Source organism: Peromyscus maniculatus, chromosome 2 (assembly GCF_049852395.1).
Source record: "Peromyscus maniculatus bairdii isolate BWxNUB_F1_BW_parent chromosome 2, HU_Pman_BW_mat_3.1, whole genome shotgun sequence".
NCBI lineage: Eukaryota > Metazoa > Chordata > Mammalia > Rodentia > Cricetidae > Peromyscus > Peromyscus maniculatus.
In genome coordinates, this window is record NC_134853.1 from 100,561,890 (window position 1) to 100,633,978 (window position 72,089).

Below are 72,089 nucleotides of genomic sequence, written 5' to 3' on the forward strand. Positions count from 1 at the left end.
CACACACACACACACACGCACGCATGCAGGCACACACACACACTTGTGTTAAAATAGAAACCCCATCCTTCATTATTTCACACCACCGAGTGCCTTCCATCTTTTAAAGCCATTATATGTTTCTAATTGGACTCTGGGGACTTGTCATTTTTTGTTCTCAAAAGAGAGAGAGAGAGAGAGAGAGAGAGAGAGAGAGAGAGAGAGAGAGAGCGCTCTACTTTTATGCTGAAGAGTATTTTCTAAAATTTAGTGCAGTTTTTCTCTCTTTATCAATACAGATGTGAAATTGTTTAAAGACTAGTTAAATAAAGTAGCATCCATCAATGTAATGCTAATATATTGTCCTTAGTAGAGATAACACAGATGATATCTTAATGTTTTCCAAGAATGTAAATCAAGGCTTTTTAGATTCTCTATAATCAGTTTGAGGATAACTTACTGCAGGATTCAATGTGTGATGGTAGTAATTAGCACTTGGTAATTAATGCCAATGTTCCCATGAGTCCAGGATGCTCTGTATTGCTTCACAATATTTAGGAAAGTTCTGTCATGTGGATTTATCACTCTGCTGCCATTAGCAGAGTAATAGAACTCTTCTTTTCACATTTCTGGAAATATGCAATTGTAGATGGAACAGGTAAAGAATCGGTGTCCTGTTCTAAGCCTGGCTCTCAGATTAACTGTTTGTTCCTAAATTAGACTATGTGTTCAGGTTCTGGTCACCAAATAAGGCATTTGAATAATCAGCATTTCTCAAGTTGGACTCTTAAAAAGCTGCTCAGAAGCCCTTATGTCATTGAATATGCAACCAAGCACTACTACGTTATGTTGGCTTGCTGGGGGCATTTGATCTGGAATCAAATCCAAATTTGCTGCCGAGATACCTTATACATATTAAAATATATTTATAAAAAAAGGCTAAATTGCCGGGCGGTGGTGGTGCACGCCTTTAATCCCAGCACTCAGGAGGCAGAGCCAGGCAGATCTCTGTGAGTTCGAGGCCAGCCTGGACTACCAAGTGAGCTCCAGGAAAGGTGAAAAGCTGCACAGAGAAACCCTGTCTCGAAAAACCAAAAAAAAAAAAAAAAGGCTAAATTTGCTCTGAGCTTCTTCCAAATGCTAACATTCTATAATTCTAAATTTTAATGAAATAATTACTGTCAAGTTAAAAATTATCTAGTCTTAGGTAAGGTTTTATTGAAAGCATTTTTGTGTATATGTACCACATTTTATTTATCCATTCTTCAGTTGAAGGGCATCTAGGTTGTTTCCAGGTTCTGGCTATTACAAATAATGCTGCTATGAACATAGCTGAGCATGTGCTCTTGTGGTATGATTGAGCATTCCTTGGGTATATGCCCAAGAGTGGTATAGCTGGATCTTGGGGGAGATTGATTCCCAATTTTCTGAGAAAGTGCCATATTGATATCCAAAGTGACTGTACAAGCTTGCATTCCCACCAACAGTGGAGGAGAGTTCTCCTTGCTCCACATCCTCTCCAGCATAAGCTGTCTTCAGTGTTTTTGATCTTAGCCATTCTGACAGGTGTAAAGTGGCATCTCAGAGTCATTTTGATTTGCATTTCCCTGATGATTAGGGATGATGAGCAATTTATAGTTGGATACTAAATGTAAAACAAAAGATGACTAGACTGCTACTCACTCCAGGGAGGCTACCTAGTAAAGAGGACACTAAGAAAGACACAGGGATCACCCAACGACAAAGAAATGGATGAGATCTACATGAGCAAACTGGACATGAGTGTGGGTAATGAAAGGCAAGGTCGAGGGAAAGAGAACTTAAGGGAGCAGGAGATGCCAACGGGATCAAGAACAGAGAGGGAGAACAAGGAAAAAGAGCCCATGAGAAATGAAGACCCCCATGGGAATAGGAAGAAGCAAAGTGCTAGGGAGGTCCCCAGAAATCCACAAATATACCTCCACAATAGACTACTGGCAATGGTCAGGAGACAGCCCAAACTGATCTACGACTGTGATCAGATGGCCAAACACCCTAACTGTCATGGTAGAACTCTCATCCAATGACTGATGGAAGCTGATGCAGAGATCCATGGCCAGGCCCCAGGTGGAGCTCTGGGAGGCCCCAGGTGGAGCTCTGGGAGTCCAATCGGCAAGAACATGGAGGGATTGGTTGAGCAAGAGATGTTGATACTATGATTGGAAAAAGCACAGGGACAAATAGCCAAACTAGTGGAAACATGAACTATGAGCCAATAGCTGAGGAGGCCCCAGCTGGATCACCCCCTCTGGATAAATGAGACAGTTGATTAGCTTGAACTGTTTGTGAGGGCCCCAAGCAGTGGGCCCAGGACCCGTCCTTAGTGCATGAGCTGGCTGTTTGGAGCCTGGGGCTTATGCAGAGACACTTTGTTCATCCTAGGTGAAGGGAGAGGGGCCTGAACCTTCCTGAACTGAATCTACCAGGCTGAGCTGAATCCCCAGTGGGGTCCTTGCCCTGGAGGAGATGGGAGTGGGGGGTGGGATGGGGGGACGGCAGGGAGGCGAGAGTGGGGAAGACAGGGGAATCTGTGGCTGATATGTAAAATTAAATTAAATTATTAAAAAAAGAAAGCATTTTTTTTTGTATGTGATAAAGGACTAGAGACAGATGTAAATGGGTATAATTACACTAGAGAGATAAGAAAAGCCCTCAAAGGCTAGTCAGAAAGATTGCTAATAGATAAATAAATGATTTAAGAAAGAGGGAGAGGGAAAGCAGGAGAGGGAGAGGTCAAGGAGTGAGATGAGAGGTAAAGCTCCTGAGGGTCTTGAACTTGGGATTGTATTGCCTCTGCCTTTAAATACTATGAGGGCAGGTGTGTGCCACCATGCATGGTTATTCTAATTATTAACAAGCCATTTCTCCTGATGGATCAGCAGACAGAAACCCTTCAGCTAGCCCTTATGCTGCTGGGATTTCTAAAAGAGCTGAGTCTAGATTTGTCAAAGGGGAAGTCTTTCTTTGAACTAAGCTATTTTCCAGTGTGTGTGTGTGTGTGTGTGTGTGTGTAGGGCTATTTCCTGCTATCCCTATTTGATAGGCCTCATTTAGAATCCAGCACAACCACAAAAAAGAAAGAAAGAAAGAAAGAGAGAGAGAGAGAGAGGGAGAGAAAGAAAGAAAGAAAGAAAGAAAGAAAGAAAGAAAGAAAGAAAGAAAGAAAGAAAGAAAGAAAGGAAAGAAAGAAAGAAAGAAAGAAAGAAAGAAAGAAAGAAAGAAAGAAAGAAAGAAAGAAATAGAAAGGTGAAAAATGAGACCTTTTGGCAATGTCAGACAATAATCACTAAGTTTCAGAACCCCCAGGAAGGTGTTGCTGAATTCACTTCAGAGATAAATAGTAAAATTTTTCAACCACAGGGTGGAGGTCTCAGTGTATTCTGACAATAGTCCTCTGTGGGTGCTCCTGTGTGAAAACCTCTGGCTATGTTTCTCTCCTACACCATGAGCTAATCCTTCTTTAGGTGAGGTAACATGCTTGGCTTTGGGGCAGTGAGGTATGTGTGTATATAGATCAGCTGTGACTCACTACCACCAAGTGCAGAGAGCTGCACATTTTGAACAAAGGAAGAAAATCTGGGGCACCCTTCCCCCATACTGCCAGGAGCTGAGGCTGAGAAACCCTGCAAAGCTAAGGAAAGCATTAAAGATTTACACAGCTGCTTGGTATCAAAATTGCTTACCTTGTACTTTTTAATAATAACTCCTTTGGTTTCCTGTAGTTCATCATTGTACTTAGTAGGAAAGTAATACAGTTTTCCTGAGCTGTTTTTCCTTTTGCTACAGTGTGCATTACTGCCTTGTTCCACTCACACATGCACACACACACACACACACACACACACACACACACACACACACACACTTATACACACCATAACCATAAACACATATTCAAACATATGCACACACAAACACATGTACAAACACATTATATATATAATTAGTCAAAAACAAAACCAGAGAGCACCAAACAATATGAGGAGTATCTGAGCCTCTCTCAAAAAACTGTGCACTGTTTATATCTGGGGCTTGACAGTTTATCCACTACAAGTTTTATCTGCACCATGTATTTGGTTTATAGTATGAATAAAACTTTTTAGAGATATATTTGTGGTGGTCTTTAAAATAATCTTCTGGGACTTAATGAAATGGTGCAGTGGATAATTGCTGTACAGGGAATCATGGAATTTGCTTCACCTAGCTGCCTTGAGGTTATTCAGGTTAGTGTCCATGGCTTCCTGGGGTACAAAGTGCCTTCAGTTCCTGAGAGACTGATGTACTCCTTCAGGCAGTGAAGCATTCAGGCAACTTTGTATTTCTCTGTATGTTTCCTTAGTAATCAAGGAAGCATGGAGCCCTGACAGGACAATTGATCTTAGACATTAATCTTGTGCACTCTGTATGACTTGCAAACTTCATTGTATCCTGGCAACTACAACTGTATTTATCCTGGCAATTGTCATTATATTCTGTTTCTGATAAAGGTATAAAAAGTCTGATTGCTCTCAACAAAATTGTCACAGCTTCAGTCTTTCTGTGGCCCCTCCAATCTGCATGGTTTAATTCCTCCTGGCCAGCTCTGGTAATCTTGACCTGGTAAGTAAGTGTGGCAGCTTACAGTGTTTGCTGGACAAGTATCAGACCCTGCATTCACATGCCTAAAACCTACTAAAGCTAAATATATAAATATGCCTTTACTGCCCCAACACTCTACCAGCAAGATGAGGGATCAGCTAGGTTGAAATAGGAAGTCAAAATTATAAGTGGGCAAAAGTAGTGTCCTGTTCTCAGATAAGGCGAAAAGTGGAGACCAACACCCAACTGTTGTCCTCTTACCTCCACAGAAGCCATTGCTTTGGTGACTACAGACAAATACTCAATACACATAATGAAACTCACAAACACAAGAATTTTCTTTCTCCAGGATAAGATACTGTGCTAATTATAATTCACTTGATCTCCTTGAGTTTCTCATCCCACATAGCAGGAAAGAAATGCAGTTTTTCTTAGTTTCATTGAGGTGAAATTTTAATATTCCTTGGAAAGCATTGCTTCAAAGTACTTGCATCCTGGCCTTGATGTGCTTCAAATAAGTTCTTCAATAGTTATTGGACAAATATAGAAAATGGAGCTCATTTAAATATTGCATAAAGGTTTACAATTTATTACTGTATATTGATTATATTAACGTTAAAATACATTGATAATGATGCTTTGCTTGACCACCACTTCACAGTGTTTTGCTCAGTTTATTTGAAAACCTGATTGGATAAATATTATTTAATGAATTGTCATGTAAAAAAAAGGTAGACCAGCTGTATAGTTTTATTGCCTGGATTAGAATCTGAATTGTAACAATGAATCATATTTAGAAAATTTGACTAGTGAATATAATAGTTAACCTGCCCATATTAAACTATATGTTACTAAGTTAAGCAAACCAAGGGACCTTATTCAGGACTGTGGCATTAGAGAAGGGACAGTACAATCTCCACTAAATACAGAGTCTGTGTTTTAAGGTTGAGAGGGGCGTTTTGTGAATCGGCCTTTTCTAAAGGCCAAGCAAACTTGAACTGCAGTGGGACAGACTGTTGTATCACAGGCACAGGTACTCAGTAAGTCAAATTTTAACCTCTCAGCAAACATTGGGACAGGGAAACTCTCCTGATGATTGCCTTTCAAAGGGACAATTTATATATGCTTGACAAAGTTGGTTCTGTCTGGTAAATTTGGCAAGAAACATCTGGTATTTTTTTTTTAGGTGTTAGATCTCAAAGGGTCAGAGAGAGAAAGAATTCACATCATTTGTTGCTGTTGTTTTTGTTTTGTTTTAAAATGTAATTGTTTATGGAAAACCAAATCAGGAAGAAACCTCCAAAGATTAGTCAAAGCCAGGAGAACAGAAAGGCAGGTTTGCCTACAGCACATAGGACATTTTCATCCTAAGGAGCACACCACCATTTTTAGCTGATTCTGTCAAAAAAGTGTTTCATTCACAGTCTCACAAGTTGAGTTCACAAGTCAGGACTGTGAACCAAAACCTCTTGTTTTGATTGTCAATGGTCTTAACCCCTATGCTAACTTAATTCTTCAGTCAGGATCTAATCCTTTTAAAAATTCCTGAGAGAACACAGTACTGTGACCCACACCTAGCATTATATATTTTATTTTGTTTATTTTGATGTTTATACTGTGACCTGCACTGCTTCTCTAGAAGTGCAAGCCAGGGAGTGCCTGCCAGTTGATAATTTCCATGGAATTCATGGACGTTATTTGAAGTAGAACTTTCCAAAGACCTTTGCACAATAGTTCCCATTCATTAAGTGAACTAATCTTGAAACAATAATTATCTTCCATGTTTAATCTAATGGCATGGAAATTTTAGCCAGTGAAAAGTGGGCTTTCCAAAGGATATTAAGATTAAATGGTGTACCTATGGAAACAATTAGAAAGGGGCCATGTGTTTGGGGAAGGGAGAGAGATCTCAAGGGAAGAGGGATCATTTAATAGAGGTGACATGAGAGGGGAGAAAATGAAACAAAGTGTGGTGTTCTAAAAAGTAAAGGGGATAAGAAAATCAAGAAGAGAAAAGGGTAGGAGGGAGGGCTGACTAGCACTAAGGGTATTTGGGAAAATATCCATAAGGAAGCCTATTGTTTTATAAGCTTCTAGCCTTGTATTTGATGGTCCATATCTTTTCAAGGTTTTTAGTCAGGGGTATTTATTCCCCATGACTCTCCAAATTGTACAGGCTCTTACCACTGCTCTTAGTTGCCAATGTAATACCAAATTATTGAACACAGAACACACTTTGGTCACAAAGTTTAGAAAAAATCAAGCTGGTAATGACCTGGAAGTTTCCTTGCTGCTCAATATATTCATAGTAATGGAACGTGTTTTGCAGGCTACTTGGGGAGAAGAAAAATCAGAATAAAATGTCTCAACATCAAAATCAAAAATTGAAATAAAAAACTGGTGAATCTGAAAGCTATAACAATGATCAGCATTGCCAGAGATATCAATGGGTGCAATATTGGGACAAGTATGACAGGGGTAACCAACCATGTTCTGATTGGATTTACGTTCTGCCCCACAGAATAGGGAATCATGACTAGTACTACAAATTTTGCCATGAACCCAAGGCTGTGGAGCTCATATGTCCCTGGATGAGCTACTACTCTGGTTTTGTAAATGTTTACCACCAAATCGCATTCTATATACCTAATTCTATACCCAGACTAGAACAGATTTCAGTCATTATCAGAGATACATGTGTGTGTTTGTGTGTGTGTGTGTGTGTGTGTGTGTATACGTGTGAATGCACACTGGATAAAAATTAATAAAAAAAAAAAACTCGTATCAGCACAAAGTGCCGACAACAAATTTCTATTTTGTGCTCATTCATTAATGGGACATCTCTATCACACACATATCAAATTCAGATCTGATACTAATCCTGCTGAGATTTTAAAAGTGCAGGCAGGAGATAATGCCTAGAGGAGTGTCCTCCAGAGCAAACAAGACCACAAGGACATGGACATGCTGAGGGAGAAACTCAGATAAAGGGATCAAGAGACTGTTTGCTCAAGCTCTGCTTTGCAGGGTTATCTTTAATCACTAGCCAAACAATATGTAAATATCAGTGGAAAATTAACAAAAAAAAATGTTCAGTCCTTAAGTGAATCTATAGTCCTGGGTCTCTGTCTAACTTTACCCTCCCTCCCAGGTTCTGGGTTGCCCGTGGCTGTTCTAGAAGGTGCACATGAATTCTCTGCCCAAGGTTTAGGAAACAGAAGAAGGAGGTGGAGAAGGAGGAGGAGAAGAAGAGAGATTAAGAATGTCAGAAGTTAAGGAAGCAAGAAAAACTGGAACCAAACAGTGCTTTGTGGACATGGTAGTACCACATAACCTTATGTATCTACCGCACCTTTAGTTGCTTCCTAAGATTTGCATAAGATAAAACCTGTCAATATTCCATTAAAAATGAAGGGAGTACAGAATCTTCTATCTATATATCATTAGGGTGATATTGACAGTTCATGCTGCTAGGGGAGGGGAAGCCAGTTTTCTTTAGATGTGTGATTTCCGGTAAGATGACCATGATCCGGAGGAAGGACCAAAACCCTTGAGTATATAGGTAACAGTAACTGTGCTTAGTGACTTATTAAAAAGAAAAAAAGGGACAATTTTTGGATGGAGCTTGGAGAAGTAAAGGATAAAAAGTATGGGAATACGTTGTATGTGTGCATAAACTTTTCAAAGAATAATCTTTCTAATGTGATATTTATTTAAAGAGAATAGGTATTCAAAGAATGGAATGGATAAGCATAACTTTGTTCTGCATTATTTTGTTTCTGTTTTGTTTTGTTTTTTGGTCAGGTCAATGGAATGAAAATTTCTCCTATAGTTTTTGATATTGTGGACTGTAGAGAAACAGCAGAAACTTAAAAGGAGCTCTTTCCCAGGTAGGAACCAGAGAAGAACCCTGAAAAACAGGAACATCTATAATGAGAAATGTAACCTTAATACAAAAAGGACCCACTTTTTCCCCACACAGTATACTGCATAGAGTTGAGAGCTCTTCTAGCCCCGTTGGAGGGACAATGGGCTTCAGCTAGCAGTCTCAGGGAGTTACAACTCATTTTACATTTCTCAAGAGATGTAAGATTTCCTGAGAGAATTCTAACTCTGTAGTTCTAATCTGAGTGAGCATTTCCACCTGTAATTTTTGACCCTTTTCTCCTGATTACTCCAAAAATTCTATCAATAAAAACAGAAATCTGCAATTCTTCCCCACTAGTTATTTTCATATTCACAAAGCTTTAGGACCACTGATGGGCCTGTAGCAATCAATGTTTTTTTCTATTCTGTCAGCAGAATCAAGGTGTTATTTTGAAATTAATTTACATCATTTTTCTTTTGCACTATTCACTGAGATCCATCTTGTCACCCACATTTCAGACTGTGACATCTTGTCAAAGCCATTTTGCTTGAAGCCTTTTGAAACCAATTTCTCAAGTCAAGTGACTGGTCTATATACCCGGAATAAGAAATCTCTCAAGTCAGCTAAAATGTTGCTGTTGTCATTTTTAATGATGTTGTGTTGTAAGAGCAAAACACATCAAACTGACAGGCTCACAAATCCCTGTATAGACAAAAGACAAATATACATGGATATAGCTTTAAATAATAACTGGGAGAGACTACATATTTAGATGAAAGTCAATTAATAAACCAGTGAAATACTTACAGGTGCTAGGAATTATGGTTCTGCAACTATTTGTTGCAGTGCCTTCAAAATGACAAAATAGCACGAAGTTTGCTGGTAGCATGTGAGAGAAGATCTGCAAATTGTCATCCTAGACATAATGCAGCGACAGCACTCTCTCTATCGCAATCAATCAGCAACAATATTTCAATTATTTCCAACAGTCTCCCTCCATTGGTATACCTGGATGTAATCTTTAATGGGTAAGTTTCTCTGATTAGACTGGAGCTGTTTATCATCTAGAAAGCCCTTTAATGAATTCTCTAATTTTCTAGTGTCTTCTTAAAGAAGTAAAACAGGCAAAAAAAAAAAAAAAGAAAAAATCATTGAATCATTTGTAAAGAGAGAGTGGAAAATAAAAATGGAGGGTCATAGAGATAATTGTCATCAAATGAGCACCGCTGAGACTACTTGCTTTTCTCACTGTAGAGGAAAACACATTCTACTTTAAGTAGTTCATTTGACATTTTGTTCTTGAACAAAAATAAAATTCTGTCATGTACTTGGTCAGAAACTAGCATTTGTCCTATATGTTTAAGTAGTGATTTGTTATTTTCACAGTTCTAAAGGGTAGAATCAGTGACCAGGAAATCAAAGCAATATGTTATTCAGGAAAAATTAGGAAACTCTTATTTTGGAGTGTTGACAGGAGAAACCAACACAATATACAGGTCAGTTTTCTATAGTAATAATACTCAATTACAAACATTTCTCCTTTTTGTAAAAATAGAGAGGTATGTTACCACCCACAGGATATTCATGGCTGGGTACTACTGTTTATTTTAATTTATATTCCAAACTTTAAAAGGGAGACTTTTTTGAAAAAATCTTGGATCTTTAAATGATCACCAACAATAGTTGCTCTATTTTTACAAAATATTCTCAAATTTGCCAGTTGGCCACTGAAGAGTAAGTCTACTATAAAATCTTGGGATGAACATTGGTAGATCCTACTTGAGGACACTGTCCTGAGTGTAACTATATTCATCTCTTATCAGATAAATTTCTGATTATTCTATTGAGAGGGAATGTCCATTGAAAGATTCTCAGGTAAGTCTATAACAGCTCATGTGTATTCTGATTTTGAGTTTACAAGGTAATTTGGAATGACAGAAATGGATTGACAGCTCTCAAATATTCTCTTTGTACAGAAATGATTGTATCATGTCCCTCCATTAATTTACAAATATGCTAAAATACTGTCAAGACATTCTTTTAAATTGTATCATAAATATATTTTCCTATGATAAACTATTATTTTGATATTAATTTAAACTTGCTTAATATTTTATTTATTTTCTTACAACCATAGTTGAAATTGAGCTCGAGCTCTCTCTCTCCTCTTTCTATTTTTTGGTTGACTATTCCCCACTGTTTTGCATTGTATCTTTCTTCATCTTAATAATTAAATGAATCATTAATATAGCTTTGATTAAAATTATCTTAGTTTAGAGGCCATTTACAGCTTACATTTTCTCAGAATAAATCTTTCTACATGCTTTAGTTTGTAGATGTAACCAACCATCTTATTGAATAAGAAATACAGAACCAATGCAAAGAAGAAAGCCAAGAGGTCAGAGCTAAGAGCTAAAAACCTTACCTTCCTCTCGTGGTGGTCCTACCTCTCTGAAAGGGAGCTACTTCCTGTGTCTGTCTTTTTTTTATAGAGTTTCTGTTCTGCCTTCTCATTGGTTGTAAACCCAACCACATGACCTCCTAGTCACTGCCTGTCTGTACAGACCTCCCGGTCTTCTATGGTTGGTATTGAGATTAAAGGCGTGTGTCTCCAATGCTGTCTGTATCCTTGAAAACATAGAGATCTACCTAGCTCTGCCTACCAAGTGCTGGGATTAAAGGCGTGCACCACTACCACCCAGCTTTCCTATGGCTTGCTAACAGTTCTGACCCCTGGGCAACTTTGTTTATTAACATACAAATAACATTTTATTACAAACAAAGTATCACCATATTAGTTAGAAAGGAAATCTAAAAATACCTGTGCTTGAAAATATTTTTTTTAACTGGGAGACACAAGTGTTATTAATTGCTGCAAAACTGACCCAGGGTTGGAGAAAAATATTTCAAAAATACTTTTGTGTGTTTCATATAGTTAAGACTTCCAAAAATAAGCCAAGTAGTGATTGTGCATGCCTTTAATCCCAGGACTCAGGAGGCAGAAGCAGGCAGATCTCTGTGAGTTCGAGGCCAACCTGGGCTACAGAGTGAGTTTCAGAGAAGAGAGAGAACTCCTGTCTTGAAACCTGCCCCCCAACAAAGACTTCCAAAAGCAAATTGATAGAATTTAGACACAGTTAAAAGTACAAGTCATAGAAGTTGGTTTAAAAAAGAGAAATACTGAAAATTTCACAGATAGATAAATCTCCAGACAAATACATTAGCATCTGAGGAAATTAGTAATATACAAGTTGTTCAAGTGAGGCAATGATCTTTAATTTTTCCTTGAGAAAATTATAGAGTTCTATTATAATAGATTAGGAATATACAAGAAGATCACCTCAGAAGTGTTGTGTTACTCATCTCCACTTATGCTCTATTATCTAAAATGTTTTGTCATTTCCTTGTTTACACACAGACATGTTAGTATACAATGTTTTTTTATCCTCTACCTTGGCTCTTATGATAATTCTGGGATATTCATGCAGTTGCAATTGTTTCTATTATGTGCTAAATATGTATTCTTCTTTGTATATATCTAAGAAGTTTAGAGCTGTGTCATGCAGCAGTTATGTTTCTAATTTCTAGGAAATCCCATACTGATTTTGATAGATGTTAGATGAAAATACTTTCCTATCCAGTGTATATAAGTTATAAGTTCTTTTTTTTTTTTTTTTTTTTTTTTTTTTTTTTTTTTTGGTTTTTTGAGACAGGGTTTCTCTGTGTAGCTTTGTGCCTTTCCTGGAACTTGCTTTGGAGACCAGGCTGGCCTCGAACTCACAGGGATCTGCCTGCCTCTACCTCCCGAGTGCTGGGATTAAAGGCATGTGCCACCACTGCCCGGCGTAAGTTCTCTTTCCTTTGAGTTACCTCTAACATTAGTTTTCTACTATTCACTTGATGATGATAATTCTTTTTACCATTTGGGAGAATTCCAGTAGTTTTAATTTGCATTTGCATTATACAGATAATGGAAATTCTTTATATAAAAGCATTTCATGCATTTTAAATTATTAAAAAAATTTTGATTATAATTAAATTACATTATTTCTCCTTTCTACCCCAAACACACTCATACATATGTATTCCTAAATATATAAGTACAACCTGCTCCATCTGTATAATGTTTTGTACACACACACACACATGCATGCATATACATATGAACATGCATATGTATATATGTATGTGTGCATATATGTATTATGTTTTCAGGGTTGACCATTTGTTATTGAGGACCTAATTGTTGTGCTCTTATTTCTCAAGCTCTCAGTATTCATTTTTGTGTATACTTCTTTGTTTAGGGTTAAGTTCAACAATAGGGAAATCATGCCTGTTTCTGAAAACCTAGCTAACTGCCCATGAATAGTGAAGACATGGATCTTAAAGAAGAACGTACAATCACCACTCTATTAAACCAGCATAATTGCTAACTATGTTCTAAATATTTGTTTTTATATTCACATTTCATGCATTTTTTACCGTTCATGCTTATTCATTTGGACAACAACAAAAATGCCTATTCATTTTTTGCCCATTTATTATTTATTATTGATCTTTTATATTAAATTTTTGAGAACACTATATTTTATACACTAATTCCCTGCAAAAGAATAGCGTACAAGGGTTTCCTTGCATGGTTTAGGCTGTATTGTCACTCTGTTGATAATTTCTCTCACTGTGAGAAGATTTTAAAATTTGATGCAATCCAAATTGCCAATTTCTGTCACTATTTCTTGGACAGTAAATTCCTCTTCATATACTTGGTCTTTATGTCTGTATCTTAGTGTTTCTATGAAGTTTTCCTTGAGTGCTTCCATGCCATAGGGATTTACATTAAGCCCTAGGGCCTACTTGAGTCCATTTTTGTGCAGAGTGAGTGATGTGTGTCTAGTTATAGTCTGTTAAATGTGATGGTACATAATTAAACCAAACATAAACTACATGATAATCTCATTAGATGGAGAAAAATTGTGTGATGAGAATCTACCACCCTTTATGATAAAATTATTGGACAGACTAGGGATATAAAAGACATATTGTCTTATTTGGCTTGTTCAAATACCATTCTCTTAATTTTTGAAATTTTAAGTCGTTCTGTAGAATTTAGAATCCCCCACATTTAAGTCACTTTGGTGAGATTGAGAGCTGTCATTACAGAGAATGAGTTTCTGATGGATTTCTAAAGTTATAACTTAAAAATATTTTTGTATAGACATTAAGATTAGTAATGCTGTTGTGATGAATATCTCTTTAAATTTTATGTTAAAGGCTTTTCTTCAACACACACACACATACACACACACACACACACACACACACACACACACACACACATATATAGTGATTTTGGATTACTATGAAACATAATACATAAAAATATTGTATATGTAATTATATATATATATACAAATATATATTTTAATTAGATTTGGTATTAGATTTTCCCTGTTATTGTGTTGGTTATTTATATTTTTTTCACACAGTGAATACTAGGCTGGTGCTTATGGAAATAATAGAACTGATTTACTTGGGTAGATCAAACAGAAGTAGTTTTTTAAAGACTATACAGGGTTTACTTCCATGATTACTCTTAATGTCTTATCAACAATATATGGTTTATCCATACACGAGAGTATCCTGTGTTGTAGTCCTACTTAGGTGATGCTGTTGAGGGATAAAATAAATCAACAGTCTTATCCAACTGTGATCACCGTGAATTACAATAATGATCAGCCTGACAAGAAAAGTCTAATGGTTAAAGCATTATCATACATATTATGGGAGTAACCGGCATCTTTCTGGTTGGCTTTTAGCCTTTCTTCACAGGAGAGACTCATCTTTTAGATTGTAAACCTTGCCAACAACCACAGTCTGAGATATAATTTTCTTCAGTGGCATAGTCACTGACCAGTTTAAAATGCACCTGTAAGTAACCTCCCATTCGTGTTCATGACACAACTCTACTCATACCTATTTGATCAGATACATAAAAGTAAATGCTTTGGGAAGGGGACTCGTTTTGAAAAAAAAATGTTTCAGTAAGAAAAGGAAGGAAGATGACACAGGTAAAGAGGTGAGATTGACTAAAATCCACGGCACACATACTAAACTATCTACAAACTTTATTAAAAGTATTCTTTGTGGGCTGGTCATATAGGCCACAGTAGATGTTTACCATTTCTGTTGATCAGCCCCCTTTCCTGTGCTTTTTTTGGAGTGTATACTCTTTGAAACCAGAAAGACTGGTGGATATCACTTCTTTCTTTGTTTTGTACTTGTGATTAAGTGGAAATAATTTTGACCTGAAGATGAAGTAGCTTTGTTTCCCTTCTCTATATTTCAATTTAGTATGGAATTAAAGTTCCTTCTTCCAGAATTTACTCTAGATGGAGAATAGAGTATACTCAGGGCTTATCTGATATTAGGTTTTATGTGAATCAGGGTACTGGGAATTTCTGAGACAAGAAAGCTTAAAAGAAAAGAAGGAAATAAACTAAACCTGGATTAGAAGGAATAATTCCCATACTTTCATTCTTTGATGTCTTTGGATTTCCAAGGCCTTGTCTGGGCATAAATCATCTGAGTCTCATTTATCTGGCTCTCTTTAAGAACTACTGACCAAATCAATGTCTAAAGAGAAAGAGCTCCATGGCCTGCTCTGTCACAGGCCTAGAGCAAACTACATGCAGTTTTCAATGAGGTTTCCTTAGAAGTGTTCCACTAGCACATGGTTAGAGAATAGCAGGAATACCACAGAAGTGTTTTCTGGAAGTTTCTTCATGGTGGGAGAGGGTGAAAATTTAGTCTTCTACTTCATAAAGCAGTAAGTTTTTATTATGGAAGCACATAAATCTTCTCAGTTCCTGAATCACAGTTAGCTCTCACATCAGACTGTGTTTCTGTTCTTCATGTATGCTCCTGTCAATTTACTCCATCTTAGCCACTACCTTTAAGACTTTGCCTTTTAAATGATGAAAACAATGGTTTTTTACCTTGTGTAAACATAATGTAATTTCTTGTGTGTATCTGTGTTGTGTTTCTGCATGTATGTCAATGTATCACTGTGTGTGCATATACGTGTGTGTCTAAATAATTGTGTGTGTGTGTGTGAAACAACTAGTTTTAAATTTTTCTATTTATTTTGCTCTGTTGAAATCATCTTGCTTATTTAGAATTGTACTCACATGTTTAAAAATAAATCAATTTGCTTTTAACTGGATCACAATAAGTTTATATGTTTGTGAAGTAAAAATATAGTTTTCCATCATACATGTATTGAGTTGTGGTTAAATAAGATCCGTTATCACTGCTTTTTACCTAAAATGAAGTATATTAGTTTCTTATTATAAATAAGAATGCTCTTTTCTAAGTATTTTAAACTATTAAACCTGATGTGCCTTAGAATACTAAAACATTCCACCCTAACTGAGGGGTAGTTTTAAGCTCATGTCTTCTGTGGAAGGAACAGCCAGCTTTCTTCAAGTGTCTTTCTTGCAGAAGGTCCACCATGCTGTAATGGATGGTCTCAGAACAAGGAGTTTATAAACAGTGCAAATTAAAGTGATAGGTTATAAAATTGAGGGAGAGATGGAAAAAGAGAGAATGTAGAGAGAGAGAGGGTGAATTGGAGAGAGAAAACAGAATTGGGAGATAGGGAGGTTGGTTTGCATCTGGGTGAGTTAAGGATATATATATATCAGAAGACTAAAAAATAGCAAATAGATATGTGAAAAAAATGTGGGCCACATAGATGTTTTTGCGATTTATGGCACTTGCTGCCAAGCCTGATGCTATCAGTTTAATTCCTGGGATTCACATGGTGGAAGGAGAGAAAACAGTTCCAAGAGTTGTACTTAAACCTCCACAGAGATGAGTACACACACACACACACACACACACACACACACACACACACACACACACACACAGCCAAAATGAAAGTATTAACCATCAAACAAATGCAAGTTAAATTCACAGTGTGATTCTTACTTCCCAAATTAGAATAGAAATAGTAAAAATATGCTGGTCAAGATGCAGAAAAACATAAATTTTTATGCATCATTGGTTGAAGTATAGAAGTTCCTAAAACAACTAAAATTTGAATTTTCATGTGATCTAGAAACTCCAGTGCTATGCACCTTAGCAAAGGAAGTGAAAGATATCTATGGTCTATTGTTGAACATACAGCATAGCCAAAGGGTGTATAGCTAACGTAAATAGGCATCACCAAATAAACAGGTAATTGAATTATACCAAGACTTAATAAAATACTCTCAGCCATAAAAATTATATCTGGTAATTGCCACAACATACATGGAGGCTGTAGATAAAATATGTCAGGTATTGCCACACACTCATTATCTCATGCATGTGTAACTTATCACTGCTTTTGTATCTGAAAAGTTTAGAATAAAATGTTGATCGTTCACATTATTCAAATTGAAAGCTTTTTCCTAATGTGCTAATATTAAATGTGACATAAGAATACTTGGGTTTTATCTATTCTCCTGTCTCTCTGTCGTTTGCTTTTTCTCTAGAATACATTTATTTATTTATTTATTTATTTATCTATTTATCTATCTATTTATTTATTTATTCCTTCATTTATTTACTGTATTGGGGGTGGGTACAGATACCACAGTGTACATACAATGTATGAAAACAACTTGAGAGAATGGGCTCTTTCCTTCCACCATGCGAGTTCCAGGGATTAAACTCCCATCATCTGGCTTGGCAACAAGCACCTTTTATACATCAAGCTATTTAGCTGGTCCCATATTGGAAACTTTTTAAATAATTTTTGTCTGTGACATTCAATGAGACTTTGCTTTCTTGTGAATACGACAATGTGCAAAACAACTTGCATTTTGTGGTTACCTGTGATCATTTCTTTTGTTTTTATTTTATTTTTAACCATAGATTCTGTTATCATACAATATAATATGAGTACAATTTTCTCTCCCCCTACTCCACCCACTTCCTCTTCAACTTCTCTCTCATCTAAATACACTCCATTTCAATCTCATTAGAAAAGAACAGGTTCCTAAAAGGCAACAACACAACATCACAAAATAAAATATAATAAGATAAAATGAAAACAATCCTATTGAAGTTTGAAAAGACCAGCCAACCGAAAAAATAAAAGATCCTAGGCACAAAAATCAGAAACCCACTCGTTTGCACATTCAGGAGTCTCATAAAAGTACTAACTGAGAGGTATAGTATATACATCCAGAGGAACTGGTGCAGACTCATGTAGGCCCTGTGGTTGCTGCCTCAGTCTCTGTGAGTTCATATGAGTTTTGCTCAGTTGTCTTAGAAAGCCTTGTCCTGCTAATGTCCTCCATCCCCTCTGTCTCCCCCACTTTTGATTCCTCTTCTGAAGGGTTCCCTGAGGTCTGATGAACAGGATTTGATGAAGACATCCCATGCAGAGCAGTATTTTAAAAGCACTCTCTCTCTCTCTCTCTCTCTCTCTCTCTCTCTCTCTCTCTCTCTCTCTCTCTCTCTCTCTCTCCCTCCCTTTATCTCTCTATGCATAATGACTGGCTGTGGGTCTCTGTATTTGTTCCAGTCTGCTCAGGATAAATCCTCTCTGATGGTGACTGAATGAGGAATGAATCTATGAATATAGCAAAATATCATTAGGTCATTAGGAGTCATGTTATTATTACTTTTATCTTTTTAGATCAGTAATATTTGGTTTTATACTAGGTCTCTGGGATATCTAGTCTTTGGTTCTTCATCATCCAGGCAGTTTCCAGTATGGTTTCAATCTCATGGAGTAGACATTAAATCAAATCAGACATCAGGTATTTACTCCAACAAGGTTTATGCCACCATTGTCCTTGCAAATTTTACAGGGAGGAAAGGTTATAAATCAAAGGTTTTGTTTGAGTTGGTGTTTACTGCTGTTCTGTGTCACAGATGCTAGAACATGGTGGGGAAGGTTCTGTGTAGGCACCAGTTCAACAACTCCTTATTCAATGAGTTGTGTGGGTGTTTTCTTCAGTGACAGAATCTTTCTGTCAGCTTGTGGAGAGTTACATATTATCTTGTCAATAGTTTGGATTATTTGGTGATTTCTTTGGGACACTTTCAACCAAAAACTTTATTGGACAAAATGTATTCCTGACACTGGAAGCTTAATTTGTTTATGGCAAGAGATGGCTAGTAGGGGTTCTGCCTCCCTCAATTTAGAGGCTTCATTAGGATCACCTTCATATATCAAGGGTAGTTCCCAAAGCACTGGGTTTCCATAAGGCCTCTCAAATGTCCTTCAATTATTCCTGTCTCCCTCTCATTCCCTCTCTCAATCATATTACCTTCCCCCTTCCTCTCTGATCCTCCAAATATTGTGCCTCCTCCCCAACTCTAATCTACACCCCCCCCCAAAATCTATTCTATTTCCCTCTTCCAAAGATTTCCATATATCTCCTTCCCTTTGTCCCCTCCTAACCTCTCTGGGTCTATGAATTTTAGTTTGGTTACCATTTATTTAATGGCTAATATCCAGATATAAGTGAATACATACCATATTTATCTATCTAGGTCTTGGTTAATTCACTCAGAATGAATTTTTCTACTTCCATTAATATCCCTACAAATTTCATGATTTTCAATTCAAGCAAGGTGTGGGGCACTTGCTGGTGGTTCAGCCTCTTTTCTCTCTACACATTTTATATGCAATTAGCTTGAATACATCAAAAGGCAGTTTAATTTTTGCTGCAATCATCAAATATTTAGAAGTCTCATTATTCAAAGTAACTTACACTTTCACTACTTTCTCTTTTCTTTGGGCTCCAGGTTTTGTTTTGCTATTTTCTTTTGTGAATGGAAGAGTTTCAGCTATTGTATAAATAACCAAAACATTTGACATGATGTCAATTTTAATATGACAGAAAGCTTTGGTTGATTTTACCATGATTTAGTAACCCAAGAGCAAAGTTAAAAATTTTTTTTTCCAAAATCCAAGTATTTTTCTTCTAAATATTAGATATTTGAATGAGCACAAAGTATCTGACTTTTACCTTTTGTACTTTTTTATACACAAGCCTTTGTGCCTTTGATAATCACTGGATATAGATTGAGAGTCTATGTGTGATGTTAGATATTTTATTCTAGGCTTAAACCTTTGTTTCTTGGTCTTGTGAATTCTTCCATTATTCATTCCTACTTCATCCATGCACTAGTTCAATTAGTTCACAAAAGATATTTTCTCATCATGGTTTGTGTTTAACTTTTGACACATTTCATCAATGACAGAACAGGCTGGAATTTAACTGCTTTTAAAAACAAAACAAAATTGTCATCCCGTTGGAGGAGTTTTCCTTTATTGGACTAGCTGATTTACACCTTCTTGAGATAAAATCTATAATTTATTTTTATGAAACACAGGGTAAATTTGTTCCCTAAGTTCCAATTTTAATTTTTTTATAATGAAAAGTTTTTTATTTCAATTTTATGTATGTGTCATATTTTTAATATATGGTCTATGCCAAATAAGTGACTTTAAATACTCCAAACATATGAATCTTAGAACTCTATAATTTGAAAATTGAGATTGAGCTCAGACAAATGTTTTATTTTCTTTCCTTGTCACATATAATCATATAATGACATAGATGTTGGCCCTGGGGTTCTTTGGCTGTCCTCTATTTTCTTCTATCCCTCCTCATCCAGCCAGAAAGAACACCTCCTATATATCATGCCAGGATCATAGGATGAAAACCACAAACACAAGTGTCATTTGGTTTGTGTTCTATAAACAACTGTAATCAAACACAAAAGTAAAATTAAAAGGAGAGGGAATAGGTTACAATCATATAAAATATACCCGTCAGCCTACAAGTGAACTCAAATTCCTCTTCTCTAAGGTAACTTCCCAATATATCTGAGAAAGCAGGAAAATTCTATGATTCCTTCATAAAAGTCCTTCAGTTTGCTCATTCCCCTAAGGAGCTCAGTGTAAGCTCTCAGATCAGGCTATTAAGATTACCTTAACTGTAGTCCAGGACAAACGTATTTGCAGGAATTACCAAGATTCCATGTAGCAAGCTATCAATGAGAATTTGGAACTTTGTGTTGTATTTAGCAACCATGTTTATACAAGTTATTTGTGAGATTTTCTTAGTCATCTGTTGTGGGATAATGCTCTTGTACACTGGTTTAATAAAACTCTGATCGGCCAGTAGCCAGGCAGGAAGTATAGGTGGGGCAAGCAGTTTTGGTGAATTCTGGGAAGAGGAAGGGTGGAGTTAGGAGTCACCAGCCAGATACAGATGAAGCAAGATGACAAGGCAGAAATGAGAAAAGGTACCAAGACACATAGATAAGAATTATGGGCTAATTTACCTATAAGAGCTAGTCAATAATCAGCCAGAGTTAATGGCCCAGCAGTTATATTTAGCCTCTGTGTGTTTACTTGGGACCAAGTGGCTGTGGGATGAGAGAATTATCATGAAAACAGGGCTGGGCAGAACCAGAGAAACCTTCTGACTACAGTCATCTCCATGAGCATCACAATCATAGGTCAGTAGACAAAATTTTGTATTTATAGCTGATAGAATCATTCTTCTTACACCAAGACTATAAGGATGTCCAAACTCTGTTTTGACTTTTGTTTACAAACTCTCTTGAATAAGACCATCCATCTAGGATATCAACCTTTTTACAAACCAAATAATTTTGCATACTTTCATTCTGAATATGACATTAACACTTCTCTTGTTTTTATAATAATTATTTCTTTTTTCAACCAAATAAAATGACCCCCTAAATTTTAGGCATGCCATAAAAGCAAGATAAACTGATAATGCTGAGTAAATCTTCTCAGAATTTTACTGCTACTGTTATACACACACACACACACACACACACACACACACACACACACACACACACACGTTATTGTGAAATTTGATCCATGTACATAATATGTTTCTTTTTTTATCATCCTACTTTTTTACAGTTTTTTTTTTTACATACCAACCACAGATGCCCCTCTCTTTTTTCATCCTGCTGCTCCCAGCCATTCCCCAACCTACGCCCATCCCCTCCTCCTAAATGGTAAGGGCTTCCACGGAGAGTCAGCAAATCCTGGTACATTCAGTTGAGGCAGGACCAAGCCTCTCCCTTCTGCATCAAGGGTAAACAAGGTTCCAACCATAGGTAATGAGCTCCAGAAAGCCAGCTCATGCACCAGGGATAGATTCGGATCCTACTACCAAGGGCCACTCAAACAGACCAAGCTACACAACTGTCTCCTATATGCAGAGAGTCTAGTACAGTCCCATGCAAGTTCCACAGCTGTTGATCTAAAGTCCATGAGTTCCAATGAGCTTGGTTTAGTTGTCTCTGTAGATTTCCCCAAGACCTTGACCCTACCCTGCTCATATACTGCCTTTTCCCTCTCTTCACCTGGTCTCCCGGAGCTTGGCCTGGTGCATGGCTGTGGATTTTGCATCTGCTTCCATCAGTTACTGGATGAAGGCTCTATGGTGACAGAGTATTCACCAGTCTGATTACTGGGGTAGGCCAGTTTCAGCACCCTCTCCACTATTGCTAGTAGTTTAATCTGGGTCGTCCTTGTGAATTCCTGGGAATTTCCCTAGCACAGGTTTCTCTCTTACTTCATAATGGCTCCCTCTATCAAGATATCTCTTTCATAACTCTCCCCTCCCACCCTCCCCACACCATCCTGTTGCCTCATGGTCTCATCCCCCATCCTCTCCTTCTATTGCCCCCCCCCCCCCGCATTGTACCCAGTTTACTTATGGAGAGCTCATCTGTTTCCCCTTCCCAAGGTAATTCATGTGTCCCTCTTAGGGACATCGTTGTTTCCTAGCTTCTCTGGAGTCTGAGGGTTGTGGTCTGATTATCCTTTGCTTTATATTTATATCCATTTAGGAGTGAGTAAATACCATGCTTGTCTTACTTAGTCTGGGTTACCTCACTCAGGATGATATTTTCTAGTTCCATCCATTTGCCTGCAAATTTCATGATGCCATTTGTTTTTCAGCTGAGTAGTACTCTATTGCATATATGTACCACATTTACTTTATCCATTCTTTGGTTGAGGGACATCTAGGTTGTTTCCAGGTTCTGGCTATTATTAATAATGCTGCTATGAACATAGTTGAGTAAGTGTCCTTGACTACACTATTCTCAACCACATTCTCTCTTTCATTTCCTGTACTATCTTCCTGTGTGTCAAACTGATAGTTACTGATGCAGATGAAATTTGCCCTCAGTGTAGGAACCTTCACCTTCATCTACTTTACACAAAGATCAATTACGTGTTTTTCTATGTCTCAGTCCTCTTTTTCAGTCTATTTATCTTATGGAAACGAGATTTTTTTGTCACCTTTTAATTGACAGTGACTCTTAACACATTTCTCTAGTACCCTACATAATCTCATCAAATACTCCTGTCCAGTTCATTTCTTCACAAAAATATGAAGAAAAATTAACCACCAACTATAAACTGAATGTGATGAACTAGTTTCTTTTAACATTTCTCACTAAACTATAACTTGATAAAGGAGTTGCTGCTCACCCAGTCCAAAATGACTGGATTCTCCATATATATATAAAATGCAACACATCAGAGAGTTCACATCCTTGGTTCAAATGCTGAAAAGACAACTCAACTCTGATGGTAGTGCTACGTCAACAAAGATGGAGCACAGATTTCCTAACAGTCAACCCAAATGGGTTCTAGAAAGTGCTTTGAAAATAGTATAGCCATTCTGACAAGCCCAGACAAGAACAGAAGAACCTTAAAAGCATCATAAAATATTGATGGCAGTGTAGAAGAGGGCAAAACATTGGGCTCAGACTGGTTTAAATGAAAGTGAAATATTTATTTTAATTCCTTCCTAGAACTTATCATTTCCTTGTTCTTTGTTTTTCTGGCCTTCTGATCATGTCTCTTCAGATCCCTTGTATTCTTTATAAAGCAAATATCTCCAAGTCTTCCAACATGAGTACACAAAATTTCAGCCTCCTGAATTTTGACAAAGAAGCCAAAAACATAGAATAGAAAAAAAGCTGGAATCTTTACTGTGCTGTGGCAGTTTGATGTTCACATGCACAAGATTGAAATTGGTCCCATAGCTATCATTATGCAGAAATTTCAATGACAAATGGACCAAGGACCTCAATTTCAATCTATAAATGCTAAAACAGGTAGTAGAAAAATATAGGTTGTAACCTACAAGATGTAGGTTCAAATATGACATTGTGTGTTGAATTTCATTGTCTTGGGAGTTAAGACCAGCATTTGACAAATGGGACCTCATAGAAATATTATTTTTATTTTTTTCCTTTTATTTTATTTTACAGTACCATTCAGTTCTACATATCAGCCATGGATCCCCTAGTTCTCCCCCTTCATGCCCCCCTCCCCTCCCCCCAGCTCACTCCACCATTCCCCCCTCCTCCAGGGCAAAGCCTCCCCCAAGGACTGAGATCGACCTGGTAGACTCAGTCCAGGCAGTTCCAGTCCCTTCCTCCCAGACTGAGCCAAGCGTCCCTGCATAAGTCCCAGGTTTCAAACAGCCAACTCAAGCAATGAACACAGGACCTGGTACCACTGCCTAGATGCCTCCCAAACAGATCAAGCCAATCAACTGCCCCACCTATTCAGAAGGCCTGATCCAGTTGGGGACACCTCAGCCTTTGGTTTATAGTTCATGTGTTTCCATTCGTTTGGCTGTTTGTCCCTGTGCTTTATCCAACCTTTGTTTCAATAATTCTCACTCATATAAACCCTCCTCTTTCTCGCTAATTAGACGCCGGGTGCTCCAACCCGGGGCCTAGCTGTGGATCTCTGCATCCAGATTCCTCAGTCCTTGGATGGGGTTTATGGCACAACTTTTAGGCTATCCCATCACCAGAGCAGGTCAGTTCTGGCTCTTTCTCAACCATTGCCAGAAGTCTATTGTGGGGGTATCTTTGTGGATTTCTGTGGGCCTCTTTAGCACTGTTTCTTCCTTTTCTCATGTGGTCTTCATTTACCATGGTCTCCTACTCCTTGTTCTCCCTCTCTGTTCTTGATCCAGCTGGGATCTCCAGCTCTCTTTCCCTCTACCGTCGCCCTTCATTGATCCCACTCATGTCCAGATTGTTCATGTAGATCTCAGCCATTTCTCTGTCATTGGGCGATCCTCGTGTCTTTCTTGGGGTCTTGTTTTCCAGGTAGCATCCCTGGTGATGTGAGTAGCAGTCCAGTCATCCTTGTCCCACCTCTAGTATCCTCCTATGAGTGAGTACATACCGTATTTGTCTTTCTGAGTAGGTTACCTCACTCAGGATGATTTTTGCTAGATCCATCCATTTGCCTGCACACCTCATGATGTCATTGTTTTTCTCTGCTGAGTAGTATTCCAGGGGATCCCTGCAGGTGGGGCTAGAAGGGGACCTGCCCGGTGGACAGAACCTGAGGCCAAGTTGGACAGGTCTTCCCGGAGTGGCTGGTGCCCAGGGATGGGGTCCGGGTTGGGCCCTGATACTCACCTCTGGTCCAGAAGAGAAGTCGGGGGCAGGATGGGAGCTGGGGGCCGGTCTCTAAGTCTCAGGAGGTGGCTGGGGTATCGGGCCGATGGGCATGGGGGCAGGGCGTGGAGATTGCAGGGGCTGCTGTAGCAGGAATCTTAAAAGTTCTTATTAATAAAATCAAACCCGAGGCCAGTTATTGGGGTCAATGCTGGTAGATCAGAAAGACAGAACAAACCACAGCTAACCTCACCGGGCCAACTTCTCAGCTGGTCCTGTTTCCTCAGACTGGAAGCTTCTGTGTCCTCATCCAGAATGAATCTCAGCTGAACTGCTGCTCGAAAGCCTGAAGCTTAACCAGCCACATGCTTAACCAGCCAAATGCTGCTAGTTTCTGGTCCTCATGCCTTATATATCTTTCTGCTTTCTACCACCACTCTCTGGGATTAAAGGCGTGTGTCACCATGCTTGGCTGTTTCCAATGTGGCCTTGAACTCACAGAGATCCAGAGGGATTTCTGTCTTTGGAATGCTAGGATTAAAGGAGTGTGCTATCACTGCCTACCTAGTGGCTTTTCTGTTCTCTGACCCCAGATAAGTTTATTAAGGTACACGATATTTTGGGGAACACAATACCACCACAGGCTGCCAGAGGGGTCTTGGAAAGGGGGATCCCTACCGGTGGGACTAGAAGGGGACCTGCCCGGTGGCCAGGACCTGGGGCCAAGTTGGGCAGGTCTTCCCGGAGTGGCTGGTGCCTAGGGATGGGGTCCGGGTTGGGCCTGGATACTTACCTCTGGTCCAGAAGGGAAGTCGAGAGCAGGATGGGAGCTGGGGGCCAGTCTCTAAGTCTCAGGAGGTGGCTGGGGTCTCGGGCAGATGGGCGTGGGGGCAGGGTGCGGAGATTGCAGGGGCTGCCGGCGAGGCGGGGGCTTGGAAAAGGGGATCCCTCCCGGTGGGGCTAGAAGGGGACCTGCTCGGTGGTCAGAACCTGGGGCCAAGTTGGGCAGGTCTTCCCAGAGTGGCTGGTGCCCAGGGATGGGGTCCGGGTTGGGCTCAGATACTCACCTGTGGTCCAGAAGGGGATATGCTGAATTTCTTAAGTCAAGAAACCAACTGATAAGAAAAGTTGATGAGGATGTGTGGAAAGGAAAAACCTCATTCACTGTTGTTAGAGTTGCAAACTTGTGCAGACACTATGTGAATCATTGAAGATAGTTTTTAAAAAGCTCCCCCAAAATAGTTCTTTCATACAACCCAGATGCACCACTCCTTGATGTGTATCAAAGGACTATATATCCTACTTGTTCATCAGGCTTCATTTCCATTTTATTCACAATAGCTAAGAAACATAAGTAGCCTATGTGTCTATCAATTGGCACATGGATAAATAAAATCTGAAATGTCTACACAATTGAAATCTTGCCATTGTTTTGGGGGGAGACAGAAATTGGAAACCTCAATTTGGGTTGTTGGTCAACAGTGTTGAGCATTTATAATTGCCCTTGCTTGCCTACCAGGAGTTTAAGGTAAGAGCATGATGTTGAAGACACCACACACTTTGGACAAAGTATTTGGAAAAATTGATCTGGGTCTGATATGGAAGCTTCATTCCTGAGGACTAAACTTCATAGTATCAGAATTTGCAAGCTGCCAAGCAATACTTCTACCCAGCTGTAAGCCTATGAACCACAATAATGGTAAGGATGGCAAGGTAGACTCAATATTGTAGCAGTGCCATTTTATCTTATGGATGTAACCAACACTTGCCTAATTGTACTTCAGAAACGCACAATAGAAAAGAATTCATGTCTAGTCATATAAATGTAGATATCTACCCAAGACTGGATGGATCATAACCTAGGGGAGAATCTACTTCTGCTATTTTCCTAAGTTAATAAAATTTCTACCAATAATCTAAATACTTATTCCTAGAATCTTAGATTAGTCCAGCTATCACACAGTTCCACAAGTGATCAAAATACAAAGAATCAGTAACCATGCTTTGCTCAACTCCAATTGGTACTTCTACAATATAGCCCTTATACCCAAGACTCAGATTACATCCTAGAAGAGTGAGCAGAATGATTGTATGACCCACAGGACCAGGACACCTTGCCAGGCAGTTGTCATCAACACATGACAGTGATGCTATACCAAGACTAACATAATAACAATAACAATTGATGTGCCAGTGTGAATGAGAAATTTCACCCCTAGATAAAGGAACAACAAGCAATCAATGATCCTGAGAAGAAGAGAATCATTTCCCCCACCCTGGGACAAGCCCCTGATAGGTTATCCAACCCAAAACATTCATTATTGACGACATGTGCTATTATTTATGCTAAATATATTCAGATGCTTATGTGTTTGCATACATTATACACGTGTACATGAAATAACTATAAAATAAATCATGGACTTGAGAGGGAGATAGAGGGTTGAAGAAAGTGTTGGGGTGAGAGAGAGAAAAGAAATGGTGTAAAAATACTCAAGAATATAAAAACTTTAAATTAAAATAATAATAAAGAAAAAATTAACTGTATTAGAGATCACAAAGAACCAAACAATATTACTGCTAGCACTACAATTACTCCTCTCTGCTTTAAGTGTGCCTTTCTTTGATTTTCGTCAGTGTGGAAATGTACCATGTCCACCATGTAACATCTGTCCCAGTGTTTTCTATGCCATTAAAACATAAGTGAGGAGGATTCAGCTCTCTTGCTTACTTCTTGAAAACAGTCTTGTACCTACCCTGAAAAAATTTTTTGCAGCAGAAGGACAAATGCCTTTTATATGACTTCTAGAAACTGGCTGATAGTTCCATTCAACCCAGTATAAACCCCAGATCCTTATAGGAGGGGATCAACATTGTCATGCTGTCTTGGTCCCTATGTGATTATGGAAGGCAAATGAAATCTTTGACATGTTTTGGCAAAACTTTGGTTCTTTTCAACTTGTAACCAGTTTCTGCCTAACATTTCTAATGTAGTCCTATCTAGGTGAAAAGGTGCTTTTTTCATATAACTAGGAAACCTAACACAAAAGGGCACATTCTGATTTGTAATAAAGTGCCATTGGGATGTTTGCCTTGGTATTTGGAGAGATATGGCCATGTTAATCACTAGTTAGTACTTCTATTTGAACTGTGGAGTGTTTATCAGTAAGTGCTTCTCTTTTGGATCAATCCAGGATTTTCTTCTGATCCCTGTGGCAGTTAACGTAACTGAAATATCACAACTCAGAGGTGCTATGCTGGCTAAGCTGTTGAAAGGCTTTGTTTCTCTATTAATATTTACTTTGTAGATTGCCATCTCAGTATCCGTGGTGGTGTAACTAGCAACAAGGGCAGTGCTGTGTCACTGTGCATCTTGGATAGTTTGTTAATTTTAAATGGAAGCTACAGAAACTTTTTTCAGTATATTATAAACACGGAGCCAAGAATGTGCGTTCCAAATGATGCCTTACATATTCTGCCTCTAGTATACTAACAGATCACTTCCCAAACTGAGTTCTAATAAATACAGAAATAAGAATGTCATATATATATATATATATATATATATATATATATATATATATATATATAACTGAGGCAGGTAAGAAAATGGGCCCAAGCAGTTCTGCACATAGTCTAATTTGGAAGAATTTATTTTTCAAATGCCAAAGGTTACTGGAATCCTCCCATAAATAACATATTTTTAGTCTTTTTAAAATCTAAATTTATAATTGGTTATCTAAGATAAAGAAAGCCCTAATACCTCCCCTACATTTTTTCACAACAAATGAAAATAATGATCTTATGATCTCAGAAGACATTTTGTTTAGTGCCAGTGAGATTTATTTTTTTAATAGGCTGGTAAGCTACAAGCTAATTGTTGTCTCTATTTTGCACATACAAATTGGAAGCTTACTTTAAAATTTATGATTAAGTGTGTATTCTCTGTTTCATGGAAACCTCTCCTGATTTATTTCTCTTTCATATAACTGTGGAGAAAGGCATTTTATACATATTACTTAAGTTAATATTAGACTATTAATAACTTTGAATAAAGTTTATTTATACCTACCTATTTTTATCTAGTTCATTGTCTTCATTTTCTCTTTTTAGTTAACTTTACTAGAGTCTTAATATAGAATTTTCTCAGAAAATTTATATCTAAGATATGCATTGTTTAAACACATTCTTCTTTCTTCCCACTTAACCACCTCTCATTTGTCTCCAACTCTTGCAGGATTACCTTTAACCTTATAAATCTCTTCCCCTTTATTTATCATATTCTTTGTTTGTTTTGTGTTCCAGAGTTTTCATAGGTCCATCTGTGTGATCAGGGGTGTGCACCTAACCATTAGAGCCTCAATGACTCACCAGATGGTACACAGTTACACACTGCCCACCCATCTCCCAGTATTTCTTAGTTACCAGTAGTTCAGCATTAAAGTGGTAAGATGCAGTGAGCCACAGCTTAATCCAATCAATCCTGAATGTTGCATAGGCCCAATTTTGCATAAGGCCACTGCAAGCTGGCATCACTGTTGGGAGCTCATGTTGACCTTGGCTTAGTCATGTTTGGAAGATGGCATTTCATAGCCCTTCTTCCTATCTTTTGGAGCTTACATTCCTTCTACCTCATCTTCCCAAAATATTCCCTTGGCCTAAAGAGTGTCTTCTTCAGGGCTGTTCCCTTAACCACACTTTTATTTTCTCATTTTATTTATTGTATAAGTTTTTTTTCATATGATATATTCTGATTATGGTTTCCCCTTCCCCCAAGTCCTTGAAGATACTCCCCAGTTTTCCTTTCATCTAAATCCACACCCTTTCTCTGTCTTTCCTTTGAAAACTAAGGTCATCTAAAGAATAAAAATAAAATAAGATAAAACCAAAACAATCAAGTTGGAATAGGATAAAACAAACAGAAGAAAAAGAGACAAGGAAAACCATAAAAATCATATAGACTCAGAGACACACATGTTAGCAACACAGGAATGTCTGAAAAACAAGCAAAAAGAAGCCATAATATAGACACAAAGGACCTGTATGGTTACTAAAAACATAATAATAAAAGATTATGACAAAATAAGAGAGAAACAACCTTCAGTGACACCATTTAGTTCATTTTCTGTTGGCCATTTAGTACTAGGCATGGGGCCAGTGAGTCTCCATTGGAGAAAAATGGTGTTTTGTTTGCAAGTGGGTATCAGCTGAAGGTAGATTCTAGGTTAGAAATGGAGGCATATGTATACTTCATTCAGTACTGGGACCCCATCTGGGGCTGACCTATGAATACATGCTACCTCAGTCCCTGTGAGTTCATATGCATGTTGGTATTGCTGTATTTAGAAAGCCTTGTTTCCATGGTCTCCATCCCTGCCTGCTCTTACATTTTTTTTTCTGTTTCCTTTTCTTCTGTGTTATATAAGCTGTGAGGACAGGAATTGGTTAAAGAGATCTCATTTAGGATTGAGTGTTCCTAGTTGTCTCATTTTCTGCACACTGTTTACTTGTAATTTTCTGTATTTGTTCCTATATGCTGCAGGAGGAAGCATCTTTGATGATGGCTGAGACATGCATTGATGCATGACTATAGTTGTATATCATTAAGAACAATTTTATTCTTATGGTCTTTTAGCAGAACAGTGGTATTTGGTTTTGTCCTAGTGCCCTGGGCTATCCAGTCTCAGGTCCTTTGTCATCCAGGCAATGTTGGGATTGGGTTTCCTCTCATAGAGTGGACATCAAATCCAATCAGATACTGGTTAGTGACTCCCACAAGCTTTGTGCCACTACTGCACTATCACTTCTTACAGGCATGACATTATTGTAGATTCAAGGATTTGTAGCTGGCTTGGTGTTTCCTTTTTTTCCTTTGGTACTATGTAGAGTACCTTCCAGTACCATAAACACTAGTCCATAGCAGTGAAGGGTCAAGAAGGGTACCAGCTCAACTTCTATGTGTTCAGTGAGCTGTTTAGGTACTATATTTAGCAATAGAGTCCTATCAATTGGTGATAAGCAATCAAAGGCCTTGACAACAGCATGGCTTCTTTCATGGGTTCCGTATGGCAAACAACTTGCTTGGATATAACCTATTCCTTGAACTGGGATCTTCATTTGGTGATATGAAATTTCCAGCTGAAGATCTACCTCCCCCATTATTTCGTGATTCCACTCAGATCATCTTCATATGTATGTATTTTAGGAAGCATCTACTATATTAGGTTTCCATATGAACCCTCAGTTTTAGGTGCCCATCCCTGTATTCTCTCTCTTTACCTATTCTTCCTTCTCCCTCCCTATTTGATCCTCCCATTCCAGTCCCTACATTCCCCCATAACAATCTGTTCTATTTACCTTTCCAAGGGAGATGCATCCCTAGCTCCTTATCCCTTAATCTATCCCTAACCTCTGTAATTATAATGATTGTAGGTTGCTTATTGAAGACTTAACAGCTAACATCTACATATGAGAAAATATATACCATATTTTTCTTTCTGGGTTTGGATTGCCTCACTAAGAATGATTTTTTTCCTTGCTCTATCTACTTACCTGCACTTTTCATGATTTTTATCAACTAAATAATACTCCATTGTCTAAAAATATGTAAGATTTAAAATTTCATAAAGTCTTATGTATTAATCACCGTTCATAGTGCCTGTGATATCAGTATTCTATTCCTTTGGCATGGAGTTCAAAATTATTCTCTATTTTCTTTTCTACCAGATTCAATATATTTGGATTTATGCTGTGGTCATCGATGCATTTGGAGTTGAGTTTTGTGAGTGGAGGTAATATGAGTCTATACACATTCTCCTACATACAGGCATCCAGTTTGACAACCACCATTTATTAAAGATGTCTTTTTAAAAGTAAATATCTCTGGCTTCTTTATATAAAAACATCAAGAGTCCATAGGTATATAGACTTATGTCTAGGTCGTCAATTTTGTTCCATTGATCAACATGTCAGGTTTTGTGACAATACTCTGCTCTTTTTCATACTATCGTTCTGTAGTACTATTTGAGATTGATGATGGTGATTACCTATAGCCATTTTTTTTTTTTAGTCTTCTTAAGACTTATTTTTTTAGTCTTCTTTTAGGTATCCTGGGTTTCGGCTCAGCCTTTAAAGACTAAGTTCACAAAAACAACAACAAAAGACAGAAGGTCTGTCATCTGAACTGTACTAATCTTTCTAAACCTACCTTAAACCAATATTATTTATTGAATAATCAACATTCTATCCTGCTCCTTACTTTTTGTATATAACAATGTAATTGCATTTTCTTCTCTTCTGTGTCTTCACAGTAGCATATTTTTATATTTTTTGTATATAAATGACATTAAGATAGGATTTCAATGTTTTGCATATTTTATTTCACTTAACTAAAGTGAACCTCTTTGAGTGGCAGGAAAGAACTTATCACTAGAATTGTTCTCTTTGCTACCATCTTTATTCTTGTCATGATGGCTTTATGAGTGTTTTTCCCATGTTTCACAAATATTTGTATATGTTTTCAAAAGTTCAAAATCATATATTTATCTTTTATTATTAAATTAATTGCTCATATAAAATTAATTAATTAATTTTAGTGTAGGTTAAAAGAATTATTTCATATATTCTTTGTGTGAATTTTATTATTTGAATTAGTAAATATAAAGAAAATAGAATACATTGAAGGTAGAGAATTAGTGTACTTTTTTCACTAAAGCCAAGTAAATTCATTTCAAATGTTAAAGATTTATATATATCCATTTTACAAGTAATTCTGTGACCCATTTTTAATTTACTTATAATGAGATAGTGACAACAGAAAAGACAAAATAATAATCTATCATAGAATCCATTGGATCATAGGTTGGAAAAAAGCCTTAATAGTTAAGTGTGCTTGCTGCTCTTATTAAAGACCCGAATTTAGTTCCAGAACACACATCAAGCACCTCAGACCTCATAATTACCTGTATCATTAGCTCTAGGAGCTCTAACCATCCTCTTCAGACCTCTAAATGACTGAATGTACTTTTTAATTAATTTTTTTTTATGAAAGGTGTAGTTATGTTAGGCAAAGCTTCTTCTTGTCGAAACACTAGAAAAAAGATGACTATTTATTAGTCAGTATGCTGTCAGGTATTTTATGTTAGTCTGTTGATCATCCACCCAATGACATTTTTAACTCTATTTTTCATCCCTGTACAAATCTTCAATCCATGTCAAATAACTGAATTCTTCCTCTAAACTAGTCATGAAACATGATAAAAAAGGAACCAGGTGGTGGTGGCGCATGCCTTTAATCCTAGCACTCGGGAGGCAGAGGCAGGCGGATCTCTGTGAGTTTGAGGCCAGCCTGTGCTACATACAGAGCGAGATCCAGGAAAGGCGCAAAGCTACACAGAGAAACCCTGTCTTGAAAAAAACAAAAAACAAAACAAAAAAATAATAAAAAAGGAAGTCTGAAATAATAATAAAATGTAATCTATGATATATTCCTGAAGTTTTACTTAACCCTTCAACATCACTACATTCTGTATGTCATATACAATGGAGAACCAGAATTTATGCCTTTCTCTTTTCTGTTCAATATTGTCAAAATGGTGAAATTACCTTTGGTTTGTTTAATGTTCAGCACTGATACATCTTACTCATACTACAATTGTATTCTGCCTTCTAGGTTTAAATTCTGCACTATGCTGATTTGTGGTCTGATTTGTATGTATTGGCGATAACTGAGCTTTTGATATAACATTAGCTGGTAATCTTCACATTAACCTATTTTTCAACTGCTTCTAAAGAATTCCAATCTCCCAACCTTGAAGCCAGGCTGGCAATATTTAATAAGTCAACATGTAAAGAAATTTAATCTAAGTAAACAAGGAAAGTAATGCATACAGAAGCCAAAGAGTTGCATTTCAGAAATTACCTTTGCAATTACAAATTATAGTTTTACATAGCTGTGAATCTTCTTCAAAGCACAAACACATGATTAGAAAACTAGCATTATTTTTAAGATTATAAAGGTTAATACATCTATAATTAATTAAATTTGATGAGCAATTTACTCTTAGAGATTCTTAATTTTATTCTTTATGAAATAGTGTTTTACAGTTTGACATACTTAATTTTAAGTGATTAACAATAAAGAAATTCCACCTTGAGTCTCTTTTCCTAGCTGTATCTGACACATCTTCTTTAAGGGCTTACCTAGGTAAGTTCACATGACCCTCCCCTCCTTACACACTCCCCAAATCAAAGATCTACCTACAAACTCAAGGCTTGCATCAGCACTCACATCCTGAATGGTAGACCAGATCAGTGTCCATGTCCAACTGATTTTATTTTAGCTAAGCCAAATCTAACCTGTAGGCTATACCCCACCCACTCAACTGTGTTCTGTTTCAACCTCCTCTGACCATATCCAACAAGGAACTAACAAATGGAATCCACATGCCAAGATCTCATTGCAGGTGAAATTTTGGTGCATTCATTTTTTTATATTCACTTATAATATTCACCTTATTTTATTGAAAAAGGTTACTCCCTCATATCTGGCAAGGAAGTAAACATATTTATGTGTTCTATGTAACATTAGATAGAGATAAATTTTGGTCTCTTAAAAATTATTTGAATTGTGTTTCCCACCTGGCCATATGGAACAGTTTCTAATTTTCTAGTTATGCTGAGAATTTCTTGTAATTTCCCCTTACTAGAGCTTTTTATTTTCCATCATTTTGCTCTACACCTGTCTTACTAGATAATTGTTAAACTTTAGAAATTATTCTTTTAATACAACATACTAAAAATATAAGTGATATATCATTATTTATGAGACTTTTAAAGAATAGTAATAAAATGAGGTTTAAGCATATGTCATCCTATTATGAAGAAAAAAAGTTTTATTAGTTTAAATGGCTGTATTCTACAGATTTTGGATTAATTAAGGCACCTTGTACAAGCACTATCTCCAAGTTTTTTAACATCATCCTGTTATATATATGTATATATATCTCCAAGTGTGTGTGTGTGTGTGTGTGTGTGTGTGTGTGTGTGTCTGTGTGTGTGTGTGTGTGTCTGTGTGATGCATGCTCATGCCTTGCTAGGGTGATTGAATGTGTGTGCACTTGTATATGTAGGCCAGGAGTCAATCTGATGTGTCATGCCTCAGGTCCCCTCACCTTGTATTTTCTTGAGAGAGAGAGGATCATTCAGTGGGTTTTGGTAATCAAATAGACCCAATAGATGTTTCTTTAACTCTTAACTCTTTAAAGCTAATTTACCTTTATTTATTTCCCTTGAGTGCAAAGGAATGTCTCATCTCTGAATTATTAACAATCCTCTCCCACATTATTCAGAATTGTATCCTTTTGCACAATAGTAATAGTAAGTCACATTAAAGAAGTTGAACAGTTTTACCAGTTAGCTTAGCCAACTTTTCTTCAAGCAGTTAGTAGAATAGCTCACACAGAGATGCAGTTCCCTTTGCAATGTAACCAGGAAAGCAAAAAATGCCTACTTCCTCTTGAACACCACTTTTAATTTTGTTACAGTAAAAAGGTTTTGTGCAGTAATATATTTAAGCTTTCTGTCTGCTTCTATATAATCTAATTTTCATATACTATGCACAAATTTTAGCCACTTCATCAATGTCTTATTATGTTTTCTTTTACCAATGCAGTGACAGTGATTAATTTCCAAAGACTGGTAAACGCAAACCTTACCTTGGAGGAGATTAAAATGGTGCAGGGGACTGTGGAGGGCTGACAAATTTACACACATCTTAAGGTGGCACCACCCATAAACATTTAGAGAGCACTGTACAGAAAGAATAGAAAGTTTGCTCACATATTTCACTCCAATTTAATGAATAGTATCTGAGAGCCTACTGCATTTCAGCTATTAAAGCTGATGCTGTTAGCTGAAACATACAAGAATGTATGTTAGTGCATTTTCAAATAATGACTCAATATGAAAAGAAACACAAATATTTTACTCATTGAATTTTTAAATAAAATACATAGTTGTACTTAATTTTAATTCATGATTACCTGGTATGTATATATGATAAAATTTTTACCTCTCCATTAGAGGGAAATAATGTCATGGATGTAAGAAATTGCTGTTCATATTTTTAAGGATATATTTGTTCTTATGTTAGTGTGGCAACATTATTGTGTGCACGTTTTAATTGTTGTGTATATGTGTGTTTGTATGTGTATGCATGAAATATGTTTGACTGTATGGCATAATCTGCATTCAGAGACCAGAGTACTTCGTGTAGATATGCAAGTAAACTTTGGTTGTGTGGCAAATGGCTATTGCCATTAAGCCATATCACCAGTAACAAATTATCATAATTTTAAAAATATCTGTTTAACAAACATCTAAAATAAAACCGTATTCCTTATCTGGTGATTTCAAATTGAATACCTAGATCATCTATTATTAGATAATCTAACTGGAGTATACTGAGCTGGGGGATGTTTCATGGCATAACAAAGGAGCACCTTGCTGTCTGTTATGGTGGTGCATGCCTTTAATCTCAACACTTGGGAGGGAAAGGCAGACAGACTTTTTTGAGTTGTGATATTTTGTCATTCTTTCCTCCAGGATTTTTTTCTTGTTCCTCACTCTCCTGTCTTTGAGGTCATTTCCTCATTCCTCATTTCTATTTTCATGTCACAAAGAAACACATGAGACAAACACACATTATTTAAGTCCAACTTATTTAGTTTAACATTATGATATTCAATTCTATCTCCTTTCAAATTACTTAATTCCATTCCTCTTTATGGCTGAATAAAGCTCCAGCATGTATTCATAAATTTTCCCAGGTCTCACATGGCCCCTTGGTCCCTCAACCACTTATAAAATAATCATTCAGAGGTTTAATATTACTTATTAACTGTATGGTCTATGACAGGCCTCTTGCTAGCTAGCTCTTATAGTTTAACTCAATACATAACTATTAATCTATGTATTACCACATGTTCCATGGCTTTACCTGCATCCCATTATATGTTGCTCCTAGAATGGCAGTCTGGCATCTTGCTGTAGGCCAAAGCAGCTGATTATTAACCAATGGGAACAACATATATTGACAGTGTGCAGAAAGACATCCCCCACCACCAGTACACAATATATCACATTGTCCTTATTTATTCATTTCTTGTTGTCAGTCAGGCCTAGTTTCATAGACGGTTTACTTTCAATAATGTAGCAATACCATTGAAAACACAAATATTTTTGTGGTAATCTGGCCTCAAACACTTAGGGAAATACACCCAGAACTAGTTGGATCATGTGTATTGTCAATTTTTTGAAGAATTGACATACTGACTTCATGAGTAAGCTAAAATAAAATTGAGAAAAAAAGATAAAAGTTGTGAAGAGAGACATAGGAACATACAAAAATAATCTAAAATTTTCTTATTAATAAAATATACTTAAAATTACGTGAGTGTATCACTGGGTAATAAATGGCTTAGAGGTAAAAGTGACTGCTGTCAAGAATGAAAACTATAGTTTATTTTTCCAGAACTATATTGTAGAAAGATAAAATCACCTCCAGCTCCTCCCAGTTGACCTATAAATTCAATGTGCACATTGGAATGCACACACACACACACACACACACACACACACACACACACACACAAATGCATGCATGAATTAATGAATACTCATAATGAATAAAATGCAATATTAAATAAATTAAAGAAACAAAAAAGTAAAAATTAAGGCCTCAATCACTTAGTTTAAAATTAAATTAAGATTAAAATACTATACAAAGAATGAGAAAAAGAAAAGGGAAATGTTAATAAATGAACAAAAATGAAGAATCTATGGAGCAACTTTTTCTACACATAGTGTGCAAGTGGAGGGATCAAGGATGTTTGAACTTGGAGGCTTGAGTTTTAGGTTTCTGTTGAACCTTTACAAGGCAAATGCTAGATGCTTGTCAGAGTGGTCTTAACTTTACTGTCTCCTTTGCATACCAGAAGCCTGTGCTGGACATACTTAACCATGCAATCCATGAAATAGGTATGTTCTCATAACCTCCCAATATTTCCCAATTTTTAACAATTTAAAATTTATACTCCTCCACTGTTGGTGGGAGTGCAAACTGGCACAGCTACTTTGGAAATCAATATGGCTGTTTCTCAGAAAATTGGGAATCAATCTACCTCGAGACCCTTCTATACCATTCTTGGGCATATACCCAAGGATTGCTCAACCATACCAGAGAACACATGTTCAACTATGTTCATGGTACCATTATTTGTAATAGCCAGAACCTAGAAACAACCTAGATGTCCCTCAACTGAAGAACAGATTAAGAAAATGTGGTGCATATACACAATGGAGTACTACTCAGCAGAGAAAAACAATGACATCATGAAATTTGCAGGCAAATGGATAGAATTAGAAAATATCATCCTAAGTGAGGTAACCCAGACTCAGAAAAACAAACATGGTATGTACTCACTCATAAGTGGATGCTTGATTTAAAGCAAAGGATAATCAGACAACAACTCACAACTCCTGAGAAGCTAACTAGCAAGGAAGAGCCAAAGAGGGGTGCATGGATCACCCTGGGAAGGAGAAATAGATGAGATCTCCATGAGTAAACTGGGGATGAGGGGTGGGCAATGGAAGGGAGGGGATAAGGGATGAGAACTTAAGGGACTGGGATGGTTGAGCTGGAACAGGATTGGAGGGGGGACGCAATAAAAGAGATACCATGATAGAGGGAGATATCATGGGGATAGAGAGAAACTGGTGTGAGGCAATTTGTCAGGAATCCCCAAGGATGACCCCAGCTTGGACTACTAGAAATAGTGAAGAGGGTGCCTGAACTGAACTGGCTTACCCCAGTGATCAGACCGGTGAATAACCTAACTGTCATCATAGAGCTTTTCTCCAGTGACTAATGGAAGCAGATGCAGAGATCCACAGCTAAACACCAGGCAGAGCTCCAGAGTCCAGTCAATGAGAAGAGGGATTCTATGAGCAAGTGCATCAGATCATAATGGGGAAACCTGCAGAGACAACCAAACCCAACTAGTTCTAATTAAACTAATTCTAATTAAACTAATTCTAATTAAACTAATATACAAATGAAGATGAGGTATTTTTATTTTGCTCACTCTAGGTGTGACCAAACTTAAGTAATCCTTTATTTTGTATTTATCCACTAAAATTTCAGGTTATATTGGATGGGTGTGCATATTAAATAATATAACTCTGAAAACATTCAACAACTTTTGGACTGATAACAGTGAAGCTATGCATCCAGTGCCTAGTATATAAGTTGCGTTAGGTACTGTTTTGTGTATCTTAATCTGTATTACTCAGGACAAGAGTAGCCAGCCTGTATCTATCTTTCTAAGGTCATCACTGTCAAACTGCTGATAATTACATAATCACAAAAGTGTTTATTTTGGTTGTCATTCAGGGAAGAAAATAAAGTTTAGAAAATTAGTCAACAAAATACTATAGAGCAGGATCAAAATTATAAAGCCCAGAAATTAAAAAATAAGTCATATGATGGAGATAGTGTCTGGTTTTTTTTTATTGTCATCACATTGCATTATTTAAAATGCCTATTTTACACCAAAAGAACATGAAATAGAGAGTAGAAAACACTATCCATAAAGGAAAATTCAATTTATAGAAATTGCTGAGAAAAGTCAGAGATTGGACATAATAAATAAAGGCTATTCATCCACTTAAAAGATATAAGACTAAAATCAATACATGTAAAGAGCTCAAAACAGGAATAGTGTATTTCATTCCACAGTAATATTTACAAAAGCTTTCAAGTACTAAAACAAGGAAAATAAATGGATGTTCTCAAATTTAAAAAAATAGTTTATTTTAATTTTTACGTGCACTGGTATCTTGTCTGCCTGTATGTCTGTGTGAGGGTGCCAGATTCCCTAGAACTGGAGTTATAGAGAGTTGTGAGCTGCCACGAGTGCACTGGGAATTGAAACCAGGTCTTTTGGAAGAGCAGCCAGTGATCTTAACCACTGAGCCCAGTGCCTATCGTGGGACACCTTGCACAACCTTGATGTGTGGGGAAGGGCTTGGACCTGCCTCAATTGAATGTACCAGACTCTGCTGACTCCCCAGGGAAGGCCTTACCTTGTTGGAGGAGGGAGTGAGGAGTGAGTTGGGCGGGAGACTAGAGGGTGGGATGACGAAAGAGAGGAGGATCTGTGGTTGGCATGTAAAATGTATTTTAAAAATCTTAATAAAAATAGTTAATTTTTTAAGAAATCTCCGTAGGGGCCATAGAAGATTTGAGCAGACTAAAAACATATATCATCAAAGTAAATGATGGAGAATATTAGATCATTCAACACAAGAAACAAACAAAACTACCATAAATGAATAACGTCAGGTATGAATAGTACAGTATGAAAGTTAAAGTTGAAAGATGATAAAAGAACAATAACAACAACAACAACAACAAAACACTCAATAAGGGCCCCAATAACCTAAATGGCAGGAAGGACACATGTGTCAAAAATTCTCATTGAACTGTAGTCCAACTAGCCTAGTTCTTCTTTCCATTCACTTTCTACCTTCTAAGTGTGCATGAACATCCATATGAAACTAGGCAGCCTCCTCCTGCTCCAGGCCTCATGCATTCCTGAATGCTGACATGTCTTCTATGTCAAGATAGACGATGCTTCTCTAGAACTGTCAGTGAGAAGAAACATTTTTTTTTTCACTTAAATGATTTTTTGCTGGGGTATTTTATCACAACAAGAAAGTAATTTGGTCACACTCCCAGTAGCTCTTAGATGTGGCAGCACTGGCAGCAGTCAGCTTGTTATATTATGATGTTAGAAAAAAAAGTACTGGGTCACGCTCTTGGCCAAGTCGTCCTTATAAGCACTGTCTCTACTATTCTCTGTGTCAGGTAGGTCATGTGTCTACATATTTCCACAACCTTCCAAACCTCTGATAACAACTGGAGAATAGTTCAAAAAATATACCAAACAAGTATGCGTATAGGGGAAATCAAACATCTTATGAATAATGAAGACACAAATCTACTTGTAGAAATGAAAAAAAAATCTGTAAACATATTAGTATATGAAAAGAACAATATGAATGTGGTTTTGTTTTTAACTTTCCTCAGTTATATTAAGAGAAAGCATTACATAAACAAAGAAGTAAAAATAAGTAAAGATGAAATTTCTGTGCCAATATAGGAAAGCACGAAGGGTAGAAAATTTTGATTATCAGCCACATGAAGTAGAGATTAATAAAACTGAAATTTTAATAAAATATTTATTGTAATCCCTATGGAGCTGAGAGTAAGGTGAGAGAAAAATTAAAGTATTATGAAAGATACCTATAATAGATATTTTTAAGTGTTAAAAGAAGATAATCATAAATGAGTATGGAACATGAAAGATAAATTCACAAATAAATGAGCACAACACTTTCAGATGCAAGCTTTATATAATAATAAATTAATTGGAAGTAAATTTGCCATTCCTATTAAAAGAGAGGAACTAACAGAATGGAAAAAATTAAAATACATGATCCAATTTGAGGCAGGGTAAAAAATACCTATTTTCACATCTACAACATATTAGATTAAATGTGAAAGGTTGGTAATGAAAAAGAGATAAACTATCTAAAATTATTAGTTAACACACAAAGTATTGAAATTATCACAGCCCCCCCCCCCCCCCCCCCCGTGCCAAACCAGCATGCATTCCTGGTCCTGGAGAACTCTCAGGCCACTGCTGCCAGTGAAGCAGGTGACCTAACTGAAGATTTTCACCTCTCCCTCCTGTCCTCCAAATCCAATCCCCCATTCTTAACTTCATCTCTGTATCAGACAAATTGCTGCACCCGTTTCCATCCCCATTTCCACTGGATAACACAGCTCTTCTCTAATCTTCCTCCCAGATCATCCTTTTATCCCAGCCCCCAATGCCTGTAGAAAATCTTCGGAAACCCACGAGCCAAGCCTGCCAGAGAAGAAAGTGGGCCATCAAATCGGGAAGACAAGTTTCATATCTTCATTCCCCCTCCTCTCCTTCATATGCAATCTCCAAGTTTAATTCCCACCTGTTGTGGCTTTTCCTCATTCTCTGCCCCTATTCTCGGGGGACTAATCAGATCCTGGTGAAACACCCTGTTTTTCTCCCTCCTACAGACCTCTTGAAGGTCACCTTTCCTCATTCCTATGTGTCACCACCCAATACCTAGAAACTTATTTTACCTGGATGCCCTAGTGGCCACACATAGTAGGATCCCAAAAATCCCTACCAGGAAATACACAGGTACCATATTGTCCTAAGAAACAGAGATGGCAACAGAAACCAAGGGAGAAAAAAACTAACTCAAAAAAAAAAAAAAAGACCAGATATCAGAACACAGAATTATAGTCATCATAAAACCAGATTTCTAGACTCCAACATAAAACCAAAATCAGTAACAACTATAACTATGTCTCCATTATAACCCAGCAAGCTACCATAATAGGTCCCATGAAATACAACATAACTGAAACAAGACCTTAGTGAGTATGAAAACAAGGCCTTTATGAGGATGACAGAGGTCCTTAAAAGGGAAATGAATCAATCCCTTTAGGGATTGTGAATACACAAATAAATAAACAGTGGAAGGAAATGGAAAGGAATAAAAAAAGAGCAATATTTGAAAGAGGAAATAAAATTAATAAAGAAAACCCAAACAGTGGAAAATATAGAAACGAAAAATTTGGAAACTCAAACAGAAAATTGAGAGACAAGTTTCATAAACAGAATACAAGAGGTGGAAGAAAGAATTTCAGGCATTGAAGACATAAAAACACCATGAGAGGATCAAATTTAATAATAATTGGATTGAAAAAATAAAAAGATACCCAGGTCAATTGCCCAGACTATATATTTAACAAAATTATGGAATAAAACATAATTAACCTAAAGAAAGGGGGTACCTATTAAGGTACAGGAAGCATATAACACAAAATAGAATGTACCAGAAAATAAATTACCCGCAACATATAAGAATCAAATTACTAAACCAACAGAATAAAGAAAGAGTATTAAAGGTTGAAAGGGAGAGAAAAATCAGGTAAAAATAAAGACAGACCTATTAGAATAACACCTGATTTCTTAAGAGGAATTCTAAAAGCGAGAATGGCTTGAACAGATGTTCTATGAATGTTAAGAGACTACAGATACCAGCCAAGATTACTATTCCTGGTACAACCTACAATCCCAATAAATAGAGAAAATAATATACTCCACAATAAAACCAAATTTAAATAATATCTACCTGTGGAAAGACAGTGGATAGTAGGAAAAAACTACAGAGTTAAATCAGCCTGTATACTTTAAGGATGTGCTGACCTCAGAATGGAAACCAGGATATGTGTTACACTGGGGATGATGTTTTGCTTTTGTTTCTACAGAAGAAGAAAAGCTATGGATACCATCAAAATTGATAAAGGTTCAATTTGAACAAGAGAGACTCCTTAATTAGAAGAGGTGACAGTTCAACAACCAGTATGACCATCCAATTTAAACTAACTTATACCACTAATAAATGCTTTTCATTTAATCAGATATAACTTGTCAAATGGGAACCTCCCCAAAGTTAAGCTTGGGGAAAGGTTTTTGTTTTTGTTTTTTATGAGAATGAAGGCTAAGGAATCTGAAGAACACTGGACAAATGAGACATTTGAAGAAAAATGACAAATCATCTAGAAAAAATGTCCCAAGGAAAAGAGTAAATTGGCATATTGGTATATCACATATAAAACTTCATAAATCTTCCTAAATGTTTGTTTCTGTTCTTCTCTACATACATTTAAAACAAATGTTCTTTTTGTAGTCCCAGTTCAATTAAAATTTAAAGCTGGTTTTGGGGTTGGAGAATGACTCTCTCCTTCTCTAATCCCAAACATGTTTGTTAAAAGGAAAATGCAAAATCTCTGTATCACATCAGAAGAAAGAGCCATCTGATACGGGGCAGAAGAAAATCCAAATTAAGGGACTATTCCATTGCTACTAATCTCAATTCTTTGGTTCTATTTTGATTCTTTAAACTTTTCTTAAGGTATGAATTTTATATCAAAATTTATAAGATTAATATATGTATTTTAAACTTTTGTTATGATATTCATGGTCATATATAGTACTAATTCTAGAATAAAAGCTTCTTTTAGCTGCCTATAGATGTTTTTGTGTTGGAGTCTCTATCAGTTTTCTGCAAGGAATCAATACCAGACCTAACAGTAAATTTAAAGTCTCCAGAAAGATGATGGGGCCCCACAAGGACAATTCCATATGGCCAATGATAATACCACTAAGCTGACATATATTGCCCAAAGATCAGCTTTGGGCTACAAACTGCTCAGGACAATTACAAGATGGCTAGCTGAGATGATCCAGCCTCACAGACTACTTGAACAAAGACTTTTACATTATGCAGAGCCTAGACAACAAATGATATAGTTATCTCTCCCAGATCTTGACAATTATTTTCTTTTCAGGGTCCCCTAAAGATGCCTTCACACACAAGCAGCAGGAAGTAATTTTAAGAACACTATGTCTACATTCCCAAGAGGCAGAGAGGGTGGTTTATTGTCTTTCAGTGGGTTTTGGGTTTGGGATAGTTGTCATTGTTTAGCATGGTTGGTTACAAGTTGTTATTGTTAATGGTCAGGAAAGAGGCTAAACAAAGGAAATTAGATTTAAGGTTCTTGTTTGAAAAAAGAAAAGAAAAGAAAAAAAATGATATAATGATATAGATAAGAGGTAGATTATTGAATCTACTCTGATAAAAAGAGAGAAATGATAAAGGGTAGATTATTGAATCTTCTCTGAAAAGAAAAAAAGAGAGGATATAGACATGATATAGATAAAAAGGCAGATTATTGAATCTACTTTTAAAAGGCAACTACCAGTTTTAAATATTTTACATTAGATTGGATTTTTGTATATTGTATACAAATTATGTATATTGATACAAATTTGAGATTTTGTTAGAAAATACTGTATGTATATTTCTAATCTTATTCAAGGTATTGTACCTATACAGTTGATTTAACAATGTAGTGCAATTTACTAATACTTGAATGTTATTATTACCAACTATTAGGATATAAAGAAATGAATGTTAGTAGTTACACATTACAATAGAACTTGCAGTCAGACTAGATATGTTCTCAAGGTCAAGCAGAGATATATTTTAGATAGGTCACCTTCAAACCCTTCAGAGATCTACAGAATATGGCATTTAAAATGTTTTAGTAGCATAGATCTTTCTTTCTTTCTTTCTTTCTTTCTTTCTTTCTTTCTTTCTTTCTTTCTTTCTTCTTAATGACTGTGAGACATATCTGCTTCTGGCAGCACCAATCTACTTCAGAGAAGATGTGGGCATTAAAGAAACTGCATATGGAGTTAACTTTCACTGTGGCAAAAAGTTAGCTACTAGGCCAGAAAGTGCCCTAACATCGACTGCTGACAGTATGCTGTCCAAAATGGACAAACAGGGCACAAAACAAAGGACTACCGATCCTTGCCAAGACAAATGTGGTTGCAGCTTTGGCAACAGGCATCCTCTGAGGCCAGGACAATATGGCACCAGCCCTGAAGTGGCTTTGCAATCTGGAAAAGGTACAGTGCCCCTTTCTTCGAGGGCAGCTGAACAGGGAGTGGGCCAATGGGTCCTGGTGTGCAGTGGAACTCTTGGAAGGGTAACTAGGCTGACAGAGTCTAACGTCTCAATGGTAGACTGGCATTTACTATCTATCTACATATCCAATCGTACTGAATATGCTAGAAGAAAAACTCCAACCTAAAGAAGGAAACCACAGCCAAGAAACAGAATGAATAAAAATGTAATACCACCAAATAAAAGTATGTGGACAATCTACATACATCACATAAACAAAATAACAAGAAACAATAAATACTGTTTGTTCATGTATCACAACATAAATGGTCTCGATATCCCAATAAAAAGACACAGAATAGATGTGAAAATAATAACCATTATTTTGTTATAGCTAAGAAACATATCTTAGGACCAATAGTGGACAACACCTTAGGGCAAAAGGATATAAAAAGATATTCCAAGAAAAAATGACTTATAAAGTTATCTGGTATATCAATTTCCATGTCTTTCAAGATAAACCAAACCAAAACTAATCAGAAGACATAGGGAAGGACAGTACATACTTATAAAAGGAAGAATACACCAACAGGACATTGAAATTCTTAACATCTATGCGGCACACAAAAGGCCTCCAAGTTTATAATAGAAACACTACTACAACATAAATCATATATTAGTCCTCAAACATCAGCTGTGGGGAACTTCTATATCACATGTGTACCAATAGACAGAACATACTGAAGTCAGTTCTAACAGGCAAGTTCATATAACACTAAGTGCCTACAAAAAATTGAACATATCTCATACTAGTAACTTAATAACAAACAGGAAAGCTCTAGAATAAAAAGAAGAAATAACACTCTAAAGAAATAGAAAAAAAAGAAATAATAAAACTCAGGGCAGAAATCTATAAAACAGAAACAACTGCAACAATACAATACAGAGAATCAATTAAACTATGAATTTGTTCTTTAAGGAAATCAATTAGATTAACACTAATTTTCCTAATTAACTAAAAAGTAAAGAAAGAATATACAAATTAACAAAATTTGAAACTGAGGGAGGGCATCACTGCAGACAATGAGGAAATCTAGGATATCATAAGGGCACACTTTAAAATCTACAAGAAGCAGATGTTTTCTTCATATGCACGACTTACCAAAGTCAAATCAAGATCAGAGAAACAATTTTAACATATCTATTATCTCTGGCAAACTATAAGCAGTAATTAAAAGTTTCCCAACCAAAATACACACAGAGAGAGGGGGGAGAGAAATTAAGGTAGGAAGGAAGGAAGGAAGGAAGGAAGGAAGGAAGGAAGGAAGGAAGGAAGGAAGGAAGGAAGGAAGGAAGGAAGGGAAAATGAATGCAAGCAAACCAGGTCCAGATCTTTTTAGCACAGAAATATTCCAAGATTTTTAAAAGTACTGAACACAAATCTTAGAAGGTCTAATTAAATAAAAACCTGGAGCCAGATAGAGGGTTGAAAATCTGAATAGAAAAATCCACAAGCAAACCTCACCTCACCGACACCTCAGTATCCAAAGAGACCTACTTCTTGTATACCCACACCTATATGCCTTTCTGTTCTGCTCTCATTTGCTCTCCTGTCTGGCTTCATCCCTTCCTCTTTCTACCCAGCTCTGTCACTTCCTGTCTGTCTATCTAGATTTCCAGTCCTCCATGGTCAACTAGTGTTGGAATTTAAGGTGTGTGCCACCAGGCCTGGATCTGTTCTCAGTGTGGCCTTGAACTCACAGTGATCCAGACAGATCCCTGCCTCCCAAGCAATAGGATTAAAGGCATATGCTACCACTGCCTAACTTCTATATCTAATATAGTGGCTGAATTTTTCCTCTGATCCTCAGATAAATTTTATTGGGGGACAAAGATAAAATATCACCACAAGTTACCATATTAGAAATGACACTCTTTCCCTGAGTTTTCTCTCAGTAAGTTTTCCATTCTTATATGGACAGGCTCCTGATGTTTGTGTTAATTTTACATTATGCTAATTTGCTAAATATGTTTATCAATTGTACTGTAGGAAACTACTGGAAGATTTTAGGTTCTTTATGTATAAAATCATATATAAAATTATATCTGCAAATGAAGATATTTAGTTTTTCCTTTCCAATATTGTCCTTTTATTTCTTTACTTTGCCTCATTGCTCAAGTTAATTCTTCAAGAACTATTTTATATAGGAGAGGGGCGGAAACCTCTTGTCTTTTTTCTTATTTTAGTGGAAATATTTATTTTTTTCTTCATTGTGCAAGGTGTTGACTGTGGGCTTGTTGTATACTGTCATTATTATGTTCAACTGAGTTCCTTGAATTTGTAGAATATCTAGGGAATTCATGGAAAGGGAACACATATTCACTTCTTGCTATTGCAAGTGCAAAATGGTGGAAAATAGTGTGGATATACCTCAAAAAACTGAAATACAGCTACACTATGATCTAGCTGCATCATTCTTGGGCAAATAACCAAAGAGCTCTAATTTTGACTACAGACATACCTGTTCATATAGATTTTTTTTACTTTAGTCACAACAGCCAAAAAAAAAAAAGAAACAGCATTGATGTCTAACTAATGATAAATGGATAATAAAAATGTGGAATATTGGCATACATCTTTAATCTCAACATGTGGAATGCAGAGGTAGATGGATCTCTGAGTCTAAGGCAGCCTAGTCCTCAGAGTGAGTTCCAAGATAGCCAGAGCTACACAAAGAAATCCTGACTGGAAAAATCAACAACAGCAACAAAAATGTAGAATATTTACACTGTGAAACATAATTCAGCAATTCAGAAACAGAATTAGGAAAGTTATAAGAAAAGTGGAGAAGTGAAAACAATCAATTTAGTGAGGTAATCCACACACAGCAAAACAAATATCCAATATTTTGTTTCATTTGTGGATGTAAGCTTTGAATTTTAAGACATATATATTGTATTTGGAATACACTTTAGATACTACTTCATTGAGAGTTGATGTACAGGGAGGGCTCACAGGTCCCCAAACATGGGCTAATAGCCAATACCCTTGTTTACCATAATTGATCGTAAGAACATATTGCTAATACATTTTGAGTCATAGAACAAGGAGATGTCAACTATGTACTCACCTATAAGCTTCACCTCTATTGATGTGTTTTCAATTTGGCAAGGAAAGTAATCATCAATCTTAACCAATAATAAATTTTGTAATCTATATTTAAAATCAGCATAGCAAGACATACTCACTGTTGCTAAGTAGAACAGGTGTAATTGGAATAACCAGTCAAATTGTGGCCAGATTTAAGACCTGGTCTACTAGTTGAAAGCCATATCTGGCTATTTTATCAGAGCCAAACACCTGTTCTTAGACATGTCATAGGCTCTAGGAAAGAACTCACTCCAGCTGCTCTGTTAAATTGATATTATATAAAATTGATTCCTAATGATTTACTGGAGAACCTTCTTTTTGCAGTAGATGATGATTAAAACAGACACACAACTGGTAAAGACGTAGAGAATAAGACTCTACAGAATGTTTAGCCCCAAACTGGACATCATTTTTTTCTGTTTCCTCTCCCCAAACCCGAGGGGCCACATCAGAATAGCAGGTAGAAATATTGCAAGAGCCAAAGGAAGTGTATGACTACAAAGAAAAAGTGTTTTCCTGAAACAAGGCAGTTATATATATGGACCCCAAAACATTGCAAAAGAGTGCAAAATCTGTGCACATTGTAGGCAGAAGAAGCTCTGGATGGAGAGTTGGTCATGAAGTCTTCCTACTAGGTAAAGATAGATTAAAAACTTAAAACTTTTTGAAGACTGACAGTCAGTGTTCTTCAAGGACATGGCCCTTGTAGGTCAGTTAAGCTTCACTGGATATCTCTCTATCTAAGAGCATGTAAGCAACACAAACCGACAATTATGAATTTTTTAAAAATAAAAAGAAGTCAGGTGGTGGTGGCACATGCCTTTAATCCCAGCACTCAGGAGGCAGAGCCAGGCAGATCTCTGTGAGTTCAAGGCTAGCCTGGTCTACAGAGTGAGATCCAGGACAGGCACCAAACAACATAAAGAAACCCTGTGTTGAGAAAAAAAAAAGAAGAAAGAAAAAAAAAAAGAAGTCACAAAGTTGATTGTGTAAGGAAGGAAGGTGAATCTGGGAGGTAATGGGGAAGTCATGATCAAAATTCATTGTATGATATTTTCAACTAACACCAAATGAGCAAAAAAAGAAAAAAAATCCCAACCATGTGAAAAAAAGGGTATGTTCTTTTAGTAACAATAGAATCTTTAGGAATGTTTTTGAGGTGGCATATAAGTTCTCCAGAAAAAAAAAGCATATAGATGGAATTGACTGATACAATAATTAATTTGAAAAATCTCATGTTCCAAACTTTATAGAGTATCTATTAAAATAAACTTTAATTTGAAGGCCAACAGATATCCTGGGGCAGTTGCTAATTAGGTATAGGAGTAAGAAAAAAGCTTTGTCCTGACTCAAATACAACCAGACAGGAATAATTCTCTCTTATTCATGTGTGAGCCATGTTTTCTTTACTTGGATCTTTTTAGAAATGTATCTTATTATTAATTATATGTGTGTTTGTGCAATTCTGTGTGAGTATACTCATGCGAGTATATGGTGATTCGGGATGCTTTACCTCTTCCTAGATCCAGAGCTACACATGGTTGTGAGCTGCCAGATGACCCCCGCGTCCTCTCCAAGAACACTATGTACTCTTGATCACCCTCCAGCCCTGAGAATCAGGCTTCTGTTTGCACTGTCTTTAAATGATTGGATGAAGTCTACCTACATTAAACAAGGCAATCTCATCCTTCAAACATGGTTTGGTAAATATTTTTTTAATTTGCCTTTTTAATGTATTATTTAAAATGTTTATTCATGTATATAATACACATTGACTATATCCACTCCTTACTCCTGTGTCTAAATCTGTCCAGGACTCTCATCACATCCCAACCAAATTTTATGCCCTGCTTTCTTCTTTTTAGTGAATTAATTAATTTTAACTTGCTGCTATCATTTAGCATGTTCTTATGAGAAAAGATGTCTGGGTACTGACTGATGTATGGGGAACTTATGAGAAACCACACTTGTAAAGAAAAGTGACTTTCTTTTCCCCTAAAGCCTTCAATGACCAAAAATTCTTCTTCTAGGTCTGTGGCCTTGTGAACTCCTTCACTGTGGGTTTTAAGCTGGCATGGACCATTTTCTAGGCATTGGTAGGTATTTCTAGGTATTTGTAGGTATTTAAAGTGAGATGAATTCAAGAATGCAAGTGAGGACAGGATTTTATAGCACTCCTCATCTTATTCAAAGATTTGTATTTTTTCAATTTACTTTTCCTTCTACCCTGAGCATTGCAAGAGAGAAATAAATATTAAATGATTCTAAATATCTTCAAAAATATTTACTATCATAATTGACCAAATATCCTATTATATTATGATCTAATCAATTTGACATAAAACCACCATTACTGATAACAATAGAAAATTTCATTTAGTGTAGAACGCCCCTGTCAAAATACATAACCAAGAATACTTACAAGAGAAAGCTGGGTTGGCAGTGCCTTGGGACAGGCAATTCTACACCCAGAGTGACATAAAATGTCATAAAGAGAACTTGTACTGGTATCACCAGTGGTTTAGTAGCTGTGGTTTTATGTTTATTGTTTTTTTTTTTTTTAATTCTTTCACTAAAGCTGAAACAGGAGAAAGTGATAATGTTTGGAGCAGAGATCAGGGTAATAATATATCTGCAGTTTCTGATTCCCAGAAATAGAGAGCTCAGGTACCCAAAGGCACCATGGTGAATAAATTAATTCTTTTGGAAATTATCGAGCCATGCCAAAGTAAATAGAGATGAGAAATACACTTTCCTGGATATGAAATGTCCATATAGAATGTGGTTGTATATGTGAGTGAAAATCTCAATGTGAAATGTTAACAAGACCTAAGGAAACACTTGTAAAATTAGTCATAGAAGAATGAGATTTTGGCCAGGCGGTGGTGGCATATGCCTTTAATCCCAGCACTGGGGAAGCAGAGGCAGGCGGATCTCTGTGAGTTTGAGGCCAGCCTGGTCTCCAAAGCAGTTCCAGGAATCGCACAAAACTACAAAGAGAAACCCTGTCTCAAAAAAAATGAATGAGATTTTGAGTAATTATAATATATATGTTAAAGTGCATGAAAAAATATAGATGAAAAAGGTATGGTAGTATATACCTCAAGTCTTCACACTTACTTTCTAGCATCTTTGGTACAGGAAGACACTCTGCACAAGAACAAAAGAAAAACATGATTTTAGGAGTCTCATAAAAAGACCACATTACACAATCCTAACAGTGAGAGCAGAGGCTGTTTCTGGCTCTTTGGCCTGCGTTTGGGACCTATTACTTCCACAGGATTGCCTTATCTGGCTTTAATAGAAGAATAGGTGCCAATTCTCAATACAACTTCATATACTGTGGTTGGCTGATATCCATGGGAGGTCCACCCATATCTGAAGAGAAACAAAGAATGAGGTGTTTATTATGGGATGGGTTAAAAAAAAAAAAGAATATGGAGGCCAAAACAGTGTCTTCCAGAGACAATTACACTGATGCCCCTATGAAGTCACAGGGAATCTGGCAGCACACATAAGACACACACAGGTTCAAACCAAGTGAGGTCCCAGTACTGAGAAGGAGAAATGGATCCAAACTTCTATGTATAACCAAGGAATGATCTCTAATTGATATCAATTGGTAAAGGAAAAATCAATTTTCTCCAATGGAATACTTCTGGGTATATTAATCACCTTTCAGGGTAAGCCCAACACCTGGGAGTAGTTGACCAACCTAAAAAGAAGTCTATGGTATTTTTGTAGACATTTGTCTCTTTGTTTTTTGTGGGGAGGGGGGATTTTTGTCTTATTGGTTTTTTGCTTGCTTGTTTTGATTTTGTTTGTTGTAGGTTTTTTAATGTGTGTTTCTTTTTGTTTGTTTTATGAAGAGAGAGAGAGAAGTGGGGAGGATCTGGGAGCAATTGGGGGAGGGGAAAATATGGTCAAAATATATTGAATGGAAAAAATTAATAACAAAAAAAGAATATAGAGGCAAAAAAGATAGTCACTTTTAGCCCCAGAATTACTTATAACTTTCTGCATCTGTGTGCATGCATGTGTTATTTTTGTATCACTCTTTTTCCAGAGTCCTTCCAGTGTAGTCCTGGCCTATAGCTCTGTGGATCTTTAGCTGACACAAATGGTACTAAATTCTACTCCTAGGCCCTTTTGATTTTTTTCACAAAGTCTATGTATCTTCAAAACTACTATTTTTTATTCTTAACCTCAGATGCACAGTTTGAAAATGACTGAATACTATTAAAGCCACAATTTTGCATAGTCATATCTCAAATAAAATAATTGCAACTTTGTTTAACTTTTGTTACAATTAATCATTAAAAGCTGAGGAGGTAAATTAGTATATAGAACAAAAACAAGTATCTCATTTTGATAAAGGAGAAAACAAATGTAAGAGTTATTAGGATGTAGAAAATTTGAATAAAAATGATAACTAAACATATATTATAATAAATCAAGCAGGGAACACCCAAGCACTGTATAATAATCATTTAATCATTCTTCTAAAGTGTATGACAAATATTCTGTAGGTTAGAATCTGATCCAATGAAATTTTGATGAATTAAAATTATTAAAAGTGTGTTATACAATAAAAATAAGATAAAATTAAAATTTGGTAACAAAGAGGATATGGAAAATCAGGCTATTTCTTCTGATTTAAGGGAACATTCTTGTGCTTTGGTAGCTTTCTGTATTTATTTTTTCTTTTGTTTGACACAATCTATTGTCGTCTGGAAAATAATGACAGGACAATTCTTATACACTCTTGACATGAACACAAACTAATACAGCTATTTTGGAAATAAGTGTATAGTTTCTGTGAAATCTAATAAATAGAACTTACCTATGTCCCATGTATATTTATGGATATACATCCAATGGACTTTATATCCTACTACAGAGACATTATACAACCATGCTCATAGCTTCTTGATTACAATAGCTAGGAAATGGAATAAATCCACATGGTAAACAACTTGGGAATAAGTAAGAAAAATAGGGTACATACACACGATGGAATATTAGCTCTAAAGAAAAATAAATTAAATCATGGAATTCTCAAGAAAACTGATGGAACTAAAAAAAAATAAGGAAGTAGGTAACTCAAGCCCCAAAGACAAAACCATATGCTCTTTCTCAGGTGTCAAATCTACTTCAAATCCTTTGTTTTGTGCAATTAACTTATAAAACAGGTGGAAGCTCAAAAACTGGAAAGGAGGTATGGCAGGGGGAATGTTAAGAGAGTGAGGAATAGATTTTAAGTGAAACAAAATTAGTGTAATAAAATCCTATTATTTTTATTATTGTTGAGGAACAAGGCTATTATCAACTGGCTGCTTTTCTAGAAGACCTATGTTCAACTCCCAGCATGCACAGGGAAACTTCCAACCCACTGTAACTTTATTTGCAGGGGAGGGATTTGATTCTTCTGCCCACTATGGGCACCTGACACACATGTGGTGCACAGATATACATGTAGACACAGCACATATACATATATAATAAAATACATATTTTTTAAAGTGGAAGGGTAGAAGAACAAAAGAGAAAAGAAAAAAAGAGTGAGGATTAATGAGGCTTAGTTTGCACTTCAGCGGTACTCAACCTTCCTAATGCTTCAGTTCCTCATGTTGTGGTGACCCCAACCATAAAATTATTTTGTTACTACTTCAGAACTGTAATTGTATACTATTAGGAATTGTGATGTTAATATCTGGCATGTAGGATATCTGATATGTGACCCTCAAAGGGGTTATAACTCACAGTTTGAGAAATGCTGGCTTAAGGGGAAAGTTAACGGAGTAAGGGGAATGGGGCTTGGGGAATGGGGAAGAGGAAGTTGTGTTAGAAGATTTTTTAACCAAATCAGTGATTTCTAAAAAAAGGGGTGGGGGGATGCTATGGAAACCCATTAGTTAGCAAGTTAATTTTGAAATACAAATATATAAAAAAAGTTCAAATGAAATACTCTGCATGGGTGGATAATGTGACAAAACAGAACATATGAGTTATTAAAGGAAAAATGTAATACAAGGCATAGGATTTCTCCCACTATGAGCTATTGGTTAGGGAGGCCCAAGAATAGCACAGGGTGTTATAAATACCCCTCGTAACCCATCATAACACCATCGTAAGATCCTATTCCTGGAACACCACACACTTTTGCTGATGATCATAGAGCTACAAATCTCCAATTGACCAGGAAATTTCCTCCATGCCTGGTAGCTTTCATAATGCCAAAAGGAGCTCTACCAACCACTAGATGAGAAAAAAACCAAAAACATCAACAATGGTTTTATTCATCACTGGGCCCTGAATATTGCAAAAGAATCGGCCAGGCAAGATGTGCCCACTGGTACCATAGTGGCACACCTGTTTTGGTGTACATAACCACAACTGATTAGATTTAAGGCCTGGCCCATAGTGGGTAATTTCATGTATGCTATTTTTAATGCTGGTCAAAAGTCCATAAATAGTCCCTAGGGTGAAACTTACAGCTGTTATTTTAATAAATTTTCATATTTGTCAAATTGTCTTCTAAGTATTTAATTTTATACATGTGACCTGAACTTCACTAAATCTGGGTCAGAAAAGCTTCTTTTGCAGAGAACAGTACCCAATGGAGAAATACATGGCACTTTTATAAAAGTGTAAATTTAGGATAGAGAATTTAATAATGTTATTGTTTGTTAACTATCTTCATTAATATATTATAGAAGATTCAAAAAATTATACTGAGATGGGCACTTTTGCTTAATTCTGTCCTGATGTAGGTGTAATGCATGAGAGGAATGATTGATTCAATGGCCAGTGCAGAAAAAAAAGCGTGATTTACTTTTGTCTGGTGATATGATACCACAAATGAATCAGCTGAATGTAAAACAAAAGACAAAGAAAATCTCTCAATGATTTAACTAGGCCGATAAGAAAAATGCAGAAGAAATGAAAACATTTTGTGATATAGTAGCTACTTTATACATTCTATGGCAGTTTGAATGTACTTGGCCCCCATAATCTCATAAGGAGTGGCACTATTAGGAGATGAGGCTCTGTTGGTGTAGGTATGGCCTTGTTAGAGGAAGTGTGTCACTGTTGGGAGTGGGCTTTGAGGTTTCCTATGCTCAAGGTACCACCCAGTGTCTTAATCAAATTTCTGTTAACTGCAAAATGTAAAACCCTCAGCTATTACTCCATCACCATGTCTGCCTGCATGCTGCAATGATTCTCGCCATGGTGATAATGGATGGAACCTCTGAAGCATTAAGCTAGCCACTCCAAATAAATGTTTTCTTATGGGAGTGGCCTTGGTCATGGTGTCTCTTCACAGCAATAGAAACCCTAACTAAGACACATTCTAAAAACTTTATCAATATTGTAATTCATCAGTGGTATATATGATAATCAGTGGCAAGTTTGTAATTAATCAATGGTATTTATGCTGACTGCAAAACCCAAGGAAAGTTTGAAAAGCAATTTGATATTGATTCTATTAACATTGTTTTTTAATATATTGAACACAGTTTGAATTTGGGTTGGCACTAATGAATTAATGTAGGTGATATTAGGTGTTCTTACTTATGTCAAGTAGCAATGTAATCTTTATTTCTACTATAGAACAAATAATGTAATAAATTATAATATAGATTCAGTTTAAGAGTATTAAATGAAAATAGGAATGAAGATGTGTCTTATGTATAAACTGCCCTTCACATTTTAAAAATTTGATACTATAGAAAATTATTTTACTCATAAATTTATTTCAAATCCATGTGGAAACAGTACTTACATACATTGTTATACATACAATATATTGATAATGCTTCATGCCATTTTTCTTTCCTTTTCAATTTTACCAACTAGACAGTTCAATATACAAATATACTCTGTAACATGCTCCTATTGGGCAGCAGCCATATATAACATGAAGTTTCTTTAGAGGTATTTACACATTATGATGCATATTGTATTCTATGTTCTTGGAATGTATCTACTGGTGTCAGTTGTCCCAGGTATTTACATTGTTACTTTGTTAAATTCATTACTGTATTTGTTAAATATATTACTGGCCACCTAGATTTAAGCTGGATATTATTAAGAATTATTGAATTGCGTTACCATTTCTTTCAGGAATTTTAAGCTTCAGTTACCTCACAGTAATGCTTAAATCTATCACTTTAATTATCCTTAGTTGTTCTATCTGATAAATAGTATTTATTGAAAATGAAAGCTGGCAATTTATAGATATTATGTGTTATAAAATGGCATAAACTGTAATTACATTTTCTGTGAGAACATTAAATGCAGTTGCTATGACTGTTGTAAGTTTGCTCTACACATCTCCATTTTCGGCTCCTTGATGTCCTTCTCGGGCACTGGTACACCTTTAATTGGCTTTCCATCACTTATAATGGCTTTTGGGGGGGATCTGCTTTTTTATTTTACTTATGTAGGTTATTAATATCCACTTCACAAAACAGTGTTGACATTTCAAAGCAATCAAATATATGCAAAAGTTTATTTTAGCTTTGAAGAGAAACCTCAGGTCAGCCAGTAGGAAGTTGCCTTTAAGCAACAATAGGAGCTGTTGGCTAATGGCATACAAGTGTTCTTGTACTCAGGTAATATAAAATTATGTACATTTTATAGATTTAGGTCCTATTTTTCCAAAAATCATTTGCTTACCCCAGTCCACCACCATTCCCTTGGAACTCTACTCTTGGTAAGACCTAGGGTTTCCCTAGGTCTTCCTAAACTCCCTTTTCAACTTTTCCTTCTGGCCATTCTCTATTCCTTTGTGACTGCCCACCAATTCAGAGAAGAACTGCTGTAACAGGGACTCACAGCCTCAACTTGGCTGTGACTCAAATTGCTCAACCCATATCTGTAGATGTAACCAACCGTCTTATTAAATAAGAAACACAGAACCAATGTAAAAGAGAAAGCCGAGAGGTCAGAGCTCAGAGTTAAAATTTTACCCTTCCTCCTGCGGTGTTCCTAGCTCCCCGAAAGAGACCTACTTCCTGTGTGTATGTCTTTAAATAGTCTTTCTGTTTTGCCTTCTCATTGGTTGTAAACCCAAACACATGACTGCCTCATCACTGCCTGTAAGTACAGCCCTTCAGGTCTTAAAAGCATATGTCTCCAATGTTGGCTGTATCCCTGAACACACAGAGATCTACCTAGCTCTGTCTACCAAGCGCTGGGATTAAAGGCTTGTGCCACACTGTTGCTATAGCTCTGATAGCTCTGACCCCCGGGCAACTTTATTTATTAACATACAATCAAAATCACATTTCATGACAATTAGAATACCACCACACATATCACAGAAGATTCTTCTTGCAGGAGATAGTAGTAAATACAGAGACTCATAGCTGGAGAAGGTGCAAAAATCAAGGACTGCTAGCACTCAACCCTAAATGTAATGTCTTCACCAGTGATGTCAGCCACAATGCTGTGCTATCAAGCCTGGATACATACAGCAGAGTGATAAAACAGTTAAACAACTAAGTGGGATTTCTGCATCTTTTCAAAGCAAATATCTAAAAATTTTAAATGTGAAATCGACCCATAAAACCGGAAGCAGACAATTTGAGGAATTGCATCTAAAATGGTCCTATTCTCTGAAGAAAGACTATTTAATGACACTAACTGAAAATACAGCATGTAGAAAAGTAGAGACTTAAGTTTATTACTTCACCGATATTTTCAGTTTTGTATCACACAATATTAATAGTCAGAATACATAGTGATGGTCAAAGAAGCATTAGAATATTGTAGAAGAAAAACATACTGAGATTCATTAAATTGGGTTTAACAAAAGAGAAACAATATCCTGTAAATGTTAAAACTTCTCAAGTTCTTTAAGCCATGAAATGAAAATTAATTGTACAAAGATCAATATATTACATCCTATAGATATATGTATGGGAAACAGAAATTCTTGCTAAGTCATTGAATTTTGAGTTACATTTTTATTAATTTACTATAGTATAAAGCAAACAACAATGAAGAAAATCGTTACCTAAAATATGATGAATTCAGTTCTCATTTTATAAAAAAAATGGAGCTGGGAATCATAATTTAGTATTAATGCCTGGATATGATATTGTATATCTTTTTTGTTTTTTTTTTGTTTGTTTGTTTGTTTTTTTTTGAGACAGAGTTTCTCTGTGTACTTTTGTAGCCTATCCTGGAACTTGCTCTGTAGACCAGGCTGGCCTCAAACTCATAGAGATCTGCCTGGCTCTGCCTCCTGGGTGCTAGGATTAATGGTGTGTGCCACCACCACCTGGCTGATGTTACATGTCTTAGTTAAGATTTCTATTGCTGTGATGAAACACCACGACTAAGGGCAAGATAGGGAGGAAATGGTTTATTTAGCTTACACTTCTCTTTTTTTTCCTTTTATTTTATTTTACAATACCATTCAGTTCTACATAAAAGTCACGTGATCCCCTGTTCTCCCCTATCACACCCCCTCTTTCCCCCCAGCCCACCCCCCATTCCCACCTCCTCCAGGGCAAAGCCTCCCCCAAGGACTGTGATCAACCTGGTAGACTCAGTCCAGGCAGGTCCAGTCCCCTCCTCCCAGATTGAGCCAAGCGTCCCTGCATAAGCTCCACGTTTCAAACTTGGCTTACACTTCTACATGATAGGCCACCAATGAAGGAAGTTAGGCAGAAACTCAAAACAGCCCATGATCCTGAAGGCAAGAGCTGATGTACAGGCCATAGAAGGGTTCGACTTATTAGTTTACACCCATGATTTTGCTTATCCTGCTTTCTTATAGAACCCAAGGCCATCAACCCAGGAAAAGAACCACCCACCATGAGATGGGCCCTCCCATCATTCTTAATTTAAAAACATGCCTAACAACTGGATTTTATGGAGGAATATTCTCTGTTGAGGTTCTGTTCTTTCACATGACTCTAGCTCATGTCAAGTTGATATAAAACATGCCAGGACAATTGATGCCTTTTCAATGTGGCTCACTGAAATATCATTGTTAAGCCATAACCATTTTTTTTTCATCCCCAAGAACTCACACTAAGATAAAACATTTTACAAACTTTAAAAGCTCCACAGTCTTTACAAATTCAAACACTTTAAAACTCAGTCGCTTTAAAAATCTAAATTCTATTTCAAAACCTAAAATATCTCTTTAAATATTCAGTCTCTCAAATGTGGGCTCCTGTAAAATAAAAAAATAAGTTAAATGCTTTCTTCCTTCAAGAGGAAAGAATCATGACACAATCACAATGTGAACAAAGCAAAAACAAACTCTAAAACTATAAATAATTCAATGTCCAATTATCTGACATTCACTCATGGTCTTCTGGACTCCTCTAAAGGGCTTGGGTCACTACTCTGGCTTCACCCTCTGCAGCACGAACAGCTTGTCTTCTTGGTCCCAGCTGGCTCCACTCCAACCCGGTGCTATTTTTCTGGTCATGCCATGGTACTTTCATCTTCAAAATGCTGGGATCTTCTGCTGTATCTGGGCGGTGCTTACACTAATAGGCTCTCCCACAAATAACTATTATCCCAGCAAAACAAAGGTTTTCCTTCAGTGGTTCTACTGTCTTGCTTGTCACAGCCAGTTCTAGTGAGCCACAGGCAGTTAGCCCCAGCTACCCAGAAACAGTGATTGGTAAATCAATGACCTGGTTGAGTCTTTGCTTTCCTCTGCAATGTTACAAACCAGGTTTCCATTGTCTGTACTTCTCTCAATATTCTTTTTTTCATGTTTTATAAAATCTTTCTTGACTCATGTTTATAATATTTACATAATTCAAAATCAAAAAGGGGAAAAATAAAGCCATGCCCTTTCTTTAGACTCATTGTTTTAAATAGCCAATATTAACTATTTTTCATGCAAGTCTAGTGATTTTATAGATGTTATAAATGTAGTACTTTAATTTCTAAAGGACCATGATCATTCTATGCACATGGGCATATGTTGAGAACAGATACTCTCAAAATAACTGTTTTCTGATTCTTAGAACCAGTGGACACGGTACATTGCATGAATAGAGACTCCACAGATAGAATTAAAGTTCTGATCACTTGAACACTTAAAGACAGAGTGCCAGAAGCTGATCAGAGAAACATGTGTACAGGGAGACAATCAGTGATCAGAATGCTGCTGGTTGTGAGAATGCAGGAAGAAAACCATAAACCAACAAAGAAGGGTATCTTTCTTAGGACCTGAAAAGGCTAGGAAATCAACTCCCTCATAGACCTCCTGAAGAGCTACTTTACAAAATATGATATGGGTGTAGATGTAAATTGATTTCATCCCCGTGGATGAATCCCCTCAATACAGTGAGGATGGATATGTGAAGAGTAACACGTGTAGTTTAGGAATCCCTGGGAGGCCAGGCAGGTACATTAGTGGTAAGGGAGCCAGTCAGGAGTTGCAGGTACTGTCACTAACACCAATTCACTGACCTTCCTCACATGGAAAGTCTTGTGTTTTCATGTCAGCACTTCCACAGGAGTCAGGCTAGAAACTTGTATCACATGAGAAAAATAAAAGGTGAAAACCTGCTTCTTCTATTAGTATCACCTTGTAGAGCCCGAATTGGTAGTGTCTCCATTTATAAGTAAAAGAACACAGGCAAAACTAGCACAATTCATCTCTTAAAGGTTTTTGAGAATTTTTTCATTTATTATTATTTATTTTGTGTACATACAAAAATGTGTGTCGGTACACAATCCCCGGCACACATGTGGAAATCAAAGGATGGCCTTCAGGCTTTGGTTCTCTTCTCCCACCAAGTGAGTCACTGGGGTTAAACTCAGGCTATCAGGCTTGGTGAGAAGGACCTTTTCCATTACTAAGCTATGTCTTTGTCCGCACTTTCAAGGTTTTACACCTGAAGCTGTGACTGAAGGACACAGATGTCTAGATAGTTGAATGTATACCACTGACTTATAAACAAATGTTTATTTTGAGAATATTTATTTAACTAAAATGAAGTCTCATCTATCAAATAATTAGCAGAACAGTAAGTAACTGAATATATAATCCATCAAAGATTCCCATATGTTGTCTTTATTTCCTATTCTGTGAATTTTACCTCATCTTTCCCTTCCTTCCCATGTTTTCATTCATGCTTATTACTGCAGAATCAGCAAATATTCTTAATGCTCTCTGAATGCTTTTTACTTTAAAAAGAAATAGATGCTTTTCCTTTGCCTTGCCTCCTGAATTTCAGTCAAAGAATATTTAAAATAAATTTTAAAATATATGTATATATTTAAAATTTAAATAAAATCTTTATTGACAAATAATTCATAGTATAAAATTTGCCTGTTTGCACAATTTGATAGACTTTAGTCCAGCATCCTCATAGGCATGATGCAGAGGTGGAGGCCAGTTCTGCTTACTGACTTAGTACTGACTTGATCTCACAGCTTATCTCAGACTGCTTTTTTACAGAGCCCAAGGATAACAGTACCTACCATAAACTGGGCCATTCCCATCAATCACTTACTAGGAAATGCCTTAGAGCTAGATCCTATGGAGGAGTTTTCTCAACTGAGCTTCCTTCCTTTCAGATGATTCTAGCTTGTGTCAATTTGACATAAAAATAGCCAGGTTAATGTTTGAAAGAGGAAATACAAATAGCTGAAAACAAAGAAATGTTCGACATCTTTAGTCACTAGGGAAGCACTAATCAAAATTACTTTGAGATTTCATCTTGTAGCAGTCAGAATGGCCAAGATCAATACAACAATGACAGATAATGCTTGTAATGATGGCGGTAAAGGAAACACTCACCCAATTGTTAGTGGGGTTCAAGCTTCTATAGACACTGCAAATCACTGTGGCAGGTCTTCAGAAGCCAGGAATCAGTTTCTTCCTGACATAGTTATTTCTGATGCACATAGGAACTCAGAGACTGTGGCAGAATGCACAGGACCCATGTCGGTCGAAGCCAAAAGCATTCCATCTCAAAGAAGCTACCACCAACTGTGAACTGCTTGCAAAGGAAACATTAGTTTTCTTCAATGGGATCTCATTGGGTATATAAACCACACCTAACCGTAAGTCCCATGTCCAGCAGTAGAAGGCCAACACAAAAGGATCTCAATGTTTATTTGCAGATTTTAGTTTCATATTGCTTTCTTAGAGCATTTTTTACCTTATTTTTCTTTTGGTTGTATACTATTACATTGGTCAGGGTTCTGTAGAGTCACAGAACTTAGAGAATGAATCTCGCTCCTCTCTTTCTCTCTCTCTCTCTTTATATATGCATATATATAATATATGTATATATTATATATATATATAATTTATTTTCTCTTTTAATTTCAATCATGAAAAGAACTTTGAATAAACATATATATATGTGTATATATATATATATATGATACATGTTTGCTTATTAAAGGATTTAATTTTGTCATTCCTAAATCTAAAACTATCAGCTGTCATATCATTTTTAAAAAAAGTTTTAGACTGCATTAAGCAAATCTCTTTGCCTTGATTATTGTCCTTGAACACTCCTTTAGGTGTTTTTTGACCTATATACCTGTTCATCATTCACAGCCTTGAGAATATATCTCTCATTAATTTCATTTCTTTCTTTGATCAAGACTATACATTTGTCATTCTAACATATTTTTTTAAATTTAAATCTTGAAAGGTAATCTATATTAGAAAGTATAAAATCCATCAGTTCAGAATCTGACAGATACATCAGTTACACAAACTGATTCAGTATGCTGTCTTCACTTTTCGAGAATACATTCATTTAAGGAAGGTTCTTAACCTCTTGAAGTCAAGACCACTTTGTCAGTCAAAGTAAACTAAAGATATATAAATCAAATCATTAGAAAGATGCTGAAGTAATGTATTTTCCTTTGTTAAATGCTAGAGTTTTAATATTTGAATATATAATTCAGTGTCTGATATTTGGAGGAGTGATGATCAGAAACAATAGTTCAAAATGTTTGTAATAAAAGTATAATACATACCATTTATGGGCTCAGTTATTGCCATAACAGTAGTACAATATGAGTAGTACTTGTTATGGGTCTTTTTAATTCCAGATATTATTATATTTCAATTTAAGTTTACAGAATTAAAAGGAAAAGCCTTCAAGTTCATGGATCTCTAGATACTGCCCATATGCCTCTGAATTTTTATGTTTGAAAAAGTAATTTCTGTAGTGTAAGAAGTAGCAGGTTGGGTCATAAAACTCATAATGTAACGTTCAGAATAGCTTGGATTCAATGTTTTCAGTGATTAGTGGAAGCAATCCCAGAAGATCTTGAATGTTTGGTGTCTTTGAGAAGCTCCCATTTTTTAAAAAAACTTTGGAAATATTCCCTAAATTTAAGAACAGGAGAGAAAAGGTGGTAGAATTGAATTGTAAGCTGAACATCATTTCATATTTCATTCCTCAAGACTGACACATATATATAAATATATATATCTTATTATCTCCTGATTTAGTAGGTTCTGAAGTCAAGAAATATTGGTTTACATATGGATTAAATCCATCTAAAGAATCCAATACAAGAGATCATGGAAGCAATTCTAGCTGGGTTTGTAACCCACCAGCAAAGTACTTGCCCAGAAGGCAAAAGGCATTAAGTTCCACTTTCAGCATCTCAAAGGCAGTTTAGGGAAGAAACTCTTAAAAGAGGAGACCTAGATCTCTATGAATGGCTCAACATGGAAGTTTGTTGTTCCAATTTTTCTACTGTCATGGGATTCAAAATTGGCTTATGACTCCTGAAATGTCTTATATTTTCTTTCTCATTCACCCCAAATCTTCTTTCCATTAAATTGATGAATCATTCTGATTCATCTCCAAGTTTAAAAGTGCATAATTTAACATTTTAGTTTTTCTACAATATTTTATACCTAATATCATATATGAAGTTCTGTATCTCTCAAAATGTGTATGCTGCAATGTAAGTAATATTAAGATTGTAGGTGCTCATTAGAGAAGTGATTAGAAGTAAGTATAAAACATTGTGTGTAGCTAGAGTTTTCTTGCCTGGCCCACAGTCAGGACAAACCTTTGTCACCTGCCAGTCCCACAGCTGCCCAACCCAACCAAGTAAACACAGAGACTTATTTTGCTTACAAACTGTATGGCCATAACAGGCTTCTTACTAACTGTTCTTATAGCTTAAATTAATCTATTTCTATAAATCTATACCATGCCACGTGGCTCGTGGCTTACCGGCATTTTCACATGCTGCTTGTCCTGGCAGGCAGCTGGCAGTGATTTCTTCTGCCTTCCTTTTCTTTTATTTCTCCTCTCTGTTAGTCCTGCCTATAATTCCTGGTTAGCCACGGCCAATCAGGTTTTATTTATTGACCAATCAGAGCAACTTGACATACAGACCATCCCCCAGCACAGCCAAGTGCAGATCATCTCAGACACCTGCACTCAGGCCCGTGGTCCTAATCATCTTCTATGCGGACCTGCTGGGTAAAGCCATGAGGAACCCAAGAACAGGCTCCCACGGGACATAGAGGACATCCCACAGTAATTGTGAATAGGGTTAGTGTCATTTATAAAGAAGACTGAACACTGCTTTCTGTATTCAATGTGAAAAAAGATAACTTGAAAATAGTATTTATGAAGCAGAAGGCAGGTTAACAGCAGATGCTTGATTTTTTTTTTATATTGACCTTTCCAATCTTCAGAACTGTGAGGATTACATTTCAGTTACACATCTATAACTCAGTGTACAGTATTTCATTATTGTGCCTCATGTGGATAATGTCTTCAGGTTCTTAAAATTTTGTTAAGAACTCATACACTTTTGAACATGGTAATTACCTGTATATTCTACAACAACATCATTTTGAATTTTGCTTCCCTTTTTTACCTGTGTTATTTTTTTACATTTTCATAAATATATATACATATTTTAAATCTATACTTTGGAGAGGTATCATCTCTATTTAATCAGGAAACTTATTAAAAATTAAAATCTGGACCTATATATATATATATAAATTAAATGTTGTACATAAGATCATACTGGGACTGAGGATCAAAACATATTATTTTAACACCAATGTCCTTTAGTGATGACAGGAGAATTACCTGTTCTAATATACTCACCTAGATTCTTTTCATGGAGATAATTTCATTCTCTCAAGGAAATGTTTCTATTTACTAAATGCTATATTTTTACAAAAGTATATTTACAAAAATATCAGAATTCATGTATCATTAAGAAACTATGGCATGACCAACATACTTTATATTTGTAAGACATTTTAGATTGTACATGAACTGTGGTGTCCAGTAATAATTATAATATAATCCAATGTCTTGATAGCCAAATTGAATCTGCTTCACTGAGAGTCTGCTTTACTGCTGAGCATCCTTATGCCAGGGAAAAATTTCAAATCCTTCCATGAGTTTCACTGAAGTTTGGCTCAGACTAAATGCCAACTATCTAGATGAGGATAACATTTCAAATAAACTAAATGCAGAAAAAGAAACAGGAAATAAAAAATATCATTAAAGAAATATGAGAACTCTTCCAACAAGGTTGGATCCTCAATACATGGATCCTCAAAGGATATCTCAAGTCAAACTACCTGGGAAATCCTTTTCTATTAGCAAGATATTTCACACAATCTTCTCTTTTGTAAACTTGGCAGGAATGTAATTATCATAGCCTTAGGCAGGCCAAACTATCCTCATGTTCTAGGAAATTTGTCAGTTTTATATCTCTGTTTCAAAATCTGCAAGATTTTTAGGGGAATAATCTAGAATATTTTTATGAAAGCAGATGCTCAAATGGTTCAGATTTTAATTTTTAATAAGTTTCCTGATTAAATAGAGATGATATCTCTCCAAAGTATAGATTTAAAAAATAATTTTACTTTGGCTTTTAGAGTAGACAAATCCAATAATCTAGAAGTCCATTAACAAAGAAAATAGGTGAATTCACATGCATGAAAATTATTCAATCTTGAATAATGATCTTTTTGTTTCTATACTATTTTTATTTAAATTTTTAAAAATTCATATATGTATTGAATACATCTTATATATTTACCCCAGAATCTACCCAATCTGTCTTTCTGCATCCCTCATGTCCTTTTTTGTTATTATAATTAATAGTAATATCAACCTCCTGAGTCCAATTAGTGCTGATATAAGCCCATGGATGTGAGACCATCAAGTAGGGCATGGCCACCTCTACAAAGAAAAGTGAATCCCCTTTCATCAGCAGTCACCAAATGCCAATAGTTCTTCCCTTAGGAATGAGGTCTAGAAAGCCCCACATCCATTGTAATATTAAACAAAATTTTCTTAGTAAATCAGTATTGTAGCATGAAGCTTACTGTACTAAGCAATAACAATAATTTCTTTTGTCCTCAAGTAGCCTACATAGTATCTTTCAGCAGTATGAAAGCCAGTGACAGGTGAGAGAGTTTCATAGTCAGTTTTCCATTGATTTATTGATTTCTTGCAACCAGAGTGTCCATATTAAGCAATAGAACCATATCATCTTCTTATGGGGAGCAACCAAGAATGCCAAGATTGCTTTGAGAGCCTCTGGAGACTCCATGACCAATAATTTTTAAGGATGTTTTGTAGCATGAACCTAATTAGTCTTATCAATGAAAACCAGGAGTCAGAAATCAGGGTAATAACCTGAAAGAACAGAGAAGATGAGTTGCAGCCACCAGTGACTTTTTACCTCCTTGGATACTCTGACTGAAAGGGGACAGAAAGCCTCTCTGTACCCTGCCTTAACACTTCCTCTCTTTGCCTCCTGAGTGCTGCGATTAAAAGCATGAACCTCCCAAGTGCTGGGATTAAAGATGCAAGTCACCACCTGACCTCTGTGGGTAACTAGTGACTAGCTCTGCCCTCTGATCTCCAGGCAAGTTTTATTTGACAGAACACAAACAAAATATCACACTAGATTAACATGTTTGGTATTGATCTTTCCATTTAATAATTCATGTCTTCAGTGAACAGTACTATCTACCAATGAATGGTAACTCTTGTCAAATACCATTTTAAAATACATTTTTAACTCTTTTACTAGCCAGTAAATTTCTAAAAGGTTTCTTCATATAGCCTTAGCTATGGCTAAGATACTTTCAATTCCATCCTTGTGGTGATCTTTTGTTTGTGCTCTAACAAATAAAGCATGCTTAGAGATTAGCATGGGAGGTAGTCACTAGAGGACAGGTATTGGCGGCACATACCTTTAATATCAGCAATTGGGAGCAGGAAACAGGAAGTGATATGGCTGGACACAGAGAAGAATTGATAACGCAGGGTGGAGACAGAAGCTCAGCTCTTTCAAACTGAGAATTCCTAGAAGTAAGAAGTCTTTCTGGTGGCTGGCTGCTCTGCTTCTCTATCTTTTAGCTTTCATCCTGATACAACTCTGGATTGTTGTTATTAAGACCAATAAGATTTTGTGTTTAGCGAGAAAGAGGAGAGTTTATTTGAGCGAGAATTGTTGAAACCAAGGTTGGATAAAGCACAGGGACAAATAGCCAAATGAATGGAAACACATGAACTATGAACCAAAGGCTGAGGGGCCCCCAACTGGATCAGGCCCTCTGAATAGGTGAGACAGTTGATTGTCTTGATCTGTTTGGGAGGCATCCAGGCAGTGGTACCGGGTCCTGTGCTCATTGCGTGAGTTGGCTGTTTGAAACCTGCGGCTTATGCAGGGACTCTTGGCTCAGTCTGGGAGGAGGGGACTGGACTTGCCTGGACTGAGTCTACCAGGTTGATCTCAGTCCTTTGGGGAGGCTTTGCCCTGGAGGAGGTGGGAATGGGGGGTTGCCTGGGGGGTAGAGGAGAGGGGCGGGAGGGGGAAGAACAAGGGAATCCGTGGCTGATATGTAGACCTGAATTGTATTGTAAAAGAAAATAAAATAAAAAATAAAGATACTTATGCAATGCTTTTGGCAAAAAAGTTTGTGCTACACATCCTCTTTTGCATTCTTTGTCTCATACCTACTTAAACATTTAACCTCCTTCATTCTTTCATGTCATCTGTGCTCAGATATTCTCTCTACTTATATTTTTACTTGTGTTGCAAGATCTGTTTCCAAACAGAATTATTATATACTTCATCTTGTTTAAACCTTCTCCTATGCCTTTGTATTCCATCTTTACTTTCCTCTGTGTTGAACCTTTCTGCCCCCATTGTTTCCCATCTTGACTTTCATTTTACCCATCTCCTGTCCCTTATTTTGTTTGTGTTCTATGATCATTTTCTAATTACCTGGTTTTCACATGCATTATAAGTCAACTTACAAAACAAAAGATTTAAAAATAGAATACATACATGAGAAAAATCATGGTACACTTGTCTTTCTAATCTTGGATAACATCATTTAGTATTACTTTTTTTAACCCAATTCTATCTATTTAGCTAAATATTTCATGACTTAATTTTCTTTACATCTATGTAATATTTCATTGTACCAGGTTTTTTTTTTTTTTTTATTCATTTATCAGTTGAAGGGCATGTCAGTTGATACCATTTTCTAACTTTTGTCAAAAAATTTATAAACATGGATGTACAAGTGTCTTTGCAGTACAATGTAAAGTCTTTTGGATATGATCCCAGGGATAGTATAGCTGGGTCATATGATAGTCAACTTATAAAGTTTAAGAAAAATGCAGACAAATTTCCAGTTTGGAAGAAGACTGTAATAAGTTCTTTTTTGAATAGATTTATGTTGCCAAAACAAAATACCAGAGACTAGATAATATATAAAACTGACTGTTCTTTAGCATAGGTTTTTAAAAGGAGTGAGTAGGCGTTGGGAAGATATCTTAGCAGTTAAGAGCACATTGCATTAGCACAGAATCCAAGTTTAACTCCTAGCAACCACCTCAAGTGTTTCACAACTACCAGGAATTCTAGCTTCAATATATATGGTATACTTTTTTCACCTCCTTAGGTAAACAAAGTGAATTGTTTAAGAAAGAGAGGAACAGAATTAACATGATTCTTCATTGGTAAAAATCATCCTGATTGAGTTTTTAACTGAACATGGATTTTTTTCATGCAATATATTCTGATTATGATTTCCCTTTCCAGCTCCTATCTCAACATCCATCTATTCCTAAGTATATTCTGTATTTACCTTCCTTGGAAAAATTCTTCCCTGACACCTGGTCTTTTATTCTTTATTTAACATCTGTTCTTATATGGATTTTGGCATGCCAATCAAAGTCTTAAAAGCTAACATTTACATATAAGTGAATACAAAACATATTTTTCTTTTTGGGTCTGGGTTAACTCACTCAGGCTGATTCTTTTCTAGTACCATCAATTAATCTATGAATTTCATTTTTAAACACCTGAATTATTTTCTCCTGTTTAATGTACCATATTTTCATCACTGATTCATCTTTTAACAGACATGTAAGGTGTTTCCAATTCTGGCTCTTATGAACAGAGCAGTAATTAAGATAGATGAGCCAGTATCTCTACAGTAGGATGTACAGACCCTTAGGTATATGCCCAAGAGTGGTAGACCTGCACATGGTAGATCTATTCCTGGGTTTCTGAGGAATCACCAAAATGATTTCAATAGTGGCTATACAAATTTGCATGTCCACCAGCAGTAGATGAGTATTCCATTTACCCCACATAATTGCCTGCATGAGTTGTCATTAGTTATATTGATCTTGACCATTCTGACTAGTGTAAGTTGAAATCTCAGATTTCACCCTGATTCTTACAAGATTGTTCTGCTTTAAATGGATAATTCCAGATAACATGGCATAATTTTGTCCATACATATTAAAGTTACAAATCAGTAAGTGAAAAACACAACCCTAAGATTATATAAAACTATGATTAACAATTGTATGGAAACAATTTTGCATGTGAATTGTCACACACTAAATTTCTTGTTGTCTCATTGAATAAATATTTAACTAAGTAACAGAAAGTTAAACTAATGAACATAAATTGAGGACTACATTTAGAAGACATTTAAGACTATGTAATTTTCTTATAAATATTTCCTTTGTGTTTGATAGAATATAATATGGTTTTCTTTAAACATATAAAAATCCTATGTCCCTGTTTTAAAACATAAATATATATTTCAACACTCAATTATTTTTCAAATATCTTAAAATAGAAGGATACAAAGAAAATCAACAACAATATATTTATTTAAACTACTGAAAAGCCCAGTCAGCCAAGACATCTTAAGTATTTAGAGTTATTCTAGAAGTCAGTTCTTTTTCATTACTAGTAGTACCCAGCATCTTTCCATTTTATTCATCCAAATAATTTCAAGGTATAAATTACTATATTTTCTCCAGAGAGACTGTTTGTTCTTTGGCTGCTCCTGTTTTCTATGGGAATTTCTGTTCAAAATAGAAGCAACTGCTGGCCCTGGAATCTCCAAACGATTGAGGACTTTGACCTTGACTCACAAGATCTGTCACAGAAACTGGATTATCTTTGCTGCAGACCCAGATCTTATCTTGAAAATCTGAGGAAGTTATTTGAAAATATAGAATCAATGTCCATCATAGACTTTACAACTCATTCAGTAGGAGATGAGGGCAGAGAATATTGCCTTTTTAAAAATGATTATTTTCAATTTATAGTAATTTATTTTAAAACATCACTTGAGAATACTAAACTATTTTTCATCTGAACAAAACACTGTTGTTCTACAAATACAGTTGAATTTTTGGAAAATTATTTTCATTAGGTCTACATTGAGTTAATGGGGTAAATAAAAAAATAGAAATTCAAGGATCAATATTTATTTCAGCATGTCTGTCCCTTTACTCATGGGGAAGAGAGAACACATAGATTAAGTTTCTGGATCACCCCCCAGATTAGAATATCAGTCTAAGTATCTACAAGGACATTTCAAACTTTAAATTCTACCTGCTAACCATCTAATCTGTCAATTCTATTAACTTAATGTTTCTTTTACTTCTAATTTGTAGAGCAGTGTAGAAAGATCATGTGCTACATCTTGTTACTGGAGATTGTATGACCAGAAACCTCATATTTCACCACAACTTTAAAAGTCAGCAATAATAAATGAAATGATGTAATATCTCAATTTCAGTGGAAAAACTTTAGCAAATTATTTAAAAATCTTTTAGAGTCCTTCTAAAATATTTACTATTTTACATTGACTTCCTAAGCAGAAACATAGAAAACTTTGTTAAATCCAACATTTCATATAATCATAGAGGAAAGTTACATGAATTAAACTATGGTTTTATGTTATAAGTAATGAAGTATAAGTGGTGGATAGAAATATATTACATTAAAGAGCTTTTATTAGTTTAAAAGTTGCTT

General features: G+C 36.2%; 1 long non-coding RNA gene across 1 annotated transcript; it reads left to right on the forward strand.

Moving 5' to 3' along the window:
* Positions 1 to 24,318: 24,318 nt before the first annotated feature.
* Positions 24,319 to 31,832, forward strand: LOC143271663 (uncharacterized). Its single transcript, XR_013048869.1, has 2 exons — positions 24,319 to 24,371; positions 31,691 to 31,832. It is a non-coding gene; the product is annotated as an uncharacterized LOC143271663 (long non-coding RNA).
* Positions 31,833 to 72,089: the final 40,257 nt, after the last annotated feature.